We start from the raw sequence: 69,110 nt of genomic DNA on the forward strand, positions 1-69,110 counted from the left end.
AGTGCCTCTAGTGAGATGTATCTGGTGCTCAAAGACTTCTCCCAACTTCCTTCCTGGGAGATACTTCCAGGAGTTGCACCTTTCTCCATTTCCCTCTCAGGGATGGACCTTGAACTTGTATTCTCTCCTTGTGTCAAGTCTTCCTCTAGCTCCAAATCCTGCAGCTCCAGGATGGACACTCTGGAGAGACCATGGACCTTGTGCATCAACAAGGATATCTTTGGAGCACATCAGTCTGGGGGATGACAAGCACAGGATACAACTCCAGAGGAGATGAAAAATGCATGAAAGAAGGGCAGAAAATAAGCAACAAAATGCCAGTCCCTGTGCTGTGAAAGGCTGAGATTGTGTGGCAGGAACCACTTGGAGATAAGAGCACACTGGCAGCACCATGTACCCCACAAACCTAATCTCAGAGGAGACACATGCTCAGCAGGGGAAATTGGGCTGCTGATTGTGGTTAGATGGGATGTGATGAGAGGCTGTGGGCAAAGCTCTCGTGCACTCCTGTGTCTGGGCACTGGTGATTTCCCACAGCAAGTGGACACAAGGCCAGTGCTTGTCCTCATGGCTGCTGCTCAGGGGCTCTGTTGGCACCCAAGGGGCAGGGACTGGGTTCACAATGAGGTCTGGAATTTCTGAGGGGTTCACAAAACCCTGTAAAAGCTGAAAGGACCATAGTGGAGCAGGCTTTCCATGGACAGGCTCTTCCCTCACCAGAGGAGTATTTTTACCCAGGATTCACAGCATCTGAAGGGACATAATATTATCTGTGCTGTACTCTCCTTCTTCATTGTTTTAGACCCAGTAAATGGTGTTGAAAATTATAGAATTTCAGTGTCTGAATTAATAGGATCATAACAAGTTAGCAGCTCCTCATGAAGAACTGGGGGAAGGAGTGGAAGGGGGTGACGTGGCCACCTCCTCCTGACAAGATCTCTGTCCCTGGGACATGTGAGGGGAAGCTGTCACTGACATGGTCAGATTGTGAGGGGAGGCTCTGACCATGGCATGTGATCTCTGGGCTAAGGGCTGCACACCAGGCACGAGGGATGAGGCTGAAGTAGAGCCAGTGGTCCCAGCAGCCATCCCCAAATCCTTTCTCCTGGGGTTCCTGTGACAGCACTGTCCCTACAGGAGGTAAGAGTCCAGGGATGGACTGGTGGCAGATGACGCCTGTCCTTTTCCTGGGCACTGCAGGGGTGGGGGTTCTTCCTGGGGCTGGTGTGGGGCTGTGTGAGCAGATGGGAAGTGCTGGGAATGCTGATGGCCCTTATTTCCCTCTGGTCCCCATCTCTCCCTAGGAAGTGGTGGGAAAAAGAGAAGACAACCACTGGGAACAGGATCATTCACCATGGAGGAGAACAGCACAACAAATCTCACTCTGAATGGATCTGTGGACTTGGAGGAATATCTCCCAGATCAATGCTCGAGCTTTCCCTACACACTGATTGCTCTTGCAGGGGTCTGTCTGGGGATTTCCCTCTGTGGGCTGGTGGGGAATGGGATGGCCATGTGGTTCCTGGGCTTCCACATGAAGCAGAACCCTTTCACTGTCTACATGCTTGTGGTGGTTTTGATTGGCCCAAAACATCAGTGAAGTGTTTTTAACATCTAGGAGAAATTCGGACTCCTCAGAAGCTGTTGTAGTAGGCCTAGGGAGGTGTCTGAGGGGTGGGGAGTGACACAGAGATGGCTCCTGTGTGTCCTGAGTGCAAGTTCTGGAAGTTTTTACATCAAGTCCCGCAGAGCCAATCTCTGATGGCTCTGAAGGTGATGGACATGCTGCTGGCCAAGTTTGGGCCAATTGGAGGTGCTGGTTACGCCTCTGTTAAAATATATTTAAGAAGAAATCAAAACAAAGCAGGCACACACTTTTTTCATTTCTTTGTAGTTGGAGGAGGAGGTGATGGAGATAAAAACATGAGAAGGGAGAACAGCATGGAGACGTGAAGGTCAGTGAAGAAGGTGGGGGGGAGGTGCTCCAGTGCTGGAGCTGAAAACTCTCTGCTAGCTGTGCTGAAGGCCATGGGGGGAGCAGGAGGTCCCCCTGCAGCCCATGGAGCCCACAAGGGTACAGAAATCCACCCACAGCCCATGCCAGAGGAGCAGGTGGATGCCTGGAGAGGGCAGTGATCCAGTTTGGAGGCTTGAAAGAGTTAAAGCTACAGAGGCCTTTTCAAGGAAGAGAAAGGCCTTTTCCTTGCTCCTGGCATGGAAGCAGCCTGGCCTCAGCTCGGCAGAGTCTGCACAGCACCTTATGGACAAAGAGACTCATGTTGCAGCAGAATTCAGGCAGGATGTTGCTCGTGAGATTGGACCCACGTCAAAGAAGTTCCCAGAGGACTTTGTTTCGTGGGAAGGACCCCTGGCTAAGTAGAAAAACCCCTCTCCCGGGTTGGACTGACCAGAGAACAAACCCCTCTCAACCTGCCCCCTGTCTGTGTTGTGGGTTTGGAAAGAGGGAAAGGGGGGTGAGCAGAGAGACTGCTTCTTAAGAGGGTGGGGGTGAGAGCAGAGAAACTGCCTGATGAGAAAGAGAGATAAGTACAGATAAAGAGTATTCATAGTAGAAGAATTGTGGTGATGAATAGATGTATGGACCTGCTCTGTGGACTGAAAAAAATACTCCCCCACACCCTGCCTCCCTACCCAGGTCTGGTGGTTATAAAAGAGGAAAGGGGGTGAATGCTATAGATTCTTTAGAGGGAGGCGGGGGGAGTGAACAAAAACTGTATGAAAAGTGTATTTTTGCCTTGCATTTATCCTCCAACTCTGTTAGGTAATTAAATCACTGTTTGCAACTTTAAGCTTGGAGCCTGCTTGCCCTTTTTCTTTTTCTGTGCATCCTCCTGCACACCAGTGTCCTATCTCATTTGACTCATGAGATTGGTGTGTATTTTTTATAGTTTTCTTTTTGTAGCAAGGCAGAGTTGAGGTGCCTGGCGTTTTTAGTCAGGGCTAAACCTTGACACTCTCCAAAGCATGACTCACCACCCAAGGCTTTCACTCTCACTTCCCTTTCCAGAAGCAGTGGCACGTTGCTTTCCCCTGGATTTAAGGCAGTGGGAAAAGGAGGGACAACTTCCCCTGAGTATGAGATGTGTCTGCTGCCCATATCTCTCTCAGGAATGAGGAGCTCTTGGCACTGTCAACATCATCCCAACCACTGCAGGAATGTGCCTTAGGAAGAGCTCTGGTGTGAGACAGGTACCTGCCCTCCTCACACAACACAGAGGCTTTAGAGTGGGAAAAACTAAGGAAACAAGCAATTTTTGGACACTGTTCACTAGGGATGAGCTCTGCAGCAAATGGATGTTGTTTATTCAACAAATTTTGGGGTCAGAGTTACCATGTTGGAAACAGAACGAATAAATCCAGATCTAATTATGGGATGGTAACAATGTGAAAAAGATCAGTACAACCTGGATTTTGGCTCAAGCTGCTGTGCAGAGTTGCTGTTCAGCTCCTCCTGAGAATGGCCAGGTTCAGGATGGAGGTGCTGAAGGGCTTCCTTGGACATTGATGCTGGGAAACCAGAGGATGGCCCCATTCTGCAGAAAAGCAGCATAACCCCCTGATTTCTGCACAATAAAATGGTCCAAGCACCTGGTGATGTGAATTCCTTATTTCAAGCTCTTTTTTGGTCACAGGCACCAGAATTCAGTGGAATTCACCATCGTCCCTGCACTTTACTCAGAATGATTTAATTATGGAATGGAAGAATGTGACAAATTCCCACTTAATGGGCAAGGGAATGTTGCTGTCCCTCCCCCAGCTCGGCAGCCTTACCTTGGGTCAGTTTGGTCTCTTCCCATCAGCAGGGAGTGCAGGGCTGGCTCTGTCAGACAGAAGGGGAAGGATGCTCCTTGAGATCCTTACCTTTCTCCTGCCATCTAGAGGCCCCAGCCCCACAGAGATTTGGGAAATTGCTGCCCTCCCATACAGGATATTTCCCAAAGACTTAACCTGTCACACTCTGCCCAGGCAAGAGATCCCCCAAAACCCCATGAAACGCATCTGCTGAGCCAAAGAAGATGGAGTTTATTCCCTGAGGCTGAGGCAATGAGGGTCATTCATAGGGAATACAGGAACAGGACTGAGCTCAGAGCCATGTGCCCACATGGTCCCGTATTTGTGGGTGTCTTTGAGGTGACACATCTCCAGGTGCCTCATGTCCAGCAGTGCCTCACAGAGCTGTCGCCTCCACCACAGCAGTGTCCCCAGGGCCATGGCTGCCCTCCTCACTCCTGGCTTTCTCCTCAAACACCCTCTGCAGAGCGACTTTGATGGAGCGCTGGAAGCGACGCCGCCGCCAGCTCCCCACCAGCACATAAATCACAGGGTTGAGGCTGCTGTTCAGCAGTGCCAGCAGAAAGGAGGTGTTTTCTGGGAATAAAGCATCAGAATAATGAAGAGAGAGGAGAACCTCCACACTGAAAGGGATGCCACAGGCGAAGAAGAGCAGGACGTTGAGCAGGATGGTGACAAAGAGCCTCCCCGGGTGTCTCCTCTGGGAGCCACAGCAGAGCTTGAGGAACAGGAGCAGGTTGGAAACCAACATCATGAGGGAAAAAGCCACGGAAATGGTTATGGCTGCACCTGCAAGGATGGTCGCAGAGTACATAGGAAAGGTGTAGATGACACAGAAGGAGGATACCAAAACCCCCATGAGAACCCAGAGGGACCCACTGATGACACCCGAGAGGTGCCGGGGGCGGTGGCAGCGATACCAGATGGGGCAGAGGATGGAGACACAGCGCTCCACGCTGAGGGCTGTCAACAGCCCCAGGCTGCTCAGGTCAAACAGGTAGCATGGGAACCCAAGGACACTCACAAAATACCAATACTGAACAATAAAATGAGACAAAGATGTGCAAAATGCTGCTAAGGTCAGAAAACCCAGTATAAGCAGGAAGAACAGGAGGAGCAAGGAGAAGTCAGCTACAGCCAGATTTAGGATGTAGACAGTGAAAGGGTTCTGCTTCATGTGGAAGCCCAGGAACCACACAACCATCCCATTCCCCACCAGCCCACAGAAGGAAATCCCCAGACAGACCCCAAAAAAGGCAATCCGTGTATATGGAATGGCCAAGCATTCACGCATCATAAATTCATCCCAGTCCAGATATCCATAAATTGTATCATTCAAGGTGAAGTTTGTTGTGCTGCTCTCCTCCATGGTGAATGATCCTGTTCCCAGTGGCAGCCTTCTCCTTCTTCCACCACCTTCTAGGGGGATATGGGGAACTAGAGGGAAATAAGGGCCATCAGCATTCCCAGCACTTCTCCTCTGCTCACACAGCCCCACACCAGCCCCAGGAAGACCCCCCACCCCTGCAGTGCCCAGGACAAACTCCCACCTTGTGCAGCCCTGTCCCTAGAAAGGAGACATCACCCACTACTCCATCCCTGGACTCTTACCTCCTGTAGGAACAGCGCTGTCATAGGAACCCCAGGAGAAAGGATCTGGGGATGGCTGCTGGGACCACAGGCTCTGCTTCAGCCTCATCCCTTGTGCCTGGTGTGCAGCCCTTAGCCCAGAGATCACATGCCATGGTCAGAGCCTCCCCTCACAATCTCACCACATCAGTGACAGCTTCCCCTCACATGTCCCAGGGACAGAGATCTTGTCAGGAGGAGGTGGCCATGTCACCCCCTTCCTCTCCTCCTGCCATTCTCTGCTGTTGTCCCACCATGTGAGGGGCTTCTGGCTTTCCGTGTGGTGGTGGATGGTGGGTATCCATCAACACAGGAGGGGACATAAATCCTTCCCAGGGATGGAGGATGTCAGAGAGGTGAGAGAGATGAGCCAGAGACCTCCAAGAGTGAGAAATCCCTGATGTGCAGACCTGCAACAGCACAAGTTGCTCAGTGCCTCTAGTGACATGTATCTGGCGCTCAAAGACTTCTCCCAACTGCTTTCTGGGAGACACTTCCAGGAGTTGCACCTTTCTCCATCTCCATCTCCCTCTCAGGGATGGACCTTGAACTTGTGTTCTCTCCTTGTTTCAAGTCTTCCTCTAGCTCCAAATCCTGCAGCTCCAGGCTGGACACCCTGGAGAGACCATGGACCTTGTGCATCAACAAGGATATCTTTGGAGCACATCAGTCTGGGGGATGACAAGCACAGGATACAGCTTCAGAGGAGATGGAAAATGCATGAAAGAAGTGCAGAAAACAAGCAACAAAATGCCAGTCCCTGTGCTGTGAAAGGCTGAGGTTGTGTGGCAGGAACCACTTGGAGATAAGAGCACACTGGCAGCACCATGTACCCCACAAACCTAATCTCAGAGGAGACACATGCTCAGCAGGGGAAATTGGGCTGCTGATTGTGGTTAGATGGGATGTGATGAGAGGCTGTGGGCAAAGCCCTCGTGCACTCCTGTGTCTGGGCACTGGTGATTTCCCAGAGCAAGTGGACACAAGGCCAGTGCTTGTCCTCATGGCTGCTGCTCAGGGGCTCTGTTGGCACCCAAGGGGCAGGGACTGGGTTCACAATGAGGTCTGGAATTTCTGAGGGGTTCACAAAACCCTGTAAAAGCTGAAAGGACCATAGTGGAGCAGGCTTTCCATGGACAGGATCTTCCCTCACCAGAGGAGTATTTTTACCCAGGATTCACAGCGTCTGAAGGGACATAATATTATCTGTGCTGTACTCTCCTTCTTCATTGTCTTAGACCCAGTAAATGGTGTTGAAAATTATAGAATTTCAGTGTCTGAATTAATAGGATCATAGCAGATCAGCAGCTCCTCATGAAGAACTGGGGGGAGGAGAGGAAGGGGGTGATGAAGCCACCTCCTCCTGACAAGATCTCTGTCCCTGGGACATGTGAGGGGAAGCTGTCACTGATGTGATGAGATTGTGAGGGGAGGCTCTGACCATGGCATGTGATCTCTGGGCTAAGGGCTGCACACCAGGCACGAGGGATGAGGCTGAAGCAGAGCCTGTGGTCCCAGCAGCCATCCCCAAATCCTTTCTCCTGGGGCTCCTGTGACAGCACTGTCCCTACAGGAGGTAAGAGTCCAGGGATGGACTGGTGGCAGATGACGCCTGTCCTTTTCCTGGGCACTGCAGGGGTGTGGGGTCTTCCTGGGGCTGGTGTGGGGCTGTGTGAGCAGATGGGAAGTTCTGGGAATGCTGATGGCCCTTATTTCCCTCTGGTTCCCCACCTCTCCCTAGGAAGTGGTGGGAAAAAGAGAAGACAACCACTGGGAACAGGATCATTCACCATGGAGGAGAACAGCACTACAAACCTCACTCTGAATGGATCTGTGGACTTGGAGGAATATCTCCCAGATCAATGCTCGAGCTTTCCCTACACACTGATTGCTTTTGCAGGGGTCTGTCTGGGGATTTCCCTCTGTGGGCTGGTGGGGAATGGGATGGTCGTGTGGTTCCTGGGCTTCCACATGAAGCAGAACCCTTTCACTGTCTACATCCTAAATCTGCCTGTAGCTGACTTCTCTCTGCTCCTCCTGTTCTCCCTGCTTATCTTGGCTTTTCTGACCTTAGCAGCATTTTGCACATCGTTGATTCATCTTGCTCCTCTCTACACAGATTCTGCATTTGCAGTGGAACTCCTGTGCCACCTGTTTGACCTGAGCAGCCTGGGGCTGCTGACAGCCCTCAGCATGGAGCGCTGTGTCTCCATCCTCTGCCCCATCTGGTACCAAAGCCATCGCCCCCGCCACCTCTCGGGTGTCATCAGTGGGTCCCTCTGGGTTCTCACTGGGGTTTTGGTGTCCTCCCTCTACCTCACCTTTACTGAAGACTCAGGGACAGTCCTTGCAGGTGTAGCCCTTGTGATTTCCCTGATTCTGTCCGTAGTGATGTTGGTTTCCAACCTGTTCCTGTTCCTCAAGCTCCGCTGTGGCTCCCAGAGGTGGCAGCCAGGGAAGCCCTGTGTCACCATCCTGCTCAACGTCCTGCTCTTCTTTGCCTTCAGCATCCCTTTCTGCTTGGAGGTTCTCCTCAGCCTTTCTGATTCTGTCCAGTTATTCCCAGAAAACACCTCCTTGCTGCTGGCATTGCTGAACAGCAGCCTCAACCCTGTGATTTATGTGCTGGTGGGGAGCTGCCAGCAGCACTTTCTGTGCTCCATCAAAGTTGCTCTGCAGACAGTGTTTGAGGGGAAAAGCAGGAGTGAGGAGGGGAGCCACAGCCCTGGGGACACTGCTGGGGTGGAGGTGACAGCTCTGTGAGGCACTGCTGGACATGTGGCACCTGGAGATGTGTCAGAGACAGCCAGAATATGGGGACATGAGGTCACATGGCTCTGAGCCAGAGCAGCCTGGCTCAGCCCTGTTCTCTGGCTGTACTCCCCATGGAATGGCCCTCTGTGTTGGTTTTGCTTGGCCCAGTTTTTGTTAGTAGGGGTGCCACAAAGATGGCTCCTGTGAGAAGCTTCTGGAAGCTTTCACTCTGTCCAGCAGAGCCAATCTCTAATGGCTCTGAAGATGACATAAATGCTGCTGGCCAAGCCTGTGCCACTTAGAGATGGTGGGTACTCCTCTGTGATAACATATTGGAGAAGAAATCAAAGCAAATGTGCATGCAGTTGTTTCTAGCCAGGGAAGGAGGAAGAGGAGGTGACAACATGTGAGGGAAACAATATGGAGACACCAAGGGCAGTGCAGAAGGTGAGGGAGGAGGTCCTCCAGGCACCAGAGGCAAGTTTCCTCTGTAGGCTGTGGTGAAGACCATGGTGAAGCAGCTGTGCCCCTGCAGCCCATGGGGTCCAACAGGGATGCAGAAATCCACCCACAGCCCATGGAGGAAGTGCCCCATGCCAGAGTGGGTGGGTGCCTGGAGGAGGCTGTGATCCAGTGGAAGTCCCAGTGGAGATAGAGAGCCCTTGATTCCAGGCTGGAGCAGCCTGTCCATGGAGGAGTGCAGCCCGTGGATGAGGGAGCCACAGCACAGCAGTTTGGGAGGACTGACTGCCCGTGGGAGGAGCTCACATTGCAGCAGGATTGTCTGTGCTGCTGCTGCTCCTGAGTTTGGAGCTGCACTGGAGGAGTTCCCAGAGAACTGTCTCCTGTGGAAGGGACCCCATGGCAATGCAGGGAAGGACTTCTCTCCCTGAGCAGTGGAAGATCCTGGGGATGAGCTGACCCAAATCCCCACACCCTGCCCTCCCTGCACTGTTGGTGGGAAGGAGGGAGGGGGTGAGAGGAAAAACAGTGTCTTTAAGGGTTTCTTTTACTTCTCATTATCCTCCTTTGACTCTGTTAGTAATAAATTCACTTTGCAACTTTAAGTGGAGCCTGTTTTTCCCTTGAAGTGTTTTCTCACTGTCCTTTATTTTGACTCATGAACGCTTAACTAATTTTTTTTTCCTCCCCTCTTCCCGGATGTGGCAGGGGAGAGAACAAGCAAGCAGCTGCCATAGGTGCCTGGTGTTTGCTGACCTGAAACCACGGCAGACACTCAGGAGGATGTGGATGCACAGAAACTAGAGGAAAGAGATGTTTAGGTATTAGATAAGTTTTAATTGTTATAAATTGGGTCTCAATAAGTCAATCAGAGACAATTCCAATTCAGTAATTTGTAATTTATTCAAGCAAGTGGATACTGGTCAAAGCAGCGCTGGGCGGGCTAGGCAGGCTCCTTCGCTCTGCCTAAGACACACCGCGCAGAGGTTTGTGTGTGCCGAGGTTTTATGCAGTCCCTTTTTCCGGGTTACGTGTCATTTGCTGGAGATAAGGCTGTGTCTGCGTAGTCTGTTGCTGTTGCTAGAGGGTCCGCCGCTGCCTTCCGAAAGGTCATAGTCACGTTCGCAGCTTGCCTTTCTTCCTAAACCTTGCAAGTTTTGTATAAGCCTTGTGTAAACAGGATGCTTAAGTTCTGCTTATGCCAGCAGGAGGTCTTTGGCTCGTGGGGGCCCTGTTTTCCTGTTGCGATTTAGAGAATCAATCCTTATCTATCACAATCCCCCCTTTCTTTAATACCATTTTGTTCGCTAAATCGCTTTAAGGCCTCTGTGCTAAGGATCAGTCCTTCGGCCATATCATATTCTTGCTGATCAGGTATTATCTCTAGTTTAGCCTTAGCTAGCATTAGGTGTGCTGCTTCCAATCTTCCTTTAACTATACTTAAAAGTTGATTGAATATACATGGTCTAAATGTAAGTGTCAATATTAGTACAACCAGAGGTCCCGCTAGGGTAGATAACATGGTTGTAAGCCACGGGCATGTATTGAACCAGCTTTCATACCAATTCCAGGTGTTTTCTCTTTCTCTTTTGCGTTGTTTTTTTTTTTTTAATCCTTTACGGAGTTCAGACATAGCATCTCTCACTACTCCTGTGTGGTCAGCATACTACCCGCAGAGCGGTAAATTCTTTGTTTACAAGAGATGCTATACCTGTACTGGCTCTAGTAGCTCTTAAAGCTAGCAATGTTGCTATGGTTTGAGTTCCCAGTGTCAATATAATTGTACTTAGTAGGTGATGTACACCCTTGAGGATACCATCCTGTGGAAATATGTTTGTCACTGTTCCTAGGAGTCCAACTTCTTGCTACAGTTACACACTCCCAATGTGCACAATAATAAGCTGTTGGTTGATTACAGTACCCAAGACCAGGATTTGAACTTGGGCACATATAGTAATCTGTAGTATGATTCGGATATTAGTATGGTCCTAATGACCCGACTGGGATCTGAAAAGATGGGTTTTCCACAGTAGTTTGTGTTTGTATGATGTGTTGATCTTCTCATCGGATCAGAGACCATTTAAACGGTTCATGAGGATGATGGCTAGCACTACTCATGATACATTTTAACAAAATTAAGCTACACATATATATACATTATGTAAGTGATGGTCCCATGGCTGAACGTGTACTTCTTACCTGTATTTGATACCCACTTTGCTGCTTGGGCTCTTGAACCCTTTTAAAGTCCTTCCAAGACTTGGGGCAGCTCAGTCCAGATCTTTTCATAGTCCCACGGCCTGTCTTTACTCTCCCAGGTTCGATCCCTCTGCCTCGCCCGTCAACTTGGTTGCTGCGAGCCACGGGGGTCACCATCTTCTCGGCAGCAAGGATATTCCTCGGGGGGCTCTGGGGTAAATGATCTGTTTTTATAACTGTCCCAGTTTTTATGTTTAACCACTGGACCATGGCAGGGTAAGTGAGCCACATTTTTTTTTTTTTACAGTCTCCTCCAATGATTTCTGCCACCATCGGCCTAGGTTCATTGGAGTGGTAACAATAAAATTCAGGGCAAATCCCATGGAGGTAAATATCCCACCATTCGGGCATCCCCTGTCGTAATCTCCCCAATTTAACAGCCAATCGTAACAAATGCTCGGTTTGCTTATGTTCTGCCTTAGAGCAGGTTGGGCAGACCCCCATAGGAGGCCTTCCCCTGGTGCAATGGGTCCACCACTTTTCTCTACATACTTTGCATACAAAACATACAAAGGGATAGCAATTACAATTAGAGGTATTACATTTGACCACATGGTCCCAAGCATAGCAATCATAGGGTAAATCATACTTAGGGAAAACTCTAATGGGGTATTTCAGGTGTACAGTAACAGGGTTCATGCACTAGAAATTACAGTCTCTTAAGTCTTATCTTCAATTCCTCGGGGCGTTCCATGACTTTCTACAAGGGGTCTCTGTTGAACTTCTTTACTTGGCTGGCGTGAGTCCAACCCTTTTCGGTGGTCCGGGCTGCGGATTCTGTGGTAAGTAACACAACATAGGGACCTTCCCATTGAGGGGTTAAAGATGCCTCTTTCCAGGATTTTATTAAAACTTCATCTCCAGGCTGATATGCATGTATCGGCATCCAGAGAGGTGGTCTTTGGGCAGCTAACCCCTTTTGTCTCAGCTTGTCCCATCTCCCTGCCAAGTGTGTAATGTAAGTTTGTAAGTGAGTGTCTGATACAGCGGGATGATCTCCAGGAATTTCTAAATCAAAGGGCATTCCATATAACATTTCACAGGGAGAAAGTCTTATATCTGTACGGGGTTGTGTCCTAATATTTAATAGAGCTAACAGTAAACATTTAACCCAACTCATTTTTGTTTCAAGCTTTAATTTAGTCAATTGTTTCTTAATTTCCCCATTCATACGTTCTACTTTTCCCAAACTTTGTGGATGCCAAGGGGTATGATATTCCCAATTGATACCTAGAGCGTCTGCCACAGCTTTTGCTACCTTGGACACGAAATGGGGTCCTTGGTCTGAGTCCATAGTTTCAATGAGACCGTATTGTGGAATAATTTGTTCTAACAATACCTTGGCAACTGTTTGTGCAGTAGCTCGTGTTGTTTAAACGGCTTCCACAAAATGGGTTAAGTGGTCTACCATTACTAGTAGATATTTGTGTCTTCCTACTGCAGGTAATTCTGTGAAGTCTATTTGAACATGTGAGAACGGTCTATGTGCTAATTCCCAACTCCCAGGCAATCGTTCTCTTAGTTGCTGTTTATTTACTTTCTGGCAGGTTACACATCCCATGGTTACTTGTTTGGCCAGATTATATATCTTTATGCACATATATTTATTAGCAAAGTGATCTACTAAGGCTTGTATTCCCCAATGAGTCTTTTCATGTAATCTCCGCAAAACCCGCAGAGCCATAGCTTTTGGTAGTACTTCCCTCCCATCTGCAAGGACCCACTTCTTTTCTGAATTCTGTGTCACCCCTGTTTGTCTAAGCTTTTGCTCCTCTAGCGTAGAAAAGCATAACAACTGAGGTCTCTAGGTTTGACCCTCTTTTTCATGTACATAACACCATTCCTTATGGGGATTATTGCATGTGCAAACCAGACCATCGCACCCAAAATCTTTCCAGCAAGCAAAGCAGGGGAATTTCTCTAAATCATCTTTACATGTTGCACAAAGCTCGCGTGGGTGTTTCTCGTGGAGAGAAAGCAAAGCAGCTCGTTTTGCTTCCTCATCTGCTAGGTTATTGCCTCTTGTAGTTAAACTTAACCCTTTTTGGTGCCCTTTAACATGTACTACAGCCAATTTAGTTGGTTGTCAGAGTGCCTTTAAGATTTCTTTAATGAGCTTCTCATGCACTAGTCCCTTACCCTGGGAGGTTATTAGGACCCTTTCTTCCCAAATTTTTCCAAATGTATGTACCACTCCAAATGCATATTTGGAGTCCGTGTAGATGGTCCTTATGTCTTTTCCAATTATTTGTAAGGCTCATAATACAGCATAAAGTTCACATGCCTGAGCTGACCAACTTGGGTTTAAGGGACCTGGTTGGAGTACTTCCATGGTTTGTCCATCAATGATGGCATAGCTGGACTTACGTTTACTCTCTACTACCCGTGAGGATCCGTCCACAAATAATTTAATGCCGTCTTCTAATTCTTCATCTTCTAGGTCAGGCCTAAACTTTGTTTGTTCTTCTATGGTTTGGAGGCAATCATGTAATAGCACATTGCCATTGGGTACCCCATACAAAAATTGGGCCGGATATTGTACTGAGGTGGTTTCTAAAGTTAATTTAGGAGACGCAACCAGAATTCCTTCGTATTTAAGCAATCTGGCCTCTGTGATCCATTTTTCTGCCTTTTGGGATAAAATACTCCAGATATCATGAGGGGAGACAACTCGCAGTTCTCCTCCAAAGGTTATTTTGAGGGCTTCCTCTACCATTAGTGATGCTGTAGCTACTACTTGGAGACAAGTAGGCCATCCCTTACTAATGGGAGTCTAACAATTTAGATAAATAGGCCACAGGCTTTTTACTACTGGCCCAGTCCTGAGCTAAAATACCAAATTCAGTCCCCTCTTTGGTATTCACAAATAAATGGGATGGCTTGTGGATATCAGGCAAGCTTAACACGGGTGCATTGACCAATTCTTTTTTTTTAGAGCCTGAAATCTTTCCTCATCTGCTGGACACCATTTAAGGAGTCCATCATGGGCCAATTTTTCATATAGGAATTTGACTTTTTGGCTGTAATTCTCAATCCATTGTCTACAATGGCCAAATAATCCCAGTAATTGTCGAATTTGTCATTTTGTTTTGCTGTTCATTAAAGGCCTTAGTCATATTTTGTCCCCTAGGGACTGATTTTTTTTTTTAATGCCTTGGACTATGATCGTCTGCAAGTCCTGCATGTGTGCCTGATCATTTGGGTCTTGATTATTCCAACTGGGCCGCTGTAATGGCCACTTCACATCCCCAGTCGGGCCCTGAGGATGGTTATTTTCCCAAATTCTCATACCGGCTGTTCTAATCATCCTTCTTTCTTCTGCCGTAAAGGGAGTTCATCCCAGGTATAAATGTTAGGACCTAGGAATTGATCTACTCTCTCAGCAACTCCCAATGGATCTTCTAGAAGGTGACCCATTTCCTTTGTAAATTCTCTTACGTCCCCTGAATTTAAGGGAACTGCTATGTACCCTATACCAGGTGCCTGACCTCCCCCTGGTGGGTTTACCATCTCCATACCAACCTCTCTGAGTGGATATAGACCATTACGTGCCCTGCTGCGTGTGATGCGTCTACTAGGCTGAGCAGGCTCCTCATCCTCAGACGACTGATTAGTGTCATCTTCAGGTAATAACGGGGCTGTTGGTGCATTCGGAGGTGGCGCCGGAGTTGGTGCTGGAGGTACATATAGAGGGGGCATTTCCTCTGAATTCCTTTTCTTAGGATCTTTTGTTTTAACACAAAAAGTCCTGCCCCTCATATCGGGGTAATCCAAAGGGCAGCATAATCACTTTATTCCTGATTAAAAGGTTGTTTGGAATTTACATACGAATTTAAAGCTTGACACATAAAATTCTCAAACTGCCCAAATACTGGTCAGTACAAAGGATCAGTCCGTATCTGTTTTCCTCCCCAAACTACTATGCAATAATTTATCATTTTACTTTTACTCTTACCCCTTGTACGGGGGTCATCCGCCCAATATTTAATCAAAACCCCGAAGGGACTATCAGGCGGGATATGCGGGAGTTTTGTCTGGGGCTCCCCCCCCCATGGATTCAGAGGGCTTGCTTTTCCTCTGACCCATCTTCCAGAGTGTCTTCAGTCACACACACACTCGCGTCCTCCCGGTCGTGGCCCAGTCCCTCGCGGGATGTGGGAACCGCACTACAAGGGAGTCCACATTCATTTCGCCAAGCCTTTGGCGTCTCACACACCACACTCTGGGATAACCACCCCAACCGAACAGATACCCTGTGTTCGCTTAATCTGAACACATACTCATGCATCCTGCGTCTTCGTCCGGAGCTTCGTGCACAAAGATTATGGGGTTTTCCTTTGACCAGTATCCGAATTTAGGTTCGTCGGTTAGGGTGTCGGAGAAGTACCCCCACAGGGCCGTTGAAACAACGGGGCGCCTCCCAGTGAGGGGTCTCCAGCGAGGGACCCTATCCGAGTCACGGCACCATGTTGTTATAAATTGGGTCTCAATAAGTCAATCAGAGACAATTCCAATTCAGTAATTTGTAATTTATTCAAGCAAGTGGATACTGGTCAAAGCAGCGCTGGGCGGGCTAGGCAGGCTCCTTCGCTCTGCCTAAGACACACCGCGCAGAGGTTTGTGTGTGCCGAGGTTTTATGCAGTCCCTTTTTCCGGGTTACGTGTCATTTGCTGGAGATAAGGCTGTGTCTGCGTAGTCTGTTGCTGTTGCTAGAGGGTCCGCCGCTGCCTTCCGAAAGGTCGTAGTCACGTTCGCAGCTTGCCTTTCTTCCTAAACCTTGCAAGTTTTGTATAAGCCTTGTGTAAACAGGATGCTTAAGTTCTGCTTATGCCAGCAGGAGGTCTTTGGCTCGTGGGGGCCCTGTTTTCCTGTTGCGATTTAGAGAATCAATCCTTATCTATCACATAATGACTATATATGGTTATAATGGATAAAACCCCTGCTGTAAAGTCTCACCTCAGACATAGAACCATGAGAGATCCTTCTGTGTGTCCTGTGCAGGTAAAGAATTCCTGCTTCCTAATGATTCCCATTGTGTTAGAAAGTTTATTCCAGCCCCTTTTGGTATCGCTCCCCATTCCTATTTCCACCCCATTGCCCATCCCATCCCATCCCATCCCATCCAGCAGCTTTCCTGGCCTCTCCCTGGCTCTGAGCACAACCTGTAGCTCTGCTGCTCTCCAGTGAGGACATTTGGGATCGGCAGCATCCACACCCTTCCTGACCCCTCCTGACCCCTCCGACACACCCAGACTCCCCCCGGGGCCACCTTCCCCCCTGACAGCCCCACTGCTGCCCTGCTCCAGCTGGGACCAGGGAGATCTTTGCTGTGCCACTCAGAGAGCAGCTGGGAAGGGAATGCTGAGCCCCTGGGCCATCCTGCCCATGCCGGCTGTGCCGCTGCCATCCCAGCTCTGGGCACTCGGGATCATGTTTGCTGCAGGGAGCACAAGCCATGCCTGTGTCCCCTCCCTCCCTCCCTCCACCCCCATTCCCGGCTGGCAGCAGGAGCCAGAGGAAGGCAGCAAGCGCTGGCAGATGGGGTGAAGGCAGCTCAGGGTTCAGGATGCTGTTTATTGATATCAGACTGCAGTGGGATGCAGGAACCAGGTGACAGGGGGATTTTTGGGATCACAGCTGTGTTGCAAAATATTCCCTTGGGGGAATAGTGTTTTAGGACCTGGGAGGGAGGAGGAAAGCCATGCTTTAATGTGCTCCTTGCAGAGCATCCCTCCCACATGCTCCTGCTCGCTTCTCCTGCAGGAATACAGTGTGGGAGGGAGATCCTGTGGATATTTATTAATCAGGTGTCTCAAGGAAACCCTCAGCCTCTGTCCCAGGGTCCCTCAGCAGTGCAGTTGAAGGGAACAACAGGCTCAGACTGCTGTGTCTGTGGTGGTGTCTTTTTTGCGGGCAGAGTTGTCTTCCTGCTCCTCAAAAACCCTCTGGAGAGATTCCCTTAGGGACCCCACGGGGCAGGTCCTCCAACACCTCCCCACCAGGAAGTAGATGAAGGGTTTGTAGGTGCTGTTGATGCAGGTGAGCAGGAAAAAAACCTGGAAGGACACAACAATGTAGCCGAGCTGGTGCAGGAAGTTCCAGATGGCAAGGAGGAGTGTGAAGAGCAGAATGAGGAAGATAACAATGTCACGCTTGTTGAGTTGCTGCTGCTGGGAGCCACGTTTGGCCTTAATGAAGTTGATTGATCTGGAAATGACGTCAGGTGCAGCAAAGAGGAGCAGGATGATGGTGAACACGGAGATGAGAGCCACCTGACATTGCTCCCGCTTGTGTGATGGACACAGGGAAGTCACCGTGGGAATGACAGTGATGAGAGTGAAGAAAGCCCAGAATTCGACACTGTGCACCACCCACAGCAGGCGCTCTGGAAGGTGGCAGTGGCAGAAGCCCTGGTACAGCTTGTACATGCCCATCCCAATGCTGGTGTCTGTCAGCCGCCACAGCCCCCAGTAGTAGGAGACCACAGACACCTGGAAAAGGAAGCTCAGGTACACCTGGGACATGATAGTGGAGCAGGACACTTCCTCCACCAGGAAGAGCAGGGCAGAGGGGACTGTGAAGAGGAGGAAGAAGAAGTCGATGACAGCCAGATTAAAGATTTTGATGTTAGGATCTTTCAGGCTGAGGAACCAGAGGACAGCCCCATTCCCAGCCAGCCCACAGAGGCAGATGAGCAGCATGACACTGTGTATGGCCATGCTGCTGACATCTATCTCACATGGATCATCTCCTTCAGTGGGTGAGGCAGGAGGGGGGGTGACAGTGCTCACCTCCATGGATGGACGCTGGGCAGCTGGTGGGATGAGGCCTCTGGCTGTGGTCAGAGTGGATGGGGAGTCAGTACTTGGAGAATCCCAGGATGGACCATGCAGCTCCTCAGCAGCTCCCTGCAGCAGGAAGGATTCAGTAGAGAGCAGTGAGATGTGCAGGGGAGGAGGGCAGTAGAAATAGTGGGATGGGACAGGGAGGTGGGACGGTTGGGATGTTTGGCAGGAGAATGATAAAGAACACAGAGAATAAAAATTTCAGCTTCGCTGAAGCGGTTGAAAGACCAGCTGGACAAAAAGATAAAAGGACGTAAAGGTGTGGACAGAGAACTATAAACGTGGGTGGAACCAGTGGAGAAAGAGATAAGGAGGCCTCCAGTGCTTTTGGGACAAGTTCTGTAACAAGAAGCAACAGCACATGGCCAAAGGAAAATTTCAAGGAGGGTCACCTTTAATATTGCAGCATTCAGTGAATACTGCAATCCTGTACAGTGAATACAGTGAATACATTCAGTGATTATTTATTTGGAAAGAAACACTTTTTTATGACATTGAAAGATTTTAATGGATAAAACCCCTGCTGTAAAGTCTCTCCACACACAGAAAAAGGAGAGATCCTTCCGTATGACCTGCACAGATAAAGAATTCCTGCTTTCTAATGTGTTCCATTGTGTCAAAAAGTTTTTTCCATCTCATTTCAATACCAAGATACAGAAGGGAAGCTCAGGGCAGAGGAGGGAGGAGCTGGGGAGGGCACTGCAGTCACTGGGAGAGGGTGGCAGGAACAGAGCAGCTGCTGGAGGAGAGGCAGGTGGGGTAGGGAGGAAGGAAAACATTGCACTGACCTGTTGAGTGTGGGGCAGCAGCAGGCAAAGGGTGTCTGTCCAGATCAGTGGCAGTTCCCAGCATCACTTGCTCCTTTTGGATCCATATCCTAATGCAGATCCTCCCAGGTCAGTAACATGAAGGAGAAAGTGCCCAGATCCCCAGGAGGTCCCCACTCCTGTCCTGCTGACTCCTCTCTGTGCCCTGCCACAGTGTTGCTTCCCAAGACTCGGTGGAGTCACGTGGGAGTGGGGAACTGCAGTTTTGGCTACATCTGAGTTCCACTTCCCTTTGTTTTTTTTTCTTTTATTGTTTGTGCTGCAAAGGAAGTGGCTTTTTTCAAAAGCTCCACCAGAACTGTGGGAATGGCTTTTCATTTCCTCTTGATTAGAAACACTTCTTCCCTGCAGAATGTCCCATTCTCTGACTGCTGTCCCTTTCGTCTCCCTACAGGTTTCTACCATTGCACATTTCTGTCCCCTGAGGGGTCATGGTCCCTCCAGCAGCAGAGGGATGCTGGTGGTGCTGGTGGCACTGGAATGCTGGCAGTTCTGGGGAGGCAGCTGGGTGCTTGTGAGGAACAACTCCCATTCTGGGAAGAGCTCCAGGATCATTGCCAGAGCTCCCCTGGACCCAAAGGACACAGCTGAGCCAAGAATTTCCATTTTTCTCATTCTGCTGTGGGCACACCCTGTCCAAGGGAAGGACAGGAAAGAGTTGTTTGCAGCCAGGTTATCAGCAGTTAGACCCCACATTAATTACTGCCTATCCTCTTAATGATACAATAAAAGTTATAAGAGATCAGATTTTGGAGTGCTGTTATCCCCCTATCAGCCCTTCACCAGAACTCATCCTCCTCCTTATTCGTGAGAGCACTTGTGGTTGTTTTTACTGATCCCACCCCTTCACCTGCAGCAACACCTTCCAAAAGTCCAGGTTGCTCCAAACCCCATCCACCATGGCCTGGTACACTTCCAGGGATCCTGGGGCAGCCATTGCTTCTCTGGTCAACCTGTGCCTCAGCACCCTTACAGGGAAAGATTTCTCCCTAATATCACATCTGAACCCACCCTCTGTCAGTGGGAAGCCATTCCCCCTTGTCTTGTCCCTCCAGGCCCTTCTCCAAAGTCCCTCTCCAGCTCTCCTGGAGCCCCTTTAGCTCATGGATCATCAACTGTTTGCACTGGAAAGGATTGGCCCAGTGAGGGGATGTGAGATTCCACAGCTGGGGACACAAACACAGTGTCAGTGAGGAAGAGAGGAGGCAGTTCTGCTCCCAGGGTCTCCACACACACCCAGCAGGCTTCTCTCCCCTTTCCCAAGTGAGCATTCCAGGGAAGCTCTTGAAGATCCTGACCCAGGGACAGCAGCTGGTGTGTGTGAGGCAATGTGAACCCACAGTGTGTCTGCTCCAGTGAAATTCTCCAGGCTGAGAAAGGAAAGGTCAGACTCTTCTCTTTCAATGTAATCAGTGTCTCCCTCTTTGAGATGGGACCTGCTGACTGATTTTGGTAGGGGAATTTTGGTCCGTAGGGTATTAAAGCTCTAAATATTGTGGGGAAAGGGAGAGGGGGAGAATACTGAAATGAATCTCCTGCAGTCATACCCATCTCCCACATCCTGCTAACAATCTGCCCTGTCCCTTGCCTCTCCCTGTGCTGCTCCACATGGAAGCTGGGGGTGGGAAAAGATGGGAAAAGCCACGTGTGGGGGACAGCAGTGTTGGTAAGATGTGTGTGTTTGTCACCCCTGCAGCTGTGTGAGAGGAAGGAGAAGCAGCAGAGGTGTCACAATGGGCACATTGTCCCCTGCCACAGAGACAGCCAGCCCTGCCTGCTGGAGCCAGCCCGGTGGGAAAGTCTCCAGTGGGAGCTGGAATGAGGACAAGCACTCCAACTGGACCCAGTGTGACAACAGCCACTCGAGCAGAGTCCCTGTCACGCTGCTCCTGTGCCTGTGTGGAATGGTGGGGAACGGGGCTATCCTCTGGCTCCTCTGCTTCCACACCCGCAGGAACCCCATCACCATCTGCATCCTCAGCCTGGCCATTGCTGACTTCACCTTCCTGCTCTTCATCACCATCGCCCTGGGGATATTTTATGTCCCAGAGAGCTTCTGCCACCAGCTGGGCTCACGGGGTGTGACAGCCGGGCTGAACGTCACCATCCTCTTCTCTTTCACTGCCCGGCTCTACTCTCTGACAGCCCTCAGTGCTGGGACAGCTCTCTTTGTCCTCCCTGTGTCCTGCTGGCCGTGCCACCGCTCCCAGCGCTTCCCGGTGCTCCTGTGTGTCCTGCTCTGGCTCCTCTCCTTCCTGCTCACCGTCACCCTCTGTTTCTGCCCTTCGGTGCTGGTGGCCTTGGTGCTGAGCTACCTCTTCTCAGTGCTCACCCTGATCTGTTCTGCTCTAGCCCTGCTGGCCAGGCTCCTGTGCTGCTCATGGAAACAGCCCCCACGGAAGCTCTGTGCCCTGGTCCTGCTGCCTGTCACCTTCTTTCCCTTCTTCACCGCTCATTTTGGGTTCTGGCTCTTGCTGAGAGCCTTTGACCCCTCTGTCTTTGCCCTCAGCACCTCTGTCCTGCTCGCCTGTGCCAACAGCAGTGCCCACCCTCTGATTTACTTCCTGGCTGGGAGCTGTGCAAAGGAATTCACCCTCTCTGTTAGAGTTGCTTTCCAGAGGGCTTTTGAGGATGTGCCAGAGCCCCGGAATAGGGACAACACAGTGGAATCATCATAAAGTGGAATCCTCATGAAATAGAATCACTGTGAAATAGAATCATTAAACATCCTGAATTTGAATGGTCTCACGAGGATCACAGAGTTCAGCTCCTGGCCCTGCACCATCCTGGCCATCTCCTGCACCTGCACAGGCTATCCCAACAATCCCCCCCTGTGCCTGAGAGTGCTGTCCAAATGCTCCTGGAGCTCTGTCAGGCTGGTGCTGTGTGCAGCAGGGGAACTCCTGCCTGGGGTGGATTCTGCATGATGTGAGGAATCATTATGGGAAGGTTTGGGTCGGAAGGAACCTTACAGATCATCACATTCTGACCTTTTCTCCATGGACAGGGACACCTTTGAAAGCTTTTGTTTTCAAGTCTTTGCTTTGAATCTTTCCTATTCAACAGGTCTGAGCTTTCTCGGCCTCAGAAATGAGCTTCCCTACCATGTGGAATATTAAAATTGAGTCACCAAGAATCAGACATTCTGCACAAGGATTTTTTTTGTGTGTTTGCTTAAAACCAGCATGCAGGTGGATAACAAATCTTGACACAGCAGTGCAGAACAATTCCTGAGTGATTCCTGTCCATCTCCAGCAGGTCCTGACACACGGGAAGACTGAGGTGTCGAAAATTCACACTGAGCTCTGTTGCCCAGACAAGTGGGCAGGTGTTTGGGATTGCCTCTGGAAGGCTTTTCCCCAAAATGCACACTGAGTTTGGGGCTGTGGGCTGTCTTGTCAGGACAAGGGGTTGGAGCTGGAACTGCCTATGCTGGGTTCTCCCATTTTCTCTGGGCTGTCTGGATGGTTTTAGCTCCGCTCATGTTGCAACTGTGACTTGAGGTTTGGCTCCACTTGAGGTGCATCTGAGGGAAGCTGTGGCTGCCCCTGGATCCCTGGAAGTTTTCCAGGACAGGTTGGATGGAGCTCGGAGCAACATAATTTAGTGGAAGAGCAATGTACTCTAGTCCCTGCCTGTGGCAGGGGGTCAGAAGAGGATGGTCTTTAAAGTCCCTTCCAACCCAAACCATTCTATATTTCCATGGAAAACAAGAAGCTCAGGTAGGGAGTGGCCTGGGTGACACTGGAGACAAGGAAGGTGCTTGGAGTTAGAAAAATACATGGAAGGATCATGATCCTTCTGCACTTGCCTTGGGAGAAACTCCCTGGCTGATGGGAGTCCTTTCCTGGATAAGAGGTTGTACCTCCGAAAGTTTCTACTTTCCAACGGACATGAAAATGGGAGACAGGGAGAGAAAATCCCTCTCAGATGGGGAAGTTGCTCTGTTCTGTTAATCATTAACAACTCTGTTAATCAATGCTTCTTAGATGTTTAACCTCACGTGTGTCAATGTGGTGGTTTTGATTGGCCCAAAACATCAGTAAAGTATTTTTAACATCTAGGAGAAATTTGGATCCCTCAGAAGCTGTTGTGGTAGTTAAAGCTACAGAGGCCTTTTCAAGGAAGAGAAAGGCCTTGCTCCTGGCATGGAAGCAGCCTGGCCTCAGCCTGGCAGAGTCTGCACAGCACTCTATGGACAAAGAGACTCATGTTGCAGCAGAATTCGGGCAGGATGTTGCTCATGAGATTGGACCCATGCCAAAGAAGTTCCCAGAGCACTGTCTCTCATGGGAGGGACCCCTGGCTAAGTAGAGAACCCCTCTCCCTGATTGGACTGACCAGAGAACAAACCCCTCTCAACCTGCCCCCTGTCTGTGTTGTGGGTTTGGAAAGAGGGAAAGGGGGGTGAGCAGAGAGACTGCTTCTTAAGAGGGTGGGGGTGAGAGCAGAGAAACTGCCTGATGAGAAGGAGAAATAAGTATAGATAAAGAGTATTCGTAGTAGAAAAACTGTGGTGATGAATAGATGTATGGACCTGCTCTGTGGACTGAAAAAATACCCCCCCCCCCGCCTCCCTACCCAGGTTTGGTGGTTATAAAAGAGGAAAGGGAGGCGGGGGGAGTGAACAAAAACTGTATGAAAAGTTTATTTTTGCCTTGCATTTATCCTCCAACTCTCTTAGGTAATTAAATCACTCTTTGCAACTTTAAGCTTGGAGCCTGCTTGCCCTTTTTCTTTTTCTGTGCATCCTCCTGCCAACCAGTGTCCTATCTCATTTGACTCATGAGATTGGTGTGTATATTTATAGTTTGCTTTTTGTAGCAAGAGAGAGTCGAGGTGCCTGGCATTTAGTCAGGGCTAAACCTTGACAGTCTCCAGAGCATGACTCACCACCCAAGGCTTTCACTCTCACTTCCCTTTCCAGAAGCAGTGGCACGTTGCCTTCCCCTGGATTTAAGGCAGTGGGAAAAGGAGGGACAACTTCCCCTGAGCAAGAGATGTGTCTGCTGCCCAGGTCTCTCCCAGGAATGAGGAGCTCTTGGCACTGTCTACACCATCCCAAGCATTACAAGAACGTGCCTTAGGATGAGCTCTGGTATGAGACAGGTACCTGCCCTCCTCACACAAGACAGAGGCTTTAGAGTGGGAAAAACTAAGGAAACGAGCAATTTTTGGACACTGCTCACTAGGGATGAGCTCTGCAGTGAATGGATGTTGTTTATTCAACACATTTTGGGGTCAGAGTTACCATGTTGGAAACAAACAAAACGAATAAATCCAGATCTAATTATGGGGTGGTAACAACGTGAAAAAGATCAGTACAACCTGGATTTTGGCTCAAGCTGCTGTGCAGAGTTGCTGTTCAGCTCCTCCTGAGAATGGCCAGGTTCAGGATGGAGGTGCTGAAGGGCTTCCTTGGACATTGATGCTGGGGAACCAGAGGATGGCCCCATTTTGCAGAACAGCAGCATAACCCCCTGATTTCTGCACAATAAAAGGGTCCAAGCACCTGGTGATATGAATTTCCTTATTTCAAGCTCTTTTTTGGTCACAGGCACCAGAATTCAGTGGAATTCACCATCGTCTCTGCACTTTACTCAGAATGATTTAATTATGGAATGGAAGAATGTGACAAATTCCCACTTAATGGGCAAGGGAATGTTGCTGTCCCTCCCCCAGCTCGGCAGCCCTACCTGGGGTCAGTTTGGTCTCTTCCCATGAGCAGAGAATACAGGGCTGGCTCTGTCAGACAGACTGGGAAGGATGCTCCTTGAGATCCTTACCTTTCTCCTGCCATCTAGAGGCCCCAGCCCCACAGAGATTTGGGAAATTGCTGCCCTCCCATACAGGATATGTCCCCAGGACTTAACCTGTCACACTCTGCCCAGGCAAGAGATCCCCCAAAACCCCATGAAACTCATCTGCTGAGCCAAAGGAGATGGAGTTTATTCCCTGAGGCAATGAGGCAATGAGGGTCATTCAGAGGGAATACAGGAACAGGACTGAGCTCAGAGCCATGTGCCCCCATGGTCCCATATTTGTGGGTGTCTTTGAGGTGACACATCTCCAGGTGCCTCACATCCAGCAGTGCCTCACAGAGCTGTCGCCTCCACCACAGCAGTGTCCCCAGGGCCATGGCTGCCCTCCTCACTCCTGGCTTTCTCCTCAAACACCCTCCGCAGAGCGACTTTGACGGAGCGCTGGAAGCGACGCCGCTGCCAGCTCCCCACCAGCACATAAATCACAGGGTTGAGGCTGCTGTTCAGCAATGCCAGCAGAAAGTAGATGTTTCCGGGGAATAAAGCATCAGAAAAAGGAAGATAGAGGAGAACCTCCACACAGAAAGGGATGCCACAGGCGAAGAAGAGCAGGATGTTGAGCAGGATGGTGACAAAGAGCCTCCCTGGGTGTCTCCTCTGGGAGCCACAGCGGAGTTTGAGGAACAGGAGCAGGTTGGAAACCAACATCATGAGGGAAAAAGCCACGGAAATGGTGAGGGGTACACCTGCAAGGATGAACGCAGAGTGCCAAATAAAGGTAAAGGTGACATAGAAGGAGGACACCAAAACCCCAATGAGAACCCAGAGGGACCCACTGACGATACCCGAGAGGTGCCGGGGGCGGTGGCAGCGATACCAGATGGGGCAGAGGATGGAGACACAGCGCTCCATGCTGAGGGCTGTCAGCAGCCCCAGGCCACTCAGGTCAAACAGGTAGCATGGGAGCCCAAGGGCACGCAAAAAATTCCAATACTGAACAAAAAAACGAAACAAAGACGTGCAAAATATTGCTAAGGTCAGAAAATCCAGTATAAGCAGGAGCAACAGGAGGAGCAGGCAGAAGTCAGCTACAGCCAGATTTAGGATGTAGACAGTGAAAGGGTTCTGCTTCATGTGGAAGCCCAGGAACCACACAACCATCCCATTCCCCACCAGCCCACAGAGGGAAATCCCCAGACCGACCGCAGAAATGGCAATCCTTGTATATGGAATGCCCAAGCATACACGCATCATAAATTCCTGCCAGTCCAGATATCCATAAATTGTATCATTAAAAGTGAAGTTTGTTGTGCTGGTCTCCTCCATGGTGGATGATCCTGTTCCCAGTGGCTGCCTTCTCCTTCTTCCACCACCTTCTAGGGGGACATGGGGAACCAGAGGGAAATAAGGGCCATCAGCATTCCCAGCACTTCCCACCTGCTCACACAGCCCCACACCAGACCCAGGATGAAGCCCCACCCCTGCAGTGCCCAGGACAAACTCCCACCCTGTCTAGTCCCATCCCTAGAAAGGAGGCATCACCCACTACTCCATCCCTGGACTCCTACCTCCAAGTAGGAACAGCTCTGTCACAGGAGCCCCAGGGGAAAAGGATCTGGTGGTGGCTGCTGGGACCACAGGCTCTGCTTCAGCCTCATCCCTTGTGCCTGGTGTGCAGCCTTTAGCCCAGAGATCACATCCCATGGTCAGAGCCTCCCCTCACAATCTCACCACATCAGTGACAGCTTCCCCTCACATGTCCCAGGGACAGAGATCTTGTCAGGAGGAGGTGGCCATGTCACCCCCTTCCTCTCTTCCTGCCATTCTCTGCTGTTGTCCCACCATGTGAGGGGCTTCTGGCTTTCCCTGTGTGGTGGTGGATGGTGGGTATCCATCAACACAGGAGGGGACATATAACATTCCCAGGATGGCAGAGAGGTGAGAGAGATGAGCCAGAGACCTCCAAGAGTGAGAAATCCCTGATGTGCAGACCTGCAACAGCACAAGTTGCTCAGTGCCTCTAGTGACATGTATCTGGCACTCAAAGACTTCTCCCAACTTCCTTCTGGGACACACTTCCAGGAGTTGCACCTTTCTCCATCTCCCTCTCAGGGATGGACCTTGAACTTGTGTTCTCTCCTTGTTTCAAGTCTTCCTCTAGCTCCAAATCCTGCAGCTCCCGGGTGGACACCCTGGAGAGACCATGGACCTTGTGCATTAACAAGGATATCTTTGGAGCACATCAGTCTGGGGGATGACAAGCACAGGATACAGCTCCAGAGGAGATGAAAAATGCATGAAAGAAGTGCAGAAAACAAGCAACAAAATGCCAGTCCCTGTGCTGTGAAAGGCTGAGATTGTGTGGCAGGAACCACTTGGAGATAAGAGCACACTGGCAGCACCATGTACCCCACAAACCTAATCTCAGAGGAGACACATGCTCAGCAGGGGTAATTGGGCTGCTGATTGTGGTTAGATGGGATGTGATGAGAGGCTGTGGGCAAAGCCCTCGTGCACTCCTGTGTCTGGGCACTGGTGATTTCCCACAGCAAGTGGACACAAGGCCAGTGCTTGTCCTCATGGCTGCTGCTCAGGGGCTCTGTTGGCACCCAAGGGGCAGGGACTGGGTTCACAATGAGGTCTGGAATTTCTGAGGGGTTCACAAAACCCTGTAAAAGCTGAAAGGACCATAGTGGAGCAGGCTTTCCATGGACAGGCTCTTCCCTCACCAGAGGAGCATTTTACCTCAAGGTTCACAGCATCTGAAGGGACATAATATTATCTGTGCTGTGCTCTCCTTCTTCATTGTCTTAAACCCAGTAAATGGTGTTTAAAATTATAGAACTTGAGTGTCTGAATTAATAGGATCATAGCAGATCAGCAGCTCCTCATGAAGAACTGGGGGGAGGAGAGGAAGGGGGTGATGAAGCCACCTCCTCCTGACAAGATCTCTGTCCCTGGGACATGTGAGGGGAAGCTGTCACTGATGTGGTGAGATTGTGAGGGGAAGCTCTGACCATGGGATGTGATCTCTGGGCTAAGGGCTGCACACCAGGCACGAGGGATGAGGCAGAAGCATAGCCAGTGGTCCCAGCAGCCATCCCCAGATCCTTTACCCGTGGGGTTCCTGTGACAGAGCTGTTCCTACTGGAGGGAGGAGTCCAGGGATGGAGTAGTGACAGATTTTTCCTTCCCTGGGCCTGGGCACTGCAGGGGTGGAGGTTCTTCCAGGGGCTGTGTGAGCAGATGGGAAGTGCTGGGAATGCTGATGGCCCTTATTTCCCTCTGGTTCCTCATCTCTCCCTAGAAGTGGTGGAAAAGGAGAAGACAGCCACTGGGAACAGGATCATTCACCATGGAGAACAGCACAACAAACCTCACCCTGAATGGATCTGTGGACTTGGAGGAATATCTCCCAGATCAATGCTCGAGCTTTCCCTACACACTGATTGCTCTTGCAGGGGTCTGTCTGGGGATTTCCCTCTGTGGGATGGTGGGGAATGGGATGGCCATGTGGTTCCTGGGCTTCCACATGAAGCAGAACCCTTTCACTGTCTACACCCTAAATCTGGCTGTAGCTGACTTCTCCCTGCTCCTCCTGTTCTCCCTGCTTATCTTGGCTTTTCTGACCTTAGCAGCATTTTGCACGTCTTTGATTCATCTTGCTCCTCTCTACACAGATTTTGTATTTGCAGTGGAACTGCTGTGCCACCTGTTTGACCTGAGCAGCCTGGGGCTGCTGACAGCCCTCAGCCTGGAGCGCTGTGTCTCCATCCTCTGCCTCATCTGGTACCAAAGCCACCACCCCCGGCACCTCTCGGGTGTCATCAGTGGGTCCCTCTGGGTTCTCACTGGGGTTTTGGTGTCCTCCCTCTACCTCACCTTTACTGAAGACTCAGGGACAGTCCTTGCAGCTGTAGCCCTTGTGATTTCCCTGATTCTGTCCATAGTGATGTTGGTTTCCAACCTGTTCCTGTTCCTCAGGCTCTGCTGTGGCTCCCAGAGGTGGCAGCCAGGGAAGCCCTGTGTCACCATCCTGCTCAACGTCCTGCTCTTCTTTGCCTTCAGCATCCCTTTCTGCTTGGAGGTTCTCCTCAGCCTTTCTGATTCTGTCCAGTTATTCCCAGAAAACACCTCCTTGCTGCTGGCATTGCTGAACAGCACCCTCAACCCTGTGATTTATGTGCTGGTGGGGAGCTGCCAGCAGCACTTTCTGTGCTCCATCAAAGTCGCTCTGCAGACAGTGTTTGAGGGGAAAAGCAGGAGTGAGGAGGGGAGCCACAGCCTTGGGGACACTGCTGGGGTGGAGGTGACAGCTCTGTGAGGCACTGCTGGACATGTGGCACCTGGAGATGTGTCAGAGACAGCCAGAAGCATGGGGACATGAGGCCACATGGCTCTGAGCCAGAGCAGCCTGGCTCAGCCCTGTTCTCTGGCTGTACTCCCCATGCAATGACCCTCTGTGTTGGTTTTGCTTGGCCCAGTTTTTGTTAGTAGGGGTGCCACAAAGATGGCTCCTGTGAGAAGCTTCTGGAAGCTTTCACCATGTCTAGCAGAGCCAATCTCTAATTGCTCTGAAGATGATATATATGCTGCTGGCCAAGCCTGTGCCAGTTGGAGATGCTGGGTACTCCTCTGTGATAACATATTGGAGGAGAAATCAAAGCAAATGTGCATGCAGTTGTTTCTAGCCAGGGAAGGAGGAAGAGGAGGTGACAACATGTGAGGGAAACAACATGGAGACTCCAAGGGCAGTGCAGAAGGTGAGGGAGGAGGTGCTCCAGGCACCAGAGCCAAGTTTCCTCTGTAGGCTGTGGTGAAGACCGTGGTGAAGCTGCTGTGCCCCTGCAGCCCATGGGGTCCAACAGGGATGCAGAAATCCACCCACAGCCCATGGAGGAAGTGCCCCATGCCAGAGTGGGTGGGTGCCTGGAGGAGGCTGTGATCCAGTGGGAGACCTGCTGGAGAGAGAGAGCCCTTGATTCCAGGCTGGAGCAGCCTGTCCTTGGAGGAGTGCAGCCCGTGGATGAGGGAGCCACAGCACAGCAGTTTGGGAGGACTGACTGCCCGTGGGAGGAGCTCACATTGCAGCAGGATTGTCTGTGCTGCTGCTGCTGCTCCTGAGTTTGGAGCTGCACTGGAAGAGTTCCCAGAGAACTGTCTCCGGTGGCAGGGACCCCATGGCAATGCAGGGAAGGACCTCTCTCCCTGAGCAGTGGAAGATCCTGGGGATGAGCTGACCCAAAGCCCCACACCCTGCCCTCCCTGCACTGTTGGTGGGAAGGAGGGAGGGGGTGAGAGGAAAAACAGTGTCTTTAAGGGTTTCTTTTACTTCTCATTATCCTCCTTTGACTCTGTTAGTAGTAAATTCACTTTGCAACTTTAAGTTGAACCTCATTTTCCCTTGAAGTGTTTTCTCACAGTCCTTATCTCGACTCATGAACGCTTAACTAATTTATTTTTTTCCTCCCCTCTTCCCGGATGTGGCAGGGGAGAGAACAAGAAAGCAGCTGCCATGGGTACCTGGTGTTCAGTGTGGCTGAAACCATGGCAGACACTCAGGAGGATGTGGATGCACAGAAACTAGAGGAAAGTGATGTTTCGGTATTAGATCAGAAACAAGTTTTAATGACTATGTATGGTTATAATGGATAAAGCCCCTGCTGTAAAGTCTCACCTCAGACATAGAACCATGAGAGATCCTTCTGTGTGTCCTGTGCAGGTAAAGAATTCCTGCTTCCTAATGATTCCCATTGTGTTAGAAAGTTTATTCCAGCCCCTTTTGGTATCGCTCCCCATTCCTATTTCCACCCTACGCCCATCCCATCCCATCCCACCCCATCCCATCCCATCCCATCCCATCCCATCCCAACCCATCCCATCCCATCCCATCCCATCCCATCCAGCAGCTTTCCTGGCCTCTCCCTGGCTCTGAGCACAACCTGTAGCTCTGCTGCTCTCCAGTGAGGACATTTGGGATCGGCAGCATCCACACCCTTCCTGACCCCTCCTGACCCCTCTGACACACCCAGACTCCCCCCGGGGCCACCTTCCCCCCTGACAGCCCCACTGCTGCCCTGCTCCAGCCGGGACCAGGGAGATCTTTGCTGTGCCACTCAGAGAGCAGCTGGGAAGGGAATGCTGAGCCCCTGGGCCATCCTGCCCATGCCGGCTGTGCCGCTGCCATCCCAGCTCTGGGCACTCGGGATCATGTTTGCTGCAGGGAGCACAAGCCATGCCTGTGTCCCCTCCCTCCCTCCCTCCCTCCCTCCACCCCCATTCCCGGCTGGCAGCAGGAGCCAGAGGAAGGCAGCAAGTGCTGGCAGATGGGGTGAAGGCAGCTCAGGGTTCAGGATTCTATTTATTGATATCAGACTGCAGTGGGATGCAGGAACAAGGTGCCAGGGGCATTTTTGGGATCAGAGCTGTGTTGGGAAATATCCCTTTGGGGGAATAGTGTTTTAGGACCTGGGAGGGTGGAGGAAAGCCATGCTCCAATGTGCTCCCAGCAGAGCATCCCTCCCACCTGCCCCTGCTTGCTTCTCCTGCAGGAATACAGTGTGGGAGGGAGATCCTGTGGATATTTATTAATCAGGTGACTCAAGGAAACCCTCAGCCACTCTCCCAGGGTCCCTGAGCAGTGCAGTCAAAGGGACCAACAGGCTCAGACTGCTGTGTCTGTGGTGGCATCTTTTTTGCGGGCAGAGTTGACTTCCTGCTCCTCAAAAAGCCTCTGGAGGGATTCCCTTAGGGACCCCATGGGGCAGGTCCTCCAACACCTTCCCACCAGGAAGTAGATGAAGGGTTTGTAGGTGCTGTTGATGGAGTTGAGCAGGAAAAAAACCTGGGAGGACACAACAATGTATCCGAGCTGGTGCAGGAAGTTCCAGACGGCGAGGAGAAGTGTGAGGAGCACAACAAGGAAGATAACAATGTCACGCTTGTTGAGTTGCTGCTGCTGGGAGCCACATTTGGCATTAATGAAGTTGATTGATCTGGAAATGATGTCAGGTACAGCAAAGAGGAGCAGGATAATGGTGAGCATGGAGATGAGAGCCACCTGACATTGCTCCTGCTTGTGTGATGGACACAGGGAATTCACCGTGGGAATGACAGTGATGAGAGTGAAGAAAGCCCAGAATTGGACACTGTGCACCACCCACAGCAGGCGCCGGGGAAGGTGGCAGCAGGGGCGGCACAGCTTGGACATGCCCATCCCAGTGCTGGTGTCTGTCAGCCGCCACAGCCCCCAGTAGTAGGAGAACACAGACATCTGGAAAAGGAAGCTCAGGTACACCTGGGACATGATAGTGGAGCAGGACACTTCCTCCACCAGGAAGAGCAGGGCAGAGGGGACTGTGAAGAGGAGGAAGAAGAAGTCGATAACAGCCAGATGAAAGATTCTGATGTTAGGGAGTTTCAGTCTGAGGAGGCAGATGACAGCCCCATTCCCAGCCAGCCCACAGAGGCAGATGAGCAGTGTGGCACTGTGTATGGCCATGCTGCTGACATCTATCTCACATGGATCATCTCCTTCAGTGGGTGAGGCAGGAGGAGGGGTGACAGTGCTCACCTCCATGGATGGATGCTGGGCAGGTGGTGGGATGTGGCCCCTGGCTGTGGTCAGAGCGGATGGGGAGTCAGTGCTTGGAGAATCCTGGAATGGACCATGCAGCTCCTCAGCAGCTCCGTGCAGCAGGAAGGATTCAGTAGAGAGCAGTGAGATGTGCAGGGGAGGAGGGCAGTGGAAATAGTGGGATGGGACAGGGAGGTGGGACGGTTGGGATGTTTGGCAGGAGAATGATAAAGAACACAGAGAATAAAAAATTTCAGCTTCCCTGAAGCGGTTGAAAGACCAGCTGGACGAAAAGATAAAAGGATGTAAAGGTGTGGACAGAGAAGGATAAACATGGGTGGAACCAGTGGAGAAAGAGATAAGGAAGCCTCCAGTGCTTCTGGGACAAGTTCTGTAACAAGAAGCAACAGCACATGGCCAAAGGAAAAGTTCAAGGAGGGTCACCTTTAATATTGCAGCATTCAGTGAATACTGCAATCCTGTACAGTGAATACAGTGAATACTTTCAGTGATGTTTATTTATTAGGAAAGAAACACTTTTTTATGACTTTGAACGATTTTAATGGATCAAACTCCTGTTGTAAAGTCTCTCCACACACAGAAAAAGGAGAGATCCTTCTGTATGACCTGCACACATAAAGAATTCCCACTTCCTAATGTGTTCCATTAGGTTAAAAAGTTTTTTCCATCTGATTTCAATATCAAGATACAGAAGGGAAGCTCAGGGCAGAGGAGGGAGGAGCTGGGGAGGACACTGCAGCCACCAGGAGAGGGTGGCAGGAACAGAGCAGCTGCTGGAGGAGAGGCAGGTGGGGTAGGGAGGAAGGAAAACATTGCACTGACCTGTTGAGTGTGGGGCAGCAGCAGGCAAAGGGTGTCTGTCCAGATCAGCACTGCTTCCTGAAATCTCTTGCTGCATTTGGATCAATATCCTAATGTGGATCCTCCCAGGGAGTAAAATGAAGGACAGAGTGCCCAGATCCCCAGAGATCCCCTCTCCTGTCCCGCTGAGTCCTCTCTGTGCCCTGTCGCAGTTTTGCTTCCCAAGACTCAGTGGAGTCACAGGGCAGTCGGGAATTGCAGCTTTGGCTACATCTGAGTTTCACTGCCACTTTCAGTTTTTTGGTTTTTTGTTTTTTTTTTTTAACTGCAAAGGAGGTGGCTTTTGTTAAAAGCTCCACCAGAGCTGTGTGATTGGCTCTTCATTTCCTCTCGATCAGAAACACTCCTTCCCTGCAGAATGTCCCATTCTCCAACTGCTGTCCCATTCCTGACAGGTTTCTACCATTGCTCATTTCTCTTCCCTGAGGGGTCATGGTCCCTCCAGCAGCAGAGGGATGCTGGTGGTGCTGGTGGCACTGGAATGCTGGCAGTGCTGGGGAGGCAGCTGGGTGCTTGTGAGGAACAACTCCCATTCTGGGAAGAGCTTTGGGACCATTGCCCAAACCTTCCCTGGACTCAAGGGAGTACAACTGAGACAAGAATTCCCCTTTTTTTTTCATTCTGCTGTAGGCACACTCTGTCCAAGGGAAGGACAGCAAAGAGTTGCTTGCAGCCAGGTTATCAGCAGTTAGACCCCACATTAATTACTGCCTTAATGATACAATACGTTATAAGAGATCAGATTTTGTAGTGCTGTTATCCCCCTACCAGCACTTCACCAGAGCTCAACCTCCTCCTCTGTCCTGGGAGCACTTGTGGTTGTTTTTACTGATCCCACCCCTTCACCAGCAGCAACACCTTCCAAAAGTCCAGGTTGCTCCAAATGCAATTCAACCTGGCCTTGGACACTTCAGGGATCCTGAGGCAGCCACAGCATCTCTGGACAACCTGTGCCTCAGCACCCTCACAGGGAAGGATTTCTCCATAACATCACATCTGAACCCACCCTCTGTCAGTGAGAAAGCCATTCCCCCTTGTCTTGTCCCTCCAGGCCCTTCTCCAAAGTCCCTCTCCAGCTCTCCTGGAGCCCCTTTAGCTCATGGATCATCAACTGTTTGCACTGGAAAGGATTGGCCCAGTGAGGGGATGTGAGATTCCATAGCTGGGGACACAAACACAGTGTCAGTGAGGAAGAGAGGAGGCAGTTCTGCTCCCAGGGTCTCCACACACACCAGATTCCAGCAGGAGCATCCCAGCTCCCAGACACATGTCCGTCTGGGTGGGAATCATCTCATTTCAGCTTTCTAGGAATTCTGTGGAATTCATTGTAGGCTGCTGTCTGACTCCCAAGGGAGTGTAGAAGATGACTCAGATGAAACCTCTAGCTTTTTAATGGTTGTAGCCAAGACAGAAGCATTGATTCACCTCTTCTCAGAAAAAATTACATTTCTGAAATGTTAAATCATCCCTCTGCTGTATGCCTGTGCTCCAGCTCACACAGAGCATTTCTTATTGCATGAATCCTCTTGGAAACTGCATGGTTAAAGTCAAATACCATTGAAGTTATGGTACACAAGTGGCAAAACAACATTTGAACTAGGAATCAAATTTTGTAGTGCAGGGTCCTAGGGATTCACCCCAGGAATGAGAGGGGGCAAGTTCAGGCAGCTCAGAAGACAAGATTTCAGGATTGGGGTTGCTTTAAAACCAAAGAGGAACCTGACACAGAGACAAACTGCTTTCCCATAGGTCTCATTGCTGAGGCTCTCTCCTGTTACTCATTTCCTGGACAAAGTCAAGAGCAGATTAGAAGCAGAGCTCTGACCCCAGCAAAGGCTCTGAAATAGTTCCTGTTTGTGAGAGCCCTGGAGAACATGATCCAGCAGGGACAAAAGGGGGCCTGGGACAGACCCCTCACTGGACACTGCCCAGGCTCACCCAACAGGCTTCTCTCCCCTTTCCCAAGTGAGCATTCCAGGGAAGCTCTTGAAGATCCTGACCCAGGGACAGCAGCTGGTGTGTGTGAGGCAATGTGAACCCACAGCGTGTCTGCTCCACTGAAATTCTCCAGGCTGTGAAAGGAAAGGTCAGACTCTTCTCTTTCAATGTAATCAGTGTCTCCCTCTTTGAGATGGGACCTGCTGACTGATTTTGGTAGGGGAATTTTGGTCCGTAGGGTATTAAAGCTCTAAATATTGTGGGGAAAGGGAGGGGGAGAATACTGAAATGAATCTCCTGCAGTCATACCCATCTCCCACATCCTGCTAACAATCTGCCCTGTCCCTTGCCTCTCCCTGTGCTGCTCCACATGGAAGCTGGGGGTGGGAAAAGATGGGAAAAGCCGCGTGTGGGGGACAGCAGTGTTGGTAAGGTGTGTGTGTTTGTCACCCCTCCAGCTGTGTGAGGGGAAGGAGAAGCAGCAGAGGTGTCACAATGAGCACATTGTCCCCTGCCACAGAGACAGCCAGCCCTGCCTGCTGGAGCCAGCCCGGTGGGAAAGTCTCCAACGGGAGCTGGAATTAGGACAAGCACTCCAACTGGACCCAGTGTGACAACAGCCACTCGAGCAGAGTCCCTGTCACGCTGCTCCTGTGCCTGTGTGGAATGGTGGGGAACGGGGCTGTCCTCTGGCTCCTCTGCTTCCACACCCGCAGGAACCCCATCACCATCTGCATCCTCAGCCTGGCCATCTCTGACTTCACCTTCCTGCTCTTCATCACCATCACCCTGGGGATATTTTATGGCCCAGAGAGCTTCTGCCACCAGCTGGGCTCACGGGGTGTGACAGCCTGGCTGAACGTCACCATCCTCTTCTCTTTCACTGCCCGGCTCTACTCTCTGACAGCCCTCAGTGCTGGGACAGCTCTCTTTGTCCTCCCTGTGTCCTGCTGGCCCTGCCACCGCTCCCAGCACTTGCCGGTGCTCCTGTGTGTCCTGCTCTGGCTCCTCTCCTTCCTGCTCACCGTCACCCTCTGTTTCTGCCCTTCGGTGCTGGTGGCCTTGGTGCTGAGCTACCTCTTCTCAGTGCTCACCCTGCTCTGCTCTGCTCTAGCCCTGCTGGCCAGGCTCCTGTGCTGCTCATGGAAACAGCCTCCACGGAAGCTCTGTGCCCTGGTCCTGCTGCCTGTCACCTTCTTTCCCTTCTTCACCGCTCATTTTGGGTTCTGGCTCTTGCTGAGAGCCTTTGACCCCTCTGTCTTTGCCCTCAGCACCTCTGTCCTGCTCGCCTGTGCCAACAGCAGTGCCCACCCTCTGATTTACTTCCTGGCTGGGAGCTGTGCAAAGGAATTCACCCTCTCTGTTAGAGTTGCCTTCCAGAGGGCTTTTGAGGATGTGCCAGAGCCCTGGAATAGGGACAACACAGTGGAATCATCATAAAGTGGAATTCTTATGAAATAGAATCACCGTGAAATACAATCAAAAAACATCCTGAATTTGAAGGGACTCACGAGGATCACAAAGTTCGTCTCCTGGCCCTGTACAGGCTATACCAACATTCCCCCCCTGTGCCTGAGAGTGCTGTCCAAATGCCCCTGGAGCTCTGTCAGGCTGGTGCTGTGTGCAGCAGGGGAACTCCTGCCTGGGGTGGATTCAGCATGATGTGAGGATTCATCATGGGAAGGTTTGGGTTGGAAGGAACCTTACAGATCATCACATTCTGACCCTTTCTCCATGGGCAGGGACACCTTTGAATGCTTTTGTTTTCAAGTTCTTGCTTTGAATCTTTCCTGTTCAACAGTTCTGAGCTTTCTCTGCTTCAGAAATGAGCTTCTCTACCCTGTGGAATATTAAAATTGAGTCACCAAGAATCAGACCTTCTGCAAATGGATTTTCTTGGTGTGTTTGCTTAAAACCAGCATGCAGGTGGATAAGAAATCTTGGCACAGCAGTGCAGAACAATTCCTGAGTGATTCCTGCCCATCTCCAGCAGGTCCTGACACACGGGAAGACTGAGGTGTGGAAAATTCACACTGAGCCCTGTTGCCCAGACGAGTGGGCAGGTGTTTGGGATTGCCTCTGGAAGGCTTTCCCCAAAATGCACACTGAGTTTGGGGCTGTGGGCTGTCTTGTGGGCTGTCAGCACAAGGGGTTAGAGCTGGAACTGCCTCTGCTGGATCCTCCCATTTTCTCTGGGCTGTCTGGATGGTTTTAGCTCCGCTCATGTTGCAGCTGGGACTTGAGGTTTGGCTCCACTTGAGGTGTGTCTGAGGGAAGCTGTGGCTGCTCCTCGATCCCTGGAAGTTTTCCAGGACAGGTTGGATGGAGCTCGGAGCAACATACTTTAGTGGAATAGCAATGTACTCTAGTCCCTGCCTATGGCAGGGGGTCAGAAGAGTATGTTTAAAGTCAGAAGAGGTGTTTAAAGTCCCTTCCAACCCAAACCATTCTATATTTCCATGGAAAACAAGAAGCTCAGCTAGGGAGTGGCCTGGGTGACACAGGAGACAAGGAAGGTGCTTGGAGCTAGAAAAATACATGGAAGGATCATGATCCTTCTGCACTTGCCTTGGGAGAAACTCCCTTCATGATGGGAGTCCTTTCCTGGATAAGAGGTTGTACCTCAGAAAGTTTCTACTTTCCAACGGACATGAAAATGGGAGACAGGGAGAGAAAATCCCTCTCAGATGTGGAAGTTGCTCTGTTCGGTTAATCATTAACAACTCTGTTAATCAATGCTTCTTAGATGTTTAACCTCATGTGAGCCAATGTGGTGGTTTTGATTGGCCCAAAACATCAGTAAAGTATTTTTAACATCTAGGAGAAATTTGGACCCCTCAGAAGCTGTTGTGGTAGGCCTGGGGAGGTGTCTGAGGGGTGGGGAGTGACACAGAGATGGCTCCTGTGTGTCCTGAGTGAATGTTCTGGAAGTTTTTACATCAGGTCCCGCAGAGCCAATCTCTGATGGCTCTGAAGGTGATGGACATGCTGCCAGCCAAGTTTGGGCCAATTGGAGGTGCTGGTTACGCCTCTGTGAAAACATATTTAAGAAGAAATCAAAACAAAGCAGTCACATGCTTTTTTCACTTCTTTGTAGTTGGAGGAGGAGGAGGTGGAGGTGAAAATATGTGAGGGAGAACAGCATGGAGACGTGAAGGTCAGTGAAGAAGGTGGGGGGGAGCTGCTCCAGTGCTGGAGCTGAAAACTCTCTGCTAGCTGTGCTGAAGGCCATGAGGGGGCAGGAGGTTCCCCTGCAGCCCATGGAGTACACAGGAGTGGAGAAATCCCCCCACAGCCCATGCCAGAGGAGCAGGTGGATGCCTGGAGAGGGCAGTGATCCAGTTTAGAGGCTCGAAAGGGTTAAAGCTACAGAGGCCTTTTCAAGGAAGAGAAAGGCCTTGCTCCTGGCATGGAAGCAGCCTGGCCTCAGCTCAGCAGAGTCTGCACAGCACTCTATGGACAAAGAGACTCATGTTGCAGCAGAATTCAGGTGGGATGTTGCTCATGAGATTGGACCCACGCCAAAGAAGTTCCCAGAGGACTGTCTCTTGTGGGAGGGACCCCTGGCTAAGTAGAAAAACCCCTCTCCCTGATTGAACTGACCAGAGAACAAACCCCTCTCAACCTGCCCCCTGTCTGTGTTGTGGGTTTGGAAAGAGGGAAAGGGGGGTGAGCAGAGAGACTGCTTCTTAAGACGGAGGGGGTGAGAGCAGAAAAACTGTCTGATAAGAAAGAGAGATAAGTATAGATAAAGAGTATTTGTAGTAGAAAAATTGTGGTGATGAATAGATTATGGACCTGCTCTGTGGACTGAAAAAAATACTCCCCCACCCCCTGCCTCCCTACCCAGGTCTGGTGGTTATAAAAGAGGAAAGGGGGTGAATACTAATGATTCTTTAGAGGGAGGCGGGGGGAGTGAACAAAAACTGTATGAAAAGTTTATTTTTGCCTTGCATTTATCCTCCAACTCTGTTAGGTAATTAAATCACTGTTTGTAACTTTAAGCTTGGAGCCTGCTTGCCCTGTTTCTTTTTCTGTGCATCCTCCTGCCAACCAGTGTCCTATCTCATTTGACCCATGAGATTGGTGTGTATTTTTTATAGTTTGCTTTTTGTAGCAAGAGAGAGTCGAGGTGCCTGGCGTTTAGTCAGGGCTAAACCTTGACACTCTCCAAAGCATGACTCACCACCCAAGGCTTTCACTCTCACTTCCCTTTCCAGAAGCAGTGGCACGTTGCTTTCCCCTGGATTTAAGGCAGTGGGAAAAGGAGGGACAACTTCCCCTGAGCAAGAGATGTGTCTGCTGCCCAGATCTCTCCCAGGAATGAGGAGTTCTTGGCACTGTCTACATCATCCCAAGCATTGCAGGAATGTGCCTTAGGAAGAGCTCTGGTGTGAGACAGAGGTACCTGCCCTCCTCACACAAGACAGAGGCTTTAGAGTGGGAAAAACTAAGGAAACGAGCAATTTTTGGACACTGTTCACTAGGGATGAGCTCTGCAGTGAATGGATGTTGTTTATTCAACACATTTTGGGGTCAGAGTTACCATGTTGGAAACAAACAAAACAAATAAATTCAGATCTAATTATGGGGTAGTAACAATGTGAAAAAGATTAGCACAACCTGGATTTTGGCTCAAGCTGCTGTGCAGAGTTGCTGTTCAGCTCCTCCTGAGAATGACCAGGTTCAGGATGGAGGTGCTGAAGGGATTCCTTGGACATTGATGCTGGGGAACCAGAGGATGGCCCCATTCTGCAGAACAGCAGCATAACCCCCTGATTTCTGCACAATAAAATGGTCCAAGCACCTGGCTATGTGAATTTCCTTATTTCAAGCTCTTTTTTGGTCACAGGCACCAGAATTCAGTAGAATTCACCATCATCACTGCACTTTACTCGGAAGGATTTATTATGGAATGAAAGAATGTGACAAATTCCCACTTAATGGGCAAGGGAATGTTGCTGTCCCTCCCCCAGCTCTGCAGCCCTGCCTGGGGTCAGTTTGGTCTCTTCCCATGAGCAGGGAATACAGGGCTGGCTCTGTCAGACTGAAGGGGAAGGATGGTCCTTGAGATCCTTACCTTTCTCCTGCCATCTAGAGGCCCCAGCCCCACAGAGATTTGGGAAATCGCTGCCATCCCATGCTGGATGTGTCCCCAGGGCTTAACCTGTCACACTCTGTCGATGCAAGAGATCCCCCAAAACCCCATGAAACTCATCTGCTGAGCCAAAGGAGATGGAGTTTATTCCCTGAGGCAGTGAGGGTCATTCATAGGGAATACAGGAACAGGACTGAGCTCAGAGCCATGTGCCCACATGGTCCCATATTTGTGGGTGTCTTTGAGGTGGCACATCTCCAGGTGCCTCATGTCCAGCAGTGCCTCACAGAGCTGTCTCCTCCACCACAGCAGTGTCCCCAGGGCCATGGCTGCCCTTGTCACTCCTGGCTTTCTCCTCAAACACCCTCCGCAGGGCGACTTTGACGGAGCGCTGGAAGCGATGCTGCCGCCAGCTCCCCACCAGCACATAAATCACAGGGTTGAGGCTGCTGTTCAGCAGTGCCAGCAGAAAGAAGATGTTTTCGGAGAATAAAGGGCTAGAATTAGGAAGATTGAGGAGAACCTCCACGCAGAAAGGGATGCCACAGATGAAGAAGAGCAGGACGTTGAGCAGGATGGTGACAAAGAGCCTCCCTGGGTGTCTCCTCTGGGAGCCACAGCGGAGCTTGAGGAACAGGAGCAGGTTGGAAACCAACATCATGAGGGAAAAAGCCACGGAAATGGTGAGGGCTACACCTGCAAGGATGGTCACAGAGTCTTCAGTAAACGTGTAGGTGACATAGAGGGAGGACACAAAAACCCCAGTGAGAACCCAGAGGGACCCACTGACGATACCCGAGAGGTGCCGGGGGCGGTGGCAGCGATACCAGATGGGGCAGAGGATGGAGACACAGCGCTCCACGCTGAGGGCTGTCAGCAGCCCCAGGCTGCTCAGGTAAAACAGGTAGCATGGGAACCGAAGGACACTCACAAAATCCAAATAGTGTACAATAAAATGAAACAAAGATGTGCAAAATATTGCTATGGTCAGAAAACCCAGTATAAGCAGGGAGAACAGGAGGAGCAGGCAGAAGTCAGCTACAGCCAGATTTAGGATGTAGACAGTGAAAGGGTTCTGCTTCATGTGGAAGCCCAGGAACCACACAACCATCCCATTCCCCACCAGCCCACAGAGGGAAATCCCCAGACAGACCCCGAAAAAGGCAATCCTTGTATATGGAATGCCCAAGCATACACGCATCATAAATTCCTCCCAGTCCAGATCTCCATAAATTGTATCATTAAAGGTGAAGTTTGTTGTGCTGGTCTCCTCCATGGTGAATGATCCTGTTCCCAGTGGCTGCCTTCTCCTTCTTCCACCACCTTCTAGGGGGACATGGGGAACCAGAGGGAAATAAGGGCCATCAGCATTCCCAGCACTTCTCCTCTGCTCACACAGCCCCACACCAGACCCAGGATGAACCCCCACCCCTGCAGTGCCCAGGACAAACTCCCACCCTGTCCAGTCCCATCCCTAGAAAGGAGGCATCACCCACTGCTCCATCCCTGGACTCTTACCTCCTGTAGGAACAGTTCTGTCGCAGGAACCCCAGGGGAAAAGGATCTGGTGGTGGCTGCTGGGACCACTGGCTCTGCTTCAGCCTCATCCCTCGTGCCTGGTGTGCAGCCCTTAGCCCAGAGATCACATCCCATGGTCAGAGCCTCCCCTCACAATCTCACCACATCAGTGACAGCTTCCCCTCACATGTCCCAGGGACAGAGATCTTGTCAGAAGGAGGTGGCCACGTCACCCCCTTCCTCTCTTCCTGCCATTCTCTGCTGTTGTCCCACCATGTGAGGGGCTTCTGGCTTTCCCTGTGTGGTGGTGGATGGTGGGTATCCATCAACATAGGAGGGGACATATAACATTCCCAGGATGGCAGAGAGGTGAGAGAGATGAACCAGAGACCTCCAAGAGTGAGAAATCCCTGATGTGCAGACCTGCAACAGCACAAGTTGCTCAGTGCCTCTAGTGACATGTATCTGGCACTCAAAGACTTCTCCCAACTTCCTTCTGGGACACACTTCCAGGAGTTGCACCTTTCTCCATCTGTCTCTCAGGGATGGAACTTGAACTTGTGTTCTCTCCTTGTTTCAAGCCTTCCTCTTGCTCCAAATCCTGCAGCTCCCGGGTGGACACCCTGGAGAGACCATGGACCTTGTGCATTAACAAGGATATCTTTGGAGCACATCAGTCTGGGGGATGACAAGCACAGGATACAGCTCCAGAGGAGATGAAAAATGCATGAAAGAAGGGCAGAAAACAAGCAACAAAATGCCAGTCCCTGTGCTGTGAAAGGCTGAGATTGTGTGGCAGGAACCACTTGGAGATAAGAGCACACTGGCAGCACCATGTACCCCACAAACCTAATCTCAGAGGAGACACATGCTCAGCAGGGGAAATTGGGCTGCTGATTGTGGTTAGATGGAATGTGATGAGAGGCTGTGGGCAAAGCCCTCGTGCAGTCCTGTGTCTGGGCACTGGTGATTTCCCACAGCAAGTGGACACAAGGCCAGTGCTTGTCCTCATGGCTGCTGCTCAGGGGCTCTGTTGGCACCCAAGGGCTGGGGATTGGGTTCACAATGAGGTCTGGCATTTCTGAGGGGTTCACAAAACCCTGTAAAAGCTGAAATGACCATAGTGGAGTAGGCTTTCCATGGACAGGATCTTCCCTCACCAGAGGAGTATTTTACCTCAAGGTTCACAGCATCTGAAGGGACATCATATTATCTGTGCTGTGCTCTCCTTCTTCATTGTTTTAGACCCAGAAAATGGTGTTTAAAATTATAGAATTTGAGTGTCTGAATTAATAGGATCATAGCAGATCAGCAGCTCCTCATGAAGAACTGGGGGGAGGAGAGGAATGGGGTGATGAAGCCACCTCCTCCTGACAAGATCTCTGTCCCTGGGACATGTGAGGGGAAGCTGTCACTGATGTGGTGAGATTGTGAGGGGAGGCTCTGACCATGGGATGTGATCTCTGGGCTAAGGGCTGCACACCAGGCACGAGGGATGAGGCTGAAGCAGAGCCAGTGGTCCCAGCAGCCATCCCCAGATCCTTTTCCCGTGGGGTCCCTGTGACAGCACTGTTCCTACAGGAGGTAAGAGTCCAGGGATGGACTGGTGGCAGATGACGCCTGTCCTTGTCCTGGGCACTGCAGGGGTGGGAGTTCTTCCTGGGGCTGGTGTGGGGCTGTGTGAGCAGATGGGAAGTGCTGGGAATGCTGATGGCCCTTATTTCCCTCTGGTTCCTCATCTCTCCCTAGGAAGTGGTGGAAAAGGAGAAGACAACCACTGGGAACAGGATCATTCACCATGGAGGAGACCAGCACAACAAACCTCACCCTGAATGGATCTGTGGACTTGGAGGAATATCTCCCAGATCAATGCTCGAGCTTTCCCTACACACTGATTGCTCTTGCAGGGGTCTGTCTGGGGATTTCCCTCTGTGGGCTGGTGGGGAATGGGATGGTTGTGTGCTTCCTGGGCTTCCACATGAAGCAGAACCCTTTCACTGTCTACACCCTAAATCTGCCTGTAGTTGACTTCTCCCTGCTCCTCCTGTTCTCCCTGCTTATCTTGGCTTTTCTGACCTTAGCAGCATTTTGCACATCTTTGATTCATCTTGCTCCTCTCTACATAGATTTTGTATTTGCAGTGGAACTCCTGTGCCACCTGTTTGACCTGAGCAGCCTGGGGCTGCTGACAGCCCTCAGCATGGAGCGCTGTGTCTCCATCCTCTGCTCCATCTGGTACCAAAGCCACCGCCCCCGCCACCTCTCGGGTGTCATCAGTGGGTCCCTCTGGGTTCTCACTGGGGTTTTGGTGTCCTCCCTCTACCTCACCTTTACTGAAGACTCAGGGACAGCCCTTGCAGGTGTAGCCCTTGTGATTTCCCTGATTCTGTCCATAGTGATGTTGGTTTCCAACCTGTTCCTGTTCCTCAGGCTCTGCTGTGGCTCCCAGAGGTGGCAGCCAGGGAAGCCCTGTGTCACCATCCTGCTCAACGTCCTGCTCTTCTTTGCCTTCAGCATCCCTTTCTGCTTGGAGGTTCTCCTCAGCCTTTCTGATTCTGTCCAGTTATTCCCAGAAAACACCTCCTTGCTGCTGGCATTGCTGAACAGCAGCCTCAGCCCTGTGATTTATGTGCTGGTGGGGAGATGCCAGCAGCACTTTCTGTGCTCCATCTGCGTTGATCTGCAGAAAGTGTTTGAGGGGAAAAGCAGGAGTGAGGAGGGGAGCCACAGCCCTGGGGACACTGCTGGGGTGGAGGTGACAGCTCTGTGAGGCACTGCTGGACATGTGGCACCTGGAGATGTGTCAGAGACAGCCAGAAGTATGGGGACATGAGGCCACATGGCTCTGAGCCAGAGCAGCCTGGCTCAGCCCTGTTCTCTGGCTGTACTCCCCATGCAATGACCCTCTGTGTTGGTTTTGCTTGGCCCAGTTTTTGTTAGTAGGGGTGCCACAAAGATGGCTCCTGTGAGAAGCTTCTGGAAGCTTTCACTCTGTCCAGCAGAGCCAATCTCTAATGGCTCTGAAGATGACATATATGCTGCTGGCCAAGCCTGTGCCAGTTGGAGATGGTGGGTACTCCTCTGTGATAACATATTGGAGGAGAAATCAAAGCAAATGTGCATGCAGTTGTTTCTAGCCAGGGAAGGAGGAAGAGGAGGTGACATGTGAGGGAAACAACATGGAGACTCCAAGGGCAGTGCAGAAGGTGAGGGAGGAGGTGCTCCAGGCACCAGAGCCAAGTTTCCTCTGTAGGCTTTGGTGAAGACCATGGTGAAGCAGCTGTGCCCCTGCAGCCCATGGGGTCCAACAGGGATGCAGAAATCCACCCACAGCCCATGGAGGAAGTGCCCCATGCCAGAGTGGGTGGGTGCCTGGAGGAGGCTGTGATCCGGTGGAAGTCCCAGTGGAGATAGAGAGCCCTTGATTCCAGGCTGGAGCAGCCTGTCCTTGGAGGAGTGCAGCCCGTGGATGAGGGAGCCACAGCACAGCAGTTTGGGAGGACTGACTGCCCGTGGGAGGAGCTCACATTGCAGCAGGATTGTCTGTGCTGCTGCTGCTCCTGAGTTTGGAGCTGCACTGGAGGAGTTCCCAGAGATCTCTCTCCTGTGGAAGGGACCCCATGGCAATGCAGGGAAGGACTTCTCTCCCTGAGCAGTGGAAGATCCTGGGGATGAGCTGACCCAAAGCCCCACACCCTGCCCTCCCTGCACTGTTGGTGGGAAGGAGGGAGGGGGTGAGAGGAAAAACAGTGTCTTTAAGGGTTTCTTTTACTTCTCATTATCCTCCTTTGACTCTGTTATTAATAAATTCACTTTGCAACTTTAAGTGGAGCCTGTTTTTCTCTTGAAGTGTTTTCTCACTGTCCTTTATTTTGACTCATGAACGCTTAACTAATTTTTTTTTCCTCCCCTCTTCCCGGATGTGGCAGGGGAGAGAACAAGCAAGCAGCTGCCATAGGTGCCTGGCATTCAGTGAGGCTGAAACCACGGCAGACACTCAGGAGGATGTGGATGCACAGAAACTAGAGGAAAGTGATGTTTAGGTATTAGATAAGTTTTAATGACTATATATGGTTATAATGGATAAAACCCCTGCTGTAAAGTCTCTCCTCAGACATAGAACAAAGAGAGATCCTTCTGTGTGTCCTGTGCAGGTAAAGAATTCCTGCTTCCTAATGCATCCCATTCTGTTAGAAAGTTTATTCCAGCCCCTTTTGGTATCGCTCCCCATTCCTATTTCCACCCCACTGCCATCCCATCCCATCCCATCCCATCCCATCCAGCAGCTTTCCTGGCCTCTCCCTGGCTCTGAGCACAACCTGTAGCTCTGCTGCTCTCCAGTGAGGACATTTGGGATCGGCAGCATCCACACCCTTCCTGGCCCCTCCTGACCCCTCTGACACACCCAGACTCCCCCCGGGGCCACCTTCCCCCCTGACAGCCCCACTGCTGCCCTGCTCCAGCCGGGACCAGGGAGATCTTTGCTGTGCCACTCAGAGTGCAGCTGGGAAGGGAATGCTGAGCCCCTGGGCCATCCTGCCCATGCCGGCTGTGCCGCTGCCATCCCAGCTCTGGGCACTCGGGATCATGTTTGCTGCAGGGAGCACAAGCCATGCCTGTGTCCCCTCCCTCCCTCCCTCCCTCCACCCCCATTCCCGGCTGGCAGCAGGAGCCAGAGGAAGGCAGCAAGCACTGGCAGATGGGGTGAAGGCAGCTCAGGGTTCAGGATGGTGTTTATTGATATCAGACTGCAGTGGGATGCAGGAACCAGGTGCCAGGGGAATTTTTGGAATCACAACTGTGTTGGGAAATATCCCTTTGGGGGAATAGTGTTTTAGGACCTGGGAGGGTGGAGGAAAGCCATGCTCCAATGTGCTCCCTGCAGAGCATCCCTCCCACCTGCCCCTGCTTGCTTCCCCTGCAGGAATACAGTGTGGGAGGGAGATCCTGTGGATATTTCTTAATCAGGTGACTCAAGGAAACCCTCAGCCACTCTCCCAGAGTCCCTGAGCAGTGCAGTCAAAGGGATCAACAGGTTCAGACCAGTGTGTCTGTGGTGGCATCTTTTTTGCTGGCAGAGTTGTCTTCCTGCTCATCAAAAAGCCTCTGGAGAGATTCCCTTAGGGACTCCATGGAGCAGTTTCTCCAACACCTCCCCACCAGGAAGTAGACAGAGGGTTTGATGGTACTGTTGATGCAGGTGAGCAGGAAAAAAACATGGGAGGACACAACAATGTAGCCAAGCTGCTGCAGGAAATTCCAGATGGTGAGGAGGACAGCGAGGAGTAGAATGAGGAAGATAACATTGTCACGCTTCTTGAGTTGCTGCTGCTCGGAGCCACATTTGGCATTAATGAGGTTGATTGATCTGGAGATGACGTCAGGTGCAGCAAAGAGGAGCAGGAAGATACTGAACACGGAGAGGAGAGCCCCCTGACATTGCTCCCGCTTGTGTGATGGACACAGGGGAGTCATCGTGGGAACGACAGTGATGAGAGTGTAGAAAGCCCAGTATTCAACACTGTCCATCACCAACACCAGGCGCAGGGGAAGGCGGCAGTGGCAGAAGTGCTGGCACAGCTTGGACATGGCTGTCCCAATGCCGATGTCTGTCAGCTCCCACAGCCCCCAGTAGTAGGAGACCACTGACAACTGGAAAAGGAAACCCAGGTACACCCGGGACATGACAGTGGAGCAGGACACATCCTCCACCAGGAAGAGCAGAGCAGAGGGGACTGTGAAGAGGAGGAAGAGGAAGTCGACGACAGCCACCTCAAAGATTCTGGAGTTAAGTCCTTTCAGGCTGAGGAGCCAGAGGACAGCCCCATTCCCAGCCAGCCCACAGAGGCCAGTGAGCAGTGTGACACTGTGTATGGCCATGTTGCTGACATCTATTTCACATGGATCATCTCCTTCAGTGGGTGAGGCAGGAGGGGGGGTGACAGTGCTCACCTCCATGGATGGATGCTGGGCAGGTGGTGGGATGAGGCCCCTGGCTGTGGTCAGAGTGGATGGGGAGTCAGTGCTTGGAGAATCCCAGGATGGACCATGCAGCTCCTCAGCAGCTCCCTGCAGCAGGAAGGATTCAGTGGAGAGCAGTGAGATGTGCAGGGGAGGAGAGCAGGGGAAATAGTGGGGTGGGAGAGGGAGGTGGGAGGTTTGGGCTGTTTGGGAGAAGAATGATAAAGAACACAGAGAATAAAAATTTCAGCTTCCCTGAAGCTGCTGAAAGACCAGCTGGACAAAAAGATAAAAGTATGTGAAGGTGTGGACAGAGAAGGATAAATGTGGGTGGAACCAGTGGAGAAACAGACAACACAGAACACAGTCCCCAGTGCTTTTGGGACAAGTTCTGTAACAGGAAGCAACAGCACATGGCCAAAGGAAAAGTTCAAGGAGGGTCACCTTTCATATTGCAGCATTCAGTGAATACTGCAATCCTGTACAGTGAATACAGTGAATACATTCAGTGATGTTTATGTATTAGAAAAGAATCACTTTTTTTATGACTTTGAATGATTTTAATGGATAAAACCCCTGTTGTAAAATCTCTCCACACACAGAAAAAGGAGAGATCCTTCCGTGTGACCTGCACAGATAAAGAATTCCCGCTTCCTAATGTGTTCCATTGTGTTAAAAAGTTTTTTCCATCTGATTTCAATATCAAGATACAGAAGGGAAGCTCAGGGCAGAGGGAGGAGCTGGGGAGGATACTGCATTCCCATGGAGAGGGTGGCAGGAACAGAGCAGCTGCTGGAGGAGAGGCAGGTGGGGTAGGGAGGAAGAAAAACATTGCACTGACCTGTTCAGTGTGGGGCAGCAGCAGGCAAAGGGTGTCTGTCCAGATCAGTGGCTGTTCCTGGCATCACTTGCTCCTTTGGGGTCCATATCCTAAAGCAGATCCTCGTGTAGGATTTGGATCCGCAGGATTAGATGGGTTTGTTTGTCAGTTGCACATGGTCGGAACAAAATCCGAAGATTCGTTTGATCTTCGAGAGACGAGAGATCTCTGAAGTCAGGTCATAGAGCATGGGGCTTATTGTGAAAGGGCATGGGTGTAGGAGAGCTGCCAGGGGCTGCCAGATGCAGCCCAAAGGAGGTCAGAGAAGCAAGAGAGAGAGAAAGAGAGAGAGATAGAGCAGAAAAGATAGAAAAGAAAAAGATGCGAGGTTGCCGTTTACAATACAATAAATCATCTTCTGTGTTGAATATTCTAATTCTTATTAACCAATGTAGAACAAGCTACAAATCCTACAACATTTACATACAACCTATAAGAATCATCGCATTACCATACGGCGTTATATTTTAAACTCTAAAAACTGCTCTTTGACCCTCTGCCCAGTTGGCAGGGTCTGCTCTGACCCTTGGACCTGCCTACGAGCAGAGGGTATTGCTTCATCAAGAGGGGATTAGCTCCAGTCAGCCACAACATTGTTTTCTAGTTGTTCAGTAAATGGGGTTTGGTAACTCAAAGCTTGTCTTCATTTCAATCTCGCTTATATTTTCCAGATTCTCAGCATCTTTTGCCAGGTAATCATATTTATAAGGCTTTCTTATTTTATCTTCCCCAACATCCTCCCAGGTCAGTAACATGAAGGAGAAAGTGCCCAGATCCCCAGGAGGTCCCCTCTCCTGTCCTGCTGACTCCTCTCTGTGCCCTGTCACAGTGTTGCTTCCCAAGACTCGGTGGAGTCACAGGGGAGTCGGAAACTGCAGTTTTGGCTACATCTGAGTTTCACTTCCTTTTTTTTTTTTTTTGCTTTTGCTGCAAGGGAAGTGGCTTTTTTCAAAAGCTCCACCAGAACTGTGTGAATGGCTCTTCATTTCCTCTTGATCAGAAACACTCCTTCCCTGCAGAATGTCCCATTCTCCAACTGCTGTCCCTTTCCTCTCCCTACAGGTTTCTACCATTGCTCATTTCTGTCCCCTGCGGGGTCATGGTCCCTCCAGCAGCAGAGGGATGCTGGTGGTGCTGGTGGCACTGGAATGCTGGCAGTGCTGGCAGTGCTGGGGAGGCAGCTGGGTGCTTCTCAGAAACAACTCCCTTTCTGGGAACAGCTCTGGGACCATTGCCAAAACCTTCCCTGGACTCAAGGGAGTACAACTGAGACAAGAATTGCCCTTTTTTTTTCATTCTGCTGTAGGCACACCCTGTCCAAGGGAAGGACAGCAAAGAGTTGCTTGCAGCCAGGTTATCAGCAGTTAGACCCCACATTAATTACTGCCAATCCCCTTAATGATACAATAAAAGTTATAAGAGATCAGATTTAGCAGTGCTGTTAACCCCCTATCAGCCCTTCATCAGAGCTTATCCTCCTCCTCCTCCATCCTGGGAGCACTTGTGGTTGTTTTTACTGATCCCAGCCCTTCACCAGCAGCAACACCTTCCAAAAGTCCACATTGCTCAAAACCCCATCCACCCTGGCCTGGAACACTTCCTGGGATCCTGAGGCAGCCACAGCTTCTCTGGTCAACCTGTGCCTCAGCACCCTCGCAGAGAAGGATTTCTCCCCAGTATCACATCTGAACCCACTCTCTGTCAGTGAGAAAGCCATATCCCCTTGTCCTGTCCCTCCAGGCCCTTCTCCAAAGTCCCTCTCCAGCTCTCCTGGAGCCCCTTTAGCTCATGGATCAGGAACTGTTTGCACTGGAAAGGATTGGCCCAGTGAGGGGATGTGAGATTCCATAGCTGGGGACACAAACACAGTGTCAGCGAGGAAGAGAGGAGGCAGTTCTGCTCCCAGGGTCTCCACACACACCAGATTCCAGCAGGAGCATCCCAGCTCCCAGACACATGTCCGTCTGGGTGGGAATCATCTCATTTCAGCTTTCTAGGAATTCTGTGGAATTCATTTTAGGTTGTTGTCTGACTCCCAAGGGAGTGTAGAAGATGGCTCAGATGAAACCTAGAGCTTTCTAATGGTTGTAGCCAAGAGAGCAACATTGATTAACCTCTTCTCAGAAAAAATGACATTTCTGAAATGTTAAATCATCCCTCTGCTGTATGCCTGTGCTCCAGCTCACACAGAGCATTCCTTATTGCACGAATCCTCTGGGAAACTGCATGGTGAAAGTCAAATACCATTGAAGTTGTGGTACACAAGTGGAAAAACAACATTTGAACCAGGAATCAAATTTTGTAGTGCAGGGTCCTAGGGATTCACCCTAGGAATGAGAGGGGCAAGTTCAGGCAGTTCAAAAGACAAAATTTCAGGATTGGGGTTGCTTTAAAACGAAAGAGGAACCTGACACAGAGACAAACTGCTTTCCCACAGGTCTCATTGCTGAGGCTCTCTCCTGTTACTCATTTCCTGGACAAAGTCAAGAGCAGATTAGAAGCAGAGCTCTGATCCCAGCAAAGGCTCAGAAATAGTTCCTGTTTGTGAGAGCCCTGGAGAACATGATCCAGCAGGGACAAAAGGGGGCCTGGGACAGACCCCTCACTGGACACTGTCCAGGCTCACCCAGCAGGCTTCTCTCCCCTTTCCCAAGTGAGCATTCCAGGGAAGCTCTTGAAGATCCTGACCCAGGGACAGCAGCTGGTGTGTGTGAGGCAATGTGAACCCACAGTGTGTCTGCTCCACGGAAATTCTCCAGGCTGAGAAAGGAAAGGTCAGACTCTTCTCTTTCAATGCAATCAGTGTCCCCCTCATTGAGGTGGGACCTGCTGACTGATTTTGGTGGGGGAATTTCAGTCTGTAGGGTATTAAGGCTCTAAATATTGTGGGGAAAGGGAGAGGGGGAATACTGAAACGAGTGTCCTGCTGAAGGAATCCAGGAGCTCAGTGGCATCAACTGACACCTGAGAATCCAGGTCAGATCCACCACAAAGCCACTTGCTCTGATATCTCCACAGGCAATCTTTTCCTTCTCCAACTGTTTTCCTCCTCCAGCTCTGTGCTGATCAAAGCCAGGAAGGAGGTATCTCCCTGGCTTTTGTGCCAGGCAGTCATACCCATCTCCCACATCCTGCTAGCAATCTGCCCTGTCCCTTGCCTCTCTGTCAGAGACTGAAATAGTTCATGCCTCAAACATTGATATAAAATTTTGCTCATTATAACAAAAAGTGTATAAAGAAGCTACAATCAAAGAAACCTCCCTGAAGATACCTGACTGGGACTTTGGACTGAGTCAAACTGCTGAGATTAGATAAAGGGAAACCTATTGTTCAATCATCTCAGGCTGAGGGAAAGGTATGCATCCACAAAGGCCAAAGCCACCAGCTGTGCTGAGAATCATCCCTGGCTGAGTTTGGGGTGGGGGCAGAGCACAGCTCACAGAAGCCAGGTTGACACAAACTGGCCCAGCTGTGGAACCCCCAGCCTCACTGGCTACATCCATGGGACTTTCACGTGAGAGGCAGCTGAGGGGGAGTCACAATCCATCACAGACCCCCAAATGCTAGGCCTGGCACCACAGGAGTGCAGGTGATGCAAGCAGAGTTTGCTGCTAGAAACTGCCCCTCCCCTGGGAGGACATGCCTAGACATTGCCCCTGGTCTGACTGTATATTAACCCATGGCATTCTGTGCTTTTGGGGGGACCATCACCACCAAGGAGACCGGCTGGAGAGGGTCAACGCAACATCGTTGGGATCCACGGATGGTGATATTTTCTCTTTCCCTCTTTCTGTCCCCCCCACCTCTTTTCCTACTTCTCTTTCTTCTCTTCTCTCTCTCTCTCATAATTTCTCTTAAATAAAACCCATACTATTGACTGGCATATGGTCTCGTTTGTACCTTAATTCGGGCAGAGGTATTTCCAAAGAACCTTAATAATTGGATCATAACATTTCCATACACAAAAAAATATATCCATTTTAGAAATAATAATCTTCAATGTTCAAAACTTTAAAACAGAAACCTGAGGCTGCTTGATTCCAAAAACTATACAGCCAAATGGTTTTGAATAATTGCACTTTCTCAAGAGATTGATGTAGTTGTATCTCAGTGATTTCACCATTCCCTCCCTCTTCTCCACCAAAGGCAGGAACACAAAAATGAGAGTGAACTAAATGATTACGAATATTTTTGCACATATAGATACATAATTCCTCGAGATACCATTCTCAATTTATTATTTTACCAGCAAAACAGCACATTTTAGGACTGAGACTAATAGGCAGCCCAATCCTTTCTCACTATGTACTTTTGGAAAAACACATGAGTCTTCCAGAACCACTCAGAACTTTCTATGTATAACATTCAGCTGCCTGCACAGATAACTCCATATAATTCTCTCTCTCCCATGATGTCCTTTCTAAATTTTACTAAACTTGTGTTTTCAGGAAGTTTTTTTTCTTCTTTTGTTGTTTTGGTTCTTTTAAATCAGATGAATGTAGATCATATTACAACACTGATACAAATATCACAAAGGTCTGTGAAGTCTGCCAGAGTTTCTATACATTTTTGGTGGTGTAATCATGAAAAAAACATATTTGGGGTTTCTAACAGAGCAAGCAGTAACTTATATACAATGTACTAAATGACATCATTTGTTTCGTCACTTACACAGCCATCAGAACTGACAGTGAAGTCAGTGTTCAAACATGAAATACAACTGTATTCTGCATCACCAGAGGAGCATCCTTTGCTTACCAAAGTTATTGATACACAGCCATCAGTCTGTTCTACTTATAATGCTCACAGGCTTCAGACTTGTTTTTTATAATTTTATGAAAAATTATATTTTTATGAAATTGCATATAGATACATCGCTCAAGACTTAACTGTTATGAAACCTGAAATTCCTCAGTGACCTCCCCATCCACACCGAGTCATCTTGCATTTTCTAACATACTGGAGGCCTGCTTATCAATTTATGTTCATTATTCAAGTAAAAAGGACTTAAGCATAAAATCCCACTTCTGAGAGATGAGATACAAGCATTTCACAGTTGTATTTAGGCTTTGCAAGTGTAAGATACACAGGAAGACTGCTCAGACTCATCTGTTTTGCAAGTGTTGACTTCACATTTCAAACCAAGGGAAGCTTTTGCAGTATCTGTGAGGTCAGCACATTCTTTACATAGATATACTTCTATTGCTACTAGACAGCTCAGGAAATAAAATCCACTGGTATAAATCATTAGTGTCTTCTCTCAGAGTCTGTTGAACAACCCCACTCTCCATTGAAAGTCAACATCCCATTAAATGAAGGAAGAGCACAGAGCAGAAATTATGCCTCTGGGAGAAGTTAGATTTCTATATTCAGTTTAGTTGCCATTTATCCCAGCCATGTAAGGATAGAAGTCATGACCCCCAGGGGAAGAGGTGAGTGCCTCAGTCTGGCAGGTCTCTCTGCTAACTCTGCATTATTCTTTAGATACAGGATCATTTTGTGTATTATTAATGACATTTTAATTCTGAGGGTAGTGCCAAAGAGAGATAGATCTTCCAGTTGTAGCTCATGGTACATCTTCAGGCTGAGTAGCAAAAAGACTGACTCTTGCCAGCACTGAAGACCAAGGTATATATGTGGTATATTTATATATATGCTACATAAATTTGAGTCCCAGTCTCCATCCTTGTATGAATTAATATTCTTTTTCTCCCTTTCTCTTCACCTGCAAGCACCACAGAAGATGCCCTGAAATACTCATCAGTGAAAGAACCACATAAAAGGCAAAAACAAGTGGGTTTTTTTTCTAGCCTTGTACCATTCTACCAAAAGCCACAGAGTCAAACTCATGTGATTTTGTGCATGTCTCATTTCAGAACAATTCGAGTGCTGTACCCTAACTCAACCAATAATGATTTTAGATGGAATGTTTTCAGTCTCTTCCTGACTAACACAAGATGAAGTAGAACAGCCAGTATCAGGGATAATAATAATGTTTGAATCTGCACAAATATTTACATCTGCAATATCCAGATAAGTTTTGCTGGCTGTGAGAAGTCTGAATAGCAAATGCACCAGGTCCTGGAGGAAATTCTACTCTGGTCAGTACAACAGAAAAGTTGTTCTGTATTTCTCTATTAGGAACAGCCTGTTTTCCATTGGTGAAAACAAACTGCTGTGGCTGTGACACTTGCATTCATGCTATACATTGTATTAAAAATTCTTTGCAGAGTAAGTGTCTTAAAAATCAAAATAAGCTTGATTTTTTTAGAGATTGCTTGACATCTCTAAAAATCTACCAGTCCCAGATTATCTGCTATGTCTGAAGTGTCACTGCTCCATTCAAGCTTTCACACAGAGTCCAGCTGATCCAAGTGCCATGAAAGCCAACAATTGTCTCTGATCTGTTCCTGGGGCATTCATCAACCAATCTTGGTTGTGCATTTCATCTCTTAAACCAATTCAAACTCACTGTTGTTGTGCAAGTGATAAACCCCTAAAGATTTCAATAAGGCTCTACATGGAAAAAAAGTTCTGTACTCAGACCTGATCAATGTTTTTGTTCTTATTGTAGGGTTATTAGTCTCCAATATGTTTTGATGTATGTGCAGATCCCAAAAAAATATGCCTCAAGGTTGGTACTTGCATCAGAATTGAAAATAAAACAAAATAAAAATCTGGTTAATATTTTTCTGTCCCAGCTCCATTTCTTGAACATCAGAGTGTATTTCAGGACCACTTTACTTTGTGAGTGTTCACTTTGTTGTAGGTCATATGTTTAAAATTAACAACACATCAGTACTACTTGAAAATCTTTCCTTGAGTGAAATCTCTCTGTATTGAATTCTCTGCTTTATGTACCAAGAGAATTATATGATAAGCACAGCATAATAAATTTTAAACAATAAACCTCTCAAAAGGAACAGTATTTTGAATGGCAAACTGAACAGAAGAACAAGGACATTGTACTGAGTACTTAATGTTTTCATAGCTTACATACCTTTTCCTGCCATTTGTTAGTGACATGAACAATTTTAGATGAGCCTTTTAAATTCTTTAAAAAAAACCCAGTTGAAAATCTAAAGTTCATTGAGACAAAATAGAAGATTCCCAAGGCTGCAGCTGTGGAGGTGGAAGCCCATGGGGCAGAGAAACCAACATTAGCAAACCTCAGGGCAGCACCCCAATGTTGGATGTTGATTTCACTGGAGGTTTTCATATTACCATTTGAAAACAAACAAATGGACAAACTAAAACAACCCACACCTAAATTCTGAGAGGAAAACTTCTGTTAATTACCATAGCTTGAAGTTTTCTTCTTGCTGCCAAGCAGCATTGTTGGGAAACAGTTTACTCAAACCATCATGGTAGCAAAACCAAGAGTGTGATTGAGTTAATTTTTATCAAAAGCCATGGCTGAGCAAGTAGAAGTCCCTTTTAGAGAAAGACATGTGGAAGCCAAATAAAACTTGTTTATATTCTCCATTCAGGCTTCACCAACACAACACAACCCTGGAAACTACAAAGGGCTTGCTTAAAGGCTGGTAAAAAAAATATATCAAGGAAAATTTTAGAAGGCAAATGATGAGATGGCATTTGCTTTAAATGATCATTTATAACACCTCCAAAACATTAAGACAATGTGTCAGTGTTTATTTGATTCTGCTCATGATGCAAAAATACAAACCAAGAAAATCTCCAAACTCTGACGAAACATTTGTCAGAGATGCTTGTTAGCACTGTTTCTGCTTCAGGAATATTAAACAGTGTTTGCAACAAATACTAGCAAGACAAAATTAATTTTAAAAGAATGTAATAATTTTTTCTGAATGGAAGAATCCAACATGGAAGTGTTGTTTTTCATTACCTCCTTTGTGCAGAATTCTGAGTGCTTTAGTTCCACAAACAGTATGTTTCCAGCTTATGCTGGAAGTTCATTTCATTCTTTATCAACAAGATAGGCTAAAAATGTTAGTTTGACATTTAAGGAACATAGCACAGCAAATCACCTAGCACATGCCTAAGTTCTATAATGACACTTTTATGGGGTATTTTTAAATTTATGTTACGGGATCCCAAGGGAACAGACAGACACCTGATTCCAGACCTTACAAACCCCACTGACATAAAAGATAAAATTTCCAAAGTGCATCAACTGTGAAAATTCTGTTTCACAAAAGTTACTGAAGGCTTTACAGAAAGAGAAATTAGAAAATTTCTATTAGTGAATGCACAAGCCATCTGCTTTTCTTGCAAAAGGAACATCCCAACCATACAACCATTTTAATGTGTAAGACCTGGATTTGTATGTACAAAATGTTCCAAACATTTGTTGCAGAGTTAAAAACATTACCATTTGATTCATATATTCACCTACTTCAGCCAATCTGAAAGGTGCAGACTCTCTCTGCACTTTGGTTGTCCTATCACAGGATAAAGTGTCAATTACATTTAGATATTCTCCGCTTGCGTAGTCTGTATTTTGTTCTGGAGCCATAAGAAAGTGAAACCATGATGAAAATCAAATTATTCTTTGAGGATTGTGAAAGTCATAGTATGTGTGTAGTGCAAAAGAAATCAAAATAGTCATTCTTAGAAGGTATTTCCTAGGTGAAGAATTATCAAATACCTAAGAAGACTTTTAGGGATTAACTGAGATTTCATTGATTACCTGCAGATGTGTCACCCTGGTTATATTAGACAATTCCAGGCAGCTACATTCAGGAGACACTGATTTTTTTTTTCAACAAACATTTGTTTCCACCCTTTATCTAAACTAACAATTCCTTCTATAATGCCTGCATGACAGCAACAATTCCTTTGTTTTCCTTGTTGGGTCTCAGAATTTACTCACCACATGTTATATGAGTAACTAGACACAGATTTGAGGAAATAAGTTATATAAATGCATGCTTACCAGCCGGTGCAGAACGTGAGCAGTGAAGTTGAAAACCATGATAATCAGCACATGATTCACTGAATTTGCTTTCCTTAAAATCTGGCTTGAAATTCTTTTTGCTCTCAATCTCATCTGAAGAAATCTTATCCAGTTCAATTATCCCAGCTGACATTTTGATAGTTTCAGTAGACATCAAATTAAAAGCAAAGCTGAATTAAAGGAGAGGCCAGTTTTAGTTCAGCTTCCCCAAACTTGCAGTTTGAAAATAACTTCCTATCACAAAAAAAAACCCAACAGTCTCCCCAGACTGGAAAAGTCCAAAATGTTCAGGTTCTTTTTTCATTAAATCAATGACAGAAAAACTGTATTTCCATGAATCTGTTCTTCCAGCTCTGGAGCATCTGACAAATATTGCAGCTCTTCTCTAAAACCAAAAGCTACTACTTTTGAAAGTTCTTCTGTTCTTGCAGTGACAACAACATTATGATATTTCTGAATAGCTGCCAGAAAAACAGCAAGGGTAAGCAGAGATATTTGTATGCCTGCTGAGTTGTGGACTTCCTAACTTAAGGCGTCCAACTCACATTTTTTTCCCCACTGGTCCAGCTGGGAGGGGCTAATACCAGTGGGAACAAGGACATCCCAATCCATTCTGGCATCCTGCCTTGTTACTTGTGCCACAGTTATGCTTCCTTAGTGAACCCTCAAGTCATTGTGTGGGGTGTGTGCAGGAGGATAAATCACTAAAATCTATGCAATTCCTTGAAAATTAGTGAGAAATGCTTCTCAGTTTCTCCACTTATTATTTTAGAGCACAAAAATGCTTCTTTCTAGGAAAATATTAAGTAAGGGTAATACCAAAGGAAGTGGTTTAATCTTTCAAGCTTTTTTATTATTATTTTCATTTCCTTAAATGCAATTAAATCTCACCAGAAGTCAAAACATGGAAATGATCCATCTCTTTCTGAGCTGTCCCAGCAGACTGTGAGCACTCTAAGCAGTGCCAAAGGAGTCACCCCCTTGGACATGTTGGGAGGCTTGCAGAGCAGCCAGGCAGGGGCAAGGGGATGCTCTCTTCATTGAGAGGCTTGGAATCACTCTGCCAACCCAGAAATTCCTTAAAAATAACACAGATCATAAAGCATGAACTATTTATGGGGAAAATTGCCAAACCTGAGCTACAGAAAAGGTGATGTGCAATTTGCCAGCTGTTAGCTTGCTATCCCTTTCTTATTTTCTCTTTACACAGTGAGAAAGAGAAGTGAACAATGCAGAGGAAAAGAAAAGATCTATGCAGCCATGCAGCTTTAACTAAACAGTCCCTTGTCCTGCAAAAACAGGACAAATCCAAAATCCTAAACTCGACTTGAAAAACATTGAAATGTCTGGTTTAAAATAAGTCAGGTTTTAAACTGAGCTGCTGATGGTGGTATCCTCAATAATCTCAATACAAGCAGTGACCAGGTGGAGGTTCCATGTGCTAGCACTAGAAATATATCCTCAAACAGGACCCAGTTATATTAAAAAAAATTACATCTATTTACCAGCAGGATACTTCTTTAAATATTTAAGGGAATTTCTGTGAGGTAATATCTAGATGGATTATGATCACAGCAAGGAACCCAATTATAAGGCAAAAGGGCTAATACTAATAAGTAGAGAAACACAGAAATGGGACTGTAAAAATCAATCACAGGGCAAGCTTACCAAGGAGACCAGAAATATGTGACAGTCCTGTTTTCATTTCACTTCAATTAATGCTCATCAGGGGCAGGAAAAGCTTGGTGCAAGTGTCACAACACTAAACAAAACTTTAGAAAGGGTTATATAACAGGAAAAACAAACAAGTGTGTGATTTGGAAGGCAAACCCAGCATGGCTTACACCAAGAAAAAGAAACGGGAAAATATCAGACAAAATCCATTGCATCTTTTTTTAAATAGCCCTTTATTCCAGTTCTTCTTAAATATGTAAAGTCTGGTTATGTCATTATTGCTGGCTGAAGTAATCTTACTTTGTCTTTTGAATGAAACTTCCCCAGATGAAAATGTTGGTTGCTAAATTTTTCAGAAATAATAAGGAGGAAATGATAAGGAGAATTGATAAGGAGGTAACAGCCTTATCAATTGACACTACAAAAAAAAAAAATCACTTAAATTGCACTTCTCTACTCATAAAAATGTAAAAATGCATTTTACATGGAGTTGTTACATAAATGAGTCCAGTGTGGCAAAACTTGTAAAGAAAGGAGCAGCTTAATCCTCTAAAGGCAGAACACCACAAATGCCCAGAGGGTGGATCATTTGTCCAATATGCAGTGTCTCAAGAACTTTATCTTAGCTTTTGCTGGATTCTGTTAACTTTTCCTGGATATGTGAGCAGTTTCACTTCCTGTACAAACCTTTATCTGAAGGGTTTAAGTTTCTCCAGTAACATAATTATCAATGTGATCATTTTTTTTCTCATTATTATGATGCTGCTGTTAAGTTTCCCATGTAACTCTGAATATGTAAATCAGTCAAGGGCATGCTGAGTCTTCAGCAATCTGTGACTGTGTGACACCCTGGTCACTCAAACCAAGGTTCTTTTGCTCTGGGTAGGGGCAAAGGAGAAAATCCCAAACAGATATTCTCAAGAGGTAAAAATACACAAAAGTTTACTGGCAAAAAAGAATAAATACAAGATGACATCACTTATCACAGCATAGACTTAGCCCATTAAACATAGAAAACCTTATAACCCATTTGATATTACATTCCATGAGAAAAGGGTTAGAAGACGAAAGGAAGGAAAACAAAAAGACTGGAAAGATACAGAAAGACAGACATAGCTAGCAACTCCTGGGTTCCAGCAATGTAAGGCTCCAAGATGAAGGGAGGGTTAAAGCCAACCAATTCTGCTGCAGAGTAAGGGACATACTTTAAAAGGTGAGCTAGCATCTCAAGAATTTCAGTGTTTTCTCACATTTTATACATTTCTGTGTTAAGGAAACTTCCCATTCTGACCATTCACACTCACACTACCAGAGACTTTAACTGGTGGGACTGAAGCCTGTCCACAGTGGGCAATGCCAGGGAGCCTTGTGGGTGCTTTGGCTGACTCCCTACACACCCCACTCTCACACAGTCACACCAGGTCTCCTTACCTGTTCAACACCAGATTTTCCACAATATAGTTTCAAACTGTTCCATTAAGCAACTTAGTCATGCCAGAGAGACACAGAAACAGCTTGAGCTGGGTGCCTCTGAGGAAGGACCCTAAACAGACAAACCCCTTGGCTTTTAAGTCCTCCATTCTTGCTGTGTCCATCCACCTAGGTCACCTCTGGTCTTCATGCCTTTTGCTATCCAGCTCCTGTCGTGTCTCTCTGTGTATTCCTCAACACAGTTGTAGAGGACACAATACTCTCAGCAGAGGGAAAGGCCAGCAGCAGCATTATGTCCAGAAACCTTTTATGCAGAAGAAATTCAGTGGAAGTATTCAATGTTGGAACTCTACTCCAAATTTTGAACCTGGGGGGTCCCTTACTTTAGGAAGGGAAATGACTATTCCTATTGCTGCTGCTGCTGCTGCCCATCAGAGATAAAGGCCATCAAGATGTTTCTGTCCTGAAAACTTTGTGGGAGCAATCCTTGGACATATTAATTATTGGATATGTTATTCAGATTTTGATGGCTGGCTCTTGGATGTGTTTGAAAGTGCTTTACCATGGGAAAGAAAGTGTCCAGCCCTAGTATTAGAAAGCTACAGCTTTCTAACCTGGCACAGCTTTCTAATCTGGCACATTGTGGAAGCAAGCTCTGGATTGCATTCAATAGCTGAGTGCAGCTACAAATTTCATTTGTTGAAATTGAAACCAAGCACATTTCTGTCCTGACACATTTTGTTTGAGTTATTAACTTTGGATCTGCACTTTGAGCTGCTCAGCTAGCCGTGGTACATTTCCTGGTTTTGCAAATAAACATTGCCATCTCGTGGAACTGTTGAATGGTGACAGAGGGAGACAAAAAGCCAAGGGCTTTTTCTCCTAGCACCTTTGTGTGGGAGCAGTAAACGAAGGCATTCAATTTTGGATCCTGGTTCTGCAAGACTGAAAGAACAAGATCCTGCATGCATCTGGGAAGGAAAGGGAATAGTCTTATTGTTGGCAGTGCAGTTTGTAGGCTGAAAAAGAAGGGTTCAATCCAGCTCAACTTGCTCTTTCTTCTGGGAACTTTTTCTGTGGGACTAGTTGCTGAATGTTTTTAGTTTTTAATTTTGTAACTGGTCTCTGCAAGAAAATCTACAAGTGTATGTAGGGCTGAAGATGAAAACACATAGACCTGTGTGTCGTGCAGTTTATAAGCTGTGAGAGGAAAGTGAAAAGCTCTGGATTTTTGTTCTAGGACATTTAGTATGGTAACACTTCACTAGACCTTTTAAGTTTTGAAGCTAAGCTCTGCAACAGTACTGCAGTCCAGTAGGAAACAGCATAGCTCTGTTGCATGTCTAACTAGCTTTTTCTAGCTCTCTTCATTTTCTCCTTCTGTCTTACTCTGTGCCTCTCTTTCTTTTCCTACTTCTCTTTGCCTGGACCTTTGGGGAAAATAGCATTTCGTACATCTCAAGGTTTTTCCTGCTTGGGCTAAGTTTATGCTAGGTAAATGCTAAATTAACACTGAGTACTGCTAGGATAAGTAGTAGAATGTTGAATTCTGTGTTGTATTTCATTCTTTGCCAAAGATGGTTGATTTTTGAGCTTCTGCTTTTGCTATTCTTGCCAGTAAGCTGTAGTGTGATTTTCACCTCTTGCCTATATCTGGTGGGGATTTCTCCTTTGCTCTAAGAGAGAGCAATAGAACCCTGAGTTAAACCAGTGGATCTCAGTGTCCAGGGCTTAACAGGTGGACAGTCAGATCCAGACACATCTCAGTGAGATTAAGGACCTGATCAACAATCAGTAAAGGGAAAAATTCTGTTGTTGGATTGACATCTACAAAGGTTTTGATCAGATTCTGACTGTGTCCTAAACTAGGAACTGACTAAGGGTTAGAGGTATTATTTTACTACCATGCAAATATTACTTCTAATGAAGAAACTGAGGAGGGAGTTTGACATTGCCTGCTACAACTGTTCTTGGGCTCAGTCAGTGGTCAGGGGGGCAGTCCCTGGCTGCACCTTACCCTGACAAGTGGGGTCAGCCCTGTCCTCTCCGGTTCCCTGGATGCTCCTTTGTATCCCTGCTCCTGCCAAGGCTCCTTGCGTCATTCTAGGGGTTAAAGTGACATAAGGCAAATGCACAGTAACTGTTGCTCTAACAGAGTAAAAAGTATAGCTGGAAGCACCTTATCAAGACAAAAATTGGCTCACTGGAGCACTGGATTGTGTAGTGGCAGTCACAGTGATTTGTTCCCAGATCTTTATTTACCATTTAAAAGACAGGATGACAGCCAGCTGCTGGATCTGTGAGAAGGCTGTGTTTGCAAAAGGCTCTGCACGTGGTAAAAGAGTATTCTTAAATATATTAATGACCAAAACATTGTAGGAATAATATCAGCTCCTTGCAGGGTGTGGAGGGTCACCTCAAAAACAGGGACAGAGACACAGTACAGGTGTTTCATGCATTCTTTGCCTCTGTCTTCAACACTCACTCCACCCTTCCCAGTGAAAAACATGGATTAACCCATTGGACACTTCAGAGCCCAGAAGAGGGCAAGCCCTGCTCAGCAACAACCAAAGCCTCCCTGTGCTATCCACCACATCCCATCCTGAATCCAAACCCAGCTCTGTGCCTCTTACTGAGTAGAAAGGAACCCTATCCCAGTCAAATCCAGACCAGTGCAAACACTCACACAGCTCTTGGGAGAAATCCTAATTTATTTAACACCTCCTGCTCCTCAGATCTGACCTGCCACCACATACACATTCCTCATGTTTGGTGGCCGTCTTGGGGCAGCTTCCCGGAGATGGAGAAACCTCCTGGGTCTCTTGGGGCTCGTCTCTGCCACCAAGCAAGGAGTGTTCCCAGTTGGCACAGCTGGCACAGCGTCCTGGGAGCCGTGGGGTGACAGCTGGGGGCTCCAGGATACTTTCTGCTGCACCACTTGCTCCTCCTGACAATGCTTCACAGGATCAGGCTGCGCTGCCATTTCTCCTTCTGGGCTTTCCCAGGCCACGTCAGTGCTGAGGAATGCGCTGGGGTGGTTGATGTCCTTGGCTCCAAGGGAGCTGGCAGAGCTGTCCATGGAGTAACTGCTGTCCTCAGGCCAGCAGGTCTCACTGAGCCTCGGGGAGGGAGGGAGGCTTTGATGACTGAGGCTCTCTGAGGGAATGGAGGCTCCTGGAAGGTGCTGATTTTCCAAGGGCTGAAGGTTTTCATGAACGGGGAGGCTTTCAGACAGAGAGAGGCTCTCAGAGGGCTGGAAGCTGTCGGAGGGTGTGGAAGGTCTTGAAAGGTCGAGGCTCTCAGAGGGATGAAGTTTCTCACAGACGGGGAGGCTCTCAGTGGGAAGAAGGCTCTCGGAATCAGGGAGACTTTCAGAGGGAAGAAGGCTCTCGGAATCGGAGAGGCTCTCGGAGCGAAGAAGGTTCTTGGAATCGCAGACGCTCTCAGAGGGATGCAGGTTGTCACAGACAGGGAAGTTCTCAGAGGGAAGAAGGTTGTCATAGATGGGGAGGCTTTCAGGGGGAATAAGGGTCTCAGAATCTGGGAGGCTTTCAGAGTGAATAATGTTCTCAGAATCCGGAAGGCTCTCAGAGGCAGGCAGGCTGCAGGCAAGAGGGAGGCTCTCGGCAGGCTGGAAGCTTTCACAGAGAACGGAAGCTCTTGGAAGGTCAGTTCCTTCAGAGCAACACACGTTCTCTGAGATAGGCAGCCTCTCAGGGGGAGAGAGCCCCTTGGAAGGAGGGAGGCTGCCAGATTGCTGGAAGCTGTCACAGAGAATGGAAGCTCTTGGAAAGTCAATTTCTTCAGAGCAACACATGTTCTCTGAGATAGGCAGCCTCTCAGGGGGAGAGAGCCCCTTGGAAGGAGGGAGGCTCTCAGATTGCTGGATGCTGTCACAGAGAACGGAAGCTCTTGGAAGGTCAATTCCTTCAGAGCAATGCGTGTTCTCTGAGACAGAGAGGCTCTCAGCAGGAGAAAACCCCTTGGAAGGAGGGAGGTTCTCGGAGGGCTGGAGCTTCTCGCATGGCTGGAGGCTGTCAGAGGCAGTGGAGGCTCCCGGCAGGATGGCAGATCTCTGACAGCCTGATGTTCTCTTGTGGGTGAAGGATCTCCGATGGCAGGAAATCCTTGAAAGGGTGGGAGCTCTCCCAGGGATGCAGATCCTAGGTGTGAGCAGCCTCTTGAAGTGACGGAGGCTCCTGGAGGAGCTGCACGAGCCACAGCAGGGCAGGTGGCCTCGCTTCACCAGCTTCTCCAGTTGTGCCCACAACACCTTCCACATCCCAGAATAAAGTGGCTCACGTGTCCCATGGCATGCCCACAGCAACAGCATCATTTCCTGCAGCTGCTGGGCCACAGCCAGGCAGGGGCCACAGCTGCAGGGGCTGTCCAGGGGGCTGGTGGGAGCACGTGGCCGCTTGCCAGAGGTCGCCCGAGGCCTGGAGCACCTGGGAGCCACACGGTCTCCTCGGCTCCTCCGTGAGCCTCTGGGCAGAACCCCAGCATGCTTACGATTCTTTACGATAGTTCCATGCTGCCTCCATGGCATCCAGTGGCCAACGGCCCACCAGATAGCCACAGCAGCCAGCAGCAGGAAAAGTGCAGACATGACGACACCGACGGCGCTCATGGCTCCAGGGCGTAGCATCGCGACTGCACTGGCAGCTGCGCCTGCTGGCCTCTCTTATATAGCTGAGGCACGGCTTTGTGACCTCACAGTGCCGTGGGCCAGCAGAGCCCTGTGACATCCCAGCCCTGCCTCACACCAGTCGGAATTTACCCGTGAGATTTTGCATCTGCAATGAAATCCACAGTGAAAAGCAGGATTATAATCAATGAAAGAAATTATTCTGAACACCAGGAGAAGATGTTCTTATTTTGAAACATCAATTGTGTACAATAAGGGAATTGCATATAATATGTAACTAACTATACTTTTGCTTGTATAGCTAAATGTATTGTTGCCTGAATGGTCATTGTCTGTTAGACTGCCTTGTCATTGTTTACTAGTAGCCAATCTTAATAAGCACAGTAACTGTGAAGAGGTATAAGAGCAGCAGCAGAGAATAATAAAAAACCTTTACTTCTTATGGCTCTGGATTACAAGTGTGTGTCTCATTATGTCTGTCTCAACAAAGCGACAGGTTTGTGAGAGCAGAGCAGAGAATGGACAAATCAGCTCCAGCAGGGTGACAGCTCCATCCTTATATGTACAGAATATAATAGAAATGTAACCCAGCAGTGAACTCAAAGCCTGTGGCAATAATTCACGGCAATAATTGCACTTTTTTCTCCTGAGGTTTCTGGCAAAGGTAGACCCAGAATATCTTTGGGCCCAGGCAGAAGGAGAAGCAGCAAATGGAGTTGGGAGAGTTTCTGTGAGTCCCTACGAGATCATGATTTTCTCAAATACTTCCAAATATGTCTGAATAGGAAAACATGGTAACATTTTTCACATGAGGTTTTTGTGTCAAAAAAAGTAGATGATTTGATGAGATATTGTCGGATGTTGAGGGGCATTGGAATTTTTTCTCCAACCCTGTTACTAAGCAACAAATAATTGGCTGATTAGAGCCATCAAGTCTTTTGTAAGAGACAAAAGGGTGTGCTAGGTGGGGCAGGGGAAGGAAGCAGCCAGCCGTTTGAGACTGGCACTCGTTCCGTCGGACAGCTGGAGGAAAGGGACAGCTGTTCGCTTCTGGCTGCAAGCGCGGGAGATCCAACTGTGCTCTGTCTTCTCCTCCTGACTGGGTGAGCTTTGATTCAACCTCTTTCCCACTGGGAAGCGCACGATTTCCCGGCTGCGTTTCTCACAGCAGCTGCCGGGGAGTCCGGCTGTCCCTGCCACCCACCCTGCCTCCACCGCACGAGACCGCAGCATCTGCCATGACTGCAGAGTCCTTGCTGCCTCGCTGGCTAGCCGGGGAGAGCCAGCCCTTGCCCCCCTGCCGCCCTGCTCGTCGCTCCAGGCTGCCTGCCTGCCTGCTTTCTCAGCTCCCTGCCATTACCAGCTGCCTGAGGCTGACCTGACCCTGCGCCACAGCGCCACCTGCAGCCACTCAGCAGTCATCGCACCTGCCCTGCCCGGCCAGGAGCTCAACAGTGCCCCTGCTGCTCACGACAGTGATTACACCCCACGGGAAAGGGATCGGCAGCTCAAAAAGTCATCTGCTATTGGTTTTCTGGTTCTTTTTGTGGTTGCTATAATTGGTATTGCTTGTTTATAGATACTAGTAAAGAATTGGTATTCCTTTTCCCATACCTTTCCCTGAAAGCCCTTGATTTCAAAATTAAAATAATTCGGAGGGAAGGGAGATCACATTCTCTGTCCTAAGGGAGGGTTCCACCTCTCTTAGCAGGCACCTGCCTTTCAAACCAAGACAGAGATTTGTTTAAACCTAGAAATATGCTTATGTTAATATTTGTTAATACTTGTCAGAAGGCTATGAATGGTAAGTGAGGAGCTGAATGACACAAGCTGGATAACATCCGGGCATGTGATTTGATTTCACTAGGTGTTACAGGCTGCTGTCTCTAATGGCCACATGTCAGTAGAGCTGGATCAATATCCTTCAGTGGAAAGGGAAGCTTGTCTTGTGTTCCTAGCTTTACAGCAGCTTGAGTTTTGCCCAAGGAAGGGTGTGCTGGTTTTGCTGCTGTGTTCAGCCAGAATAGTGCTGTTTGGTAGCTCCTTGAAGAAGCAGCAGAAACCTGGATTGCTGTCCCTTGGATTGCCTTGCTGTCCAAGACAAGGACTAAAGGTGAGTGCCAGAGCTCCCAGCGCTGCCTTGGAAGTCAGGAGTGACTGGCATCTTATGTCCTGGTTCTGCTTAGGAAATTGCTCAGGTGTACACTTAATGGTTTTTTGATATCCTTTGACTTTCTGGGTGGAAGTAAAAGCATCCTTCCTCTCTCTGCTTTCTGTAATTCCAGGATCAGTCATTACTCTGTTATGGCAGCTAATTATCCTCTGGAATGGGCAGAGCGAATGCTGCCTGAGGTGTGGTTCCACAGCAGATGTGAGCAAGCTTTCTGCAGAGGTTCAAACAGCTTGTGACTTACTGAAATACTGAGGCCTGAGCAAGAGCCTTGAGCTGAAGTTGATCTCTGAGTGAACCTTCAAACCAGGTGTTGTATGTGTGTTCTCTCATTAATGAAATCCACAGGATTATTACTGCAAGGATCTCAGTATCTGCTCATTAAAAAAAAATGTGTATTGACCTTTCTGTACTGAGAAGCTGGACGAGACCCTGAAATCAACCCTGGGGCCTTGTTGGGAGATCCATGGTCTAAGGCAACTCCCTGGGATGCTCCCTGAGCCCTGGCCAGGCTTTGGGAGAAACCCAGGAGGAGGCTGAAGCCAGATGTTCCCACACTGGAAGTTGTGTGATCTGGTTTATTGCACACTGGTTTATTGTCCAAGCTGGACTCTGTCCCAGCACAGTGGGAAGCCTCTTTGCCTGTGGGTGGATTCATCTGCAGAAATTCCCAGTTCTGGCAGGGGCTCTCCAGTGCTTGGCTGTGACAAGGTGTCAGAGACTGAAATAGTTCATGCCTCAAACTTTGATATAAAGTTTTGCTCATTATAACAAAAAGTGTATAAAGAAGCTACAATCAAAAAAACCTCCCTGAAGATACCTGACTGGGACTTTGGACTGAGTCAAACTGCTGAGATTAGATAAAGGGAAACCTATTGTTCAATCATCTCCAGCTGAGGGAAAGGTATGCATACACAAAGGCCAAAGCCACCAGCTGTGCTGAGAATCATCCCTGGCTGAGTTTGGGGTGGGGGCAGAGCACAGCTCACAGAAGCCAGGTTGACACAAACTGGCCCAGCTGTGGAACCCCCAGCCTCACTGGCTAACTCCACGGGACTTTCACGTGAGAGGCAGCTGAGGGGGAGTCACAATCCATCACAGACCCCCCAAAGTGCTAGGCCTGGCACCACAGGAGTGCAGGTGATGCAAGCAGAGTCTGCTGCTAGAGGCTGCCCCCTCCCCTGGGGGGACATGCCTGGACATTGCCCCTGGTCTGAGTGTGTATTAACCCATGGCATCCTGTGCTTTTGGGGGGACCATCACCACCAAGGAGACCAGCTGGAGAGGATCAACGCAACATCATTGGGATCCACGGATGGTGATATTTTCTCTTTCCCTCTTTCTGTCCCCCCCATCTCTTTTCCTACTTCTCTTTTTCTCTCTTTTCTTCCCTCTCTCTCTCATAATTTCTCTTAAATAAAACCCATACTATTGACTGGCATATGGTCTCGTTTGTACCTTAATTCGGGCAGAGGTATTTCAAAAGAACCTTAATAATTGGATCATAACATGTTCACAACCCTGATTTGTCTGCTTGGGCTGCTCAGGGATGTGACACTGAATATCCTGCAGAAAACGATTGGCCAGGAGTCAAAGGTCAGTGAGGCATTTTGTGAGATTGTATACAAGGAATAACGGAGGAGGGGATGAAATTGGCTATTTTACAGGGAAGCATGCTTAGAAGGGGAATGGCCTGCAGTTGAGTCAGGGGAGGCTTAGGATGGATATTAGAAAAAGGTTCTTCCTCCAGAGGGTGGTTGGGCACTGGAACAGGATCCCCAGGGCAGTGGGCACTGCACCAAGACTGGCAGAGCTCACAGGAGTGATTTGAACAATGCTCTTGGGCACATGGTGTGACTCTTGGGGATGGTTCTGTGTGGGGCTGAGAGCTGGACTCTGTGACCCTTGTCAATCCCTTCCAACTCAGCATATTCTGTGATTCTCCTGGTTTCTTGAAGCCAGTGTTCATAGAACCCTGGAATGGTTTGGTTTGGAAGAGACCTGGAAGCTCATCTTGTTCCACACCCCTGCCATGGGCAGGGAC

General features: G+C 48.9%; 7 protein-coding genes and 1 pseudogene across 8 annotated transcripts; 3 read left to right on the forward strand and 5 right to left on the reverse strand.

Annotated features, from left to right (window-relative positions):
• Positions 1-4,189: 4,189 nt before the first annotated feature.
• LOC146436851 (mas-related G-protein coupled receptor member H-like) lies at positions 4,190-5,182 on the reverse strand. The gene has a single exon (XM_085063940.1). The coding sequence runs from the start codon at positions 5,180-5,182 to the stop codon at positions 4,190-4,192; it is 993 nt and encodes a 330-aa protein (XP_084920066.1).
• A 2,051-nt stretch (positions 5,183-7,233) lies between these two features.
• Positions 7,234-8,205, forward strand: LOC146436852 (mas-related G-protein coupled receptor member D-like). The gene has a single exon (XM_085063941.1). It carries the CDS (start codon positions 7,234-7,236, stop codon positions 8,203-8,205), a length of 972 nt encoding a protein of 323 aa, XP_084920067.1.
• Positions 8,206-16,691: 8,486 nt separating this feature from the next.
• On the reverse strand, positions 16,692-33,036 carry LOC146436853 (mas-related G-protein coupled receptor member A8-like). Of its 2 annotated transcripts, none has more exons than XM_085063281.1 (2): positions 32,772-33,036; positions 16,692-17,826 (listed from the first exon to the last, which is right to left on the reverse strand). In XM_085063281.1, the coding sequence occupies exon 2, from the start codon at positions 17,713-17,715 to the stop codon at positions 16,795-16,797; it is 921 nt and encodes a 306-aa protein (XP_084919407.1). In that variant the 5' UTR covers positions 17,716-17,826; positions 32,772-33,036; the 3' UTR covers positions 16,692-16,794. The 2 variants fall into 2 exon arrangements, with proteins under 2 accessions (XP_084919407.1, XP_084919406.1); XM_085063280.1 differs by lacking the exon at positions 32,772-33,036 and adding an exon at positions 18,552-18,787.
• On the forward strand, positions 20,324-21,364 carry LOC146436854 (mas-related G-protein coupled receptor member X2-like). Its single transcript, XM_085063842.1, has one exon. It carries the CDS (start codon positions 20,324-20,326, stop codon positions 21,266-21,268), a length of 945 nt encoding a protein of 314 aa, XP_084919968.1. The 3' UTR covers positions 21,269-21,364.
• LOC146436855 (mas-related G-protein coupled receptor member H-like) lies at positions 31,017-31,853 on the reverse strand. The gene has a single exon (XM_085063843.1). It carries the CDS (start codon positions 31,851-31,853, stop codon positions 31,017-31,019), a length of 837 nt encoding a protein of 278 aa, XP_084919969.1.
• A 2,207-nt stretch (positions 33,037-35,243) lies between the features above and the next one.
• LOC146436856 (mas-related G-protein coupled receptor member X2-like) lies at positions 35,244-36,344 on the forward strand (annotated as a pseudogene).
• Positions 36,345-40,129: 3,785 nt separating this feature from the next.
• Positions 40,130-41,166, reverse strand: LOC146436857 (mas-related G-protein coupled receptor member A2B-like). The gene has a single exon (XM_085063942.1). It carries the CDS (start codon positions 41,120-41,122, stop codon positions 40,130-40,132), a length of 993 nt encoding a protein of 330 aa, XP_084920068.1. The 5' UTR covers positions 41,123-41,166.
• A 5,074-nt stretch (positions 41,167-46,240) lies between these two features.
• Positions 46,241-48,666, reverse strand: LOC146436858 (mas-related G-protein coupled receptor member A7-like). The gene is made up of 2 exons (XM_085063283.1): positions 48,167-48,666; positions 46,241-47,433 (listed from the first exon to the last, which is right to left on the reverse strand). Exon 2 carries the CDS (start codon positions 47,320-47,322, stop codon positions 46,402-46,404), a length of 921 nt encoding a protein of 306 aa, XP_084919409.1. The 5' UTR covers positions 47,323-47,433; positions 48,167-48,666; the 3' UTR covers positions 46,241-46,401.
• Positions 48,667-69,110: the final 20,444 nt, after the last annotated feature.

The sequence above is a fragment of the Lichenostomus cassidix genome, chromosome 5, assembly GCF_008360975.1.
Source record: "Lichenostomus cassidix isolate B80296 chromosome 5, HeHo_3.0, whole genome shotgun sequence".
NCBI lineage: Eukaryota > Metazoa > Chordata > Aves > Passeriformes > Meliphagidae > Lichenostomus > Lichenostomus cassidix.

Bases quoted from the DNA above. Each gene is read 5' to 3' on its own strand.
- LOC146436851 (XM_085063940.1), bottom strand. From the start codon at position 5,182: ATGGAGGAGAGCAGCACAACAAACTTCACCTTGAATGATACAATTTAT.
- LOC146436852 (XM_085063941.1), top strand. From the start codon at position 7,234: ATGGAGGAGAACAGCACTACAAACCTCACTCTGAATGGATCTGTGGAC.
- LOC146436853 (XM_085063281.1), bottom strand. From the start codon at position 17,715: ATGGAGGTGAGCACTGTCACCCCCCCTCCTGCCTCACCCACTGAAGGA.
- LOC146436854 (XM_085063842.1), top strand. From the start codon at position 20,324: ATGGGCACATTGTCCCCTGCCACAGAGACAGCCAGCCCTGCCTGCTGG.
- LOC146436855 (XM_085063843.1), bottom strand. From the start codon at position 31,853: ATGGCCATACACAGTGCCACACTGCTCATCTGCCTCTGTGGGCTGGCT.
- LOC146436857 (XM_085063942.1), bottom strand. From the start codon at position 41,122: ATGGAGGAGACCAGCACAACAAACTTCACCTTTAATGATACAATTTAT.
- LOC146436858 (XM_085063283.1), bottom strand. From the start codon at position 47,322: ATGGAGGTGAGCACTGTCACCCCCCCTCCTGCCTCACCCACTGAAGGA.